This window comes from Euphorbia lathyris, chromosome 4 (genome assembly GCF_963576675.1).
Source record: "Euphorbia lathyris chromosome 4, ddEupLath1.1, whole genome shotgun sequence".
NCBI lineage: Eukaryota > Viridiplantae > Streptophyta > Magnoliopsida > Malpighiales > Euphorbiaceae > Euphorbia > Euphorbia lathyris.
This window is the reverse complement of record NC_088913.1, coordinates 2,276,017-2,348,105: the sequence shown is the minus strand read 5'-3', so window position 1 is coordinate 2,348,105 and position 72,089 is coordinate 2,276,017. Positions and strand designations below refer to the sequence as shown.

At 35.4% G+C, this 72,089-nt stretch overlaps 3 protein-coding genes across 20 annotated transcripts; 2 read left to right on the top strand and 1 right to left on the bottom strand.

The window, feature by feature from the left end:
• Positions 1-37,906: 37,906 nt before the first annotated feature.
• LOC136225603 (ceramide synthase LOH2) lies at positions 37,907-41,502 on the top strand. The gene is made up of 6 exons (XM_066013683.1): positions 37,907-38,254; positions 38,965-39,173; positions 39,404-39,559; positions 40,181-40,366; positions 40,458-40,636; positions 41,187-41,502. Exons 1-6 carry the CDS (start codon positions 38,138-38,140, stop codon positions 41,204-41,206), a joined length of 867 nt encoding a protein of 288 aa, XP_065869755.1. The 5' UTR covers positions 37,907-38,137; the 3' UTR covers positions 41,207-41,502.
• Positions 41,503-47,960: 6,458 nt separating this feature from the next.
• Positions 47,961-54,245, top strand: LOC136225978 (putative disease resistance protein RGA3). Of its 12 annotated transcripts, none has more exons than XR_010687411.1 (4): positions 47,961-48,047; positions 52,479-52,591; positions 52,799-52,848; positions 53,797-54,079. XR_010687411.1 is itself a non-coding variant. In XM_066014222.1 (2 exons), exon 2 carries the CDS (start codon positions 48,987-48,989, stop codon positions 51,942-51,944), a length of 2,958 nt encoding a protein of 985 aa, XP_065870294.1. In that variant the 5' UTR covers positions 47,961-48,047; positions 48,910-48,986; the 3' UTR covers positions 51,945-52,086. The 12 variants fall into 12 exon arrangements, 1 of the variants encoding a protein (XP_065870294.1); XR_010687412.1 differs by having other exon boundaries at positions 47,975-48,161; XR_010687410.1 differs by lacking the exon at positions 47,961-48,047 and adding an exon at positions 48,062-48,161 and having other exon boundaries at positions 52,472-52,591.
• A 5-nt stretch (positions 54,246-54,250) lies between these two features.
• Positions 54,251-61,414, bottom strand: LOC136225977 (putative disease resistance protein RGA3). 7 transcript variants are annotated; one of them, XM_066014220.1, is made up of 10 exons: positions 58,048-61,414; positions 57,849-57,935; positions 57,500-57,618; positions 57,014-57,246; positions 56,522-56,541; positions 56,300-56,442; positions 55,868-56,146; positions 55,651-55,778; positions 55,465-55,558; positions 54,251-54,845 (listed from the first exon to the last, which is right to left on the bottom strand). In XM_066014220.1, exon 1 carries the CDS (start codon positions 61,300-61,302, stop codon positions 58,048-58,050), a length of 3,255 nt encoding a protein of 1,084 aa, XP_065870292.1. In that variant the 5' UTR covers positions 61,303-61,414; the 3' UTR covers positions 54,251-54,845; positions 55,465-55,558; positions 55,651-55,778; positions 55,868-56,146; positions 56,300-56,442; positions 56,522-56,541; positions 57,014-57,246; positions 57,500-57,618; positions 57,849-57,935. The 7 variants fall into 7 exon arrangements, with proteins under 7 accessions (XP_065870292.1, XP_065870290.1, XP_065870291.1 ...); XM_066014218.1 differs by having other exon boundaries at positions 57,074-57,246; XM_066014219.1 differs by lacking the exon at positions 56,522-56,541.
• Positions 61,415-72,089: the final 10,675 nt, after the last annotated feature.

Below are 72,089 nucleotides of genomic sequence, written 5' to 3'. Positions count from 1 at the left end.
TATTATCTGTTGAACAAAAAATTTATCTATTCCATCCTATCTTATTCCACCAACCAATAGTTATTCCTAAAGAATTTATATTCCATTTCTTTGGAATAACAATTTTATTTCATTCCATTCTATTCCGTGAACCAAACGACAGAGTAAAATTAGAGGTATAAGTTTAACTAATATGGTGTTAGGTGAAAACCGGATTGGGTTCAAATTTATAATTTAGAAAAAATAAATATTCTAAGAGCTTTTTTAATTAAAAGATTGTAATATTTATATTAAAAGATAATTTCATCCCTAATTACTACCATTACCTATTACCTATTAAATATGAGAGAATTTTTATTATTATTAAAAGTTAATTTCAAATAGTTTTTACAGATCGGTATCTGTGGATTTTTTTTGTTACAAACCGAATCTTGTAGTTTGTAAAATTTTCATTTTTCGTTGACTTTGACAAATTTAGCCGATAACGACCTCAAAATGAAAATATTCAAGAATTAAATGATAATTTAAGCAACTTTATTCTTCAATTTTTTAGGTTTGAGGTCATTTAGTTGTTTTTTTATGAGAGAGAAAACTCCAAAAATTATGATTTTGAAAAATAAAAAATATGGTTTCATAGTAAATATGATACTAAACAACTTTAATTTTTGGAAATTTTCATTTTAAGATCGTTATCGGTCAAATTTGGCTAAGTCAATAAAAATGAAATTTTTGCAAACTAGAGGGTCCAGTTTGTAACAAAAAATCGCATGTACCAATCTGTAAGAACGTGAAACCACATGTCATTTATTTGAAATTAACCCTTGTTATTATTATTTGTTTGGAAATTTATAGCAAATTAAAATCAATTGAATTGAGTTCTAAAAAAAAGGTTTTTGGATACTTTTTAGAGATTTAATTCAAAATAGCATTTATCAATTCAACAAATACTTTATAGCTTTTTTTTACTAAATTCTTAAATATTATTTTGTTCAATTCAATATAGACCGTTATTTATATTAAACCGTTATTTTTATACCTTTCTTTTAAATAACACTGCTACGACATATATAATTTACTAACATAATTGTGCCTCATTAATTAGGCTTTCTTTATTATATATTTGGTGTAACGATTCGGTCTGGAGTGGCTTGCGTCGGGGTAGAAGGCCTGAGCAATGAGTGGCTCTAAGGGATGACGATGGAGGCATGAATGAACTGAATCCACATCGGAAATGAAGAGAGAGAGTGGAGGCTTATTAGTAAGGTAGGAATCCTATACATGTAGATGCGTTTTAAAACCGTGAGGGCCAATGTGTTGGATTTTGACCAAAGCGAATAATATCTACATGGTAATGGACCGAGATGTTATAATTGGTATCAGAGCCGACTCTCCATGTATGATGTGTGGTTCGAGGACGAACCAATCGGAAGTTGGTGGGCCTATAATGACTCGGTCCAGAGTGGGTGGCGTATGGGTAGAATGTCTGAGCAAGTAGCGGCCCTAAGGGGTGATGGGTGCAGGAATGAACTGAATGCTACATCGGAAATGACGAGAGAGTGACTAAGGTTTATTAGTAAGATGAGAATCCAATACCTATAGACGTGTTTTAAAACCGTGAGGTTTAATGTATTAGATTTGGATCAAAGCGAATAATGTCTACATGATATTGGATAGGATGTTACATTTGGCGCTATATATTCAATTATAGTGAATCTTTACTTTTATCTTGTCTATTAAAGTTTCCAAAAATTTTACATGATGGTAGGCTTAATTTATTGTTTCTTTTAAGTGAACATGTAGTATCATGAAGAAATATTTCTAACTTTGGTGTTGATGTTGGGTTTACAAGATTAAAGCTAGGGATGTAAACGGGGCGGGATAGGGCGGACGGGGAATGCATTTTCCATCCATGTTCCCGACTAGTTGGGGATTCCCCATCCCGGTCCCCGCGAGTTAAATGGGGAGAGATTTGTCCCCATCCCCGTCTCCACGGGGATTCCTATTCTCCGTTTACACATGTTTCAAAAAAATTTCCTCATTTCTCATTGCTCATTCCCCGTAGAGAATCACCGTTTATGTTTAAAAAAATAATAATACATAAAACTTTTAAGAATTAGTAGCTAATAATATCAAATATCAATAATCATTCTCAAATTTTCCAAACCATAAAAAGCTAAAAATTGAAAATAACCAATCACCTAATTAAAATTTACTTAAATCAACAAAAAAAATCAATTATCACGGGGAATAGTCGGGGCTCCCCCATCAGCGATTAACAGGGCGGGGATACCTTTCCCCATCCCTGCCACATCTCCACCACGGGGGACTAAACTATCCCCGTTCCCGTCCCATGGGATTCTTATCGGGGATTCCCTGTCTCTGTCGGGGCGGATCACCAACCGGGAAGGGGAATCCCCGCCCCATTTACATCCCTAATTAAAGCTTAATCTTTTTTTTACTAAGTGATACGGTACCAAGTTATTTGGACTTTTGGCAATCAGGCTCCAACCATGATCCGAAGTCGTCAAATGTGCTCAATTCCACTAAAGCCCATAGTTGCGTTCTTCTTTTGGCTTCGACCACTTCACGTCCGAAAAATTCTCCCTGGGAGCTGCTTAAGGAAACACGTTGGACAATGAGCACGTTGGATTCCAAAAGTACGTTCCTCCAACTCATATATCTTACAACACGGAAAGATAGAGTCCAAAGACCAATCAGGTGCTGCCACGTGTCCAGATATACTTCATTTTTATTTATAAATAGCATGGACGCTTACAACACAAGTATCTTACTTCAACTATTTCATTACTTCATTCTTTGTTATTAGTTAGCTTCGTATTATCTCTAATATCTCCTGACTTTAGCAACAGAGAGGGTTTGCCGAAACACCAACCCTTTTTCTGACGTTCTTTATGATTTTAGGTTATTGGAGTGCAATCGGAAATGGTGTTTACCAGAAATTCTATATCACTAAGTGTAGATTTGAAAAAATGAGTTAGCAAACAATACTTTATGTGTTATGAATTAAAATTGAAGATAATCACTTCTTAAATATTTTTGAAGACCAACAGATTTTTGAGATAATATTTCTACCACACGTATGTAGGTAAAAATGGAATCTTACTATCAGTTTTCTTCGGCAAAAGCCAATCTGATTTGTATTTTAATATTTCGGGATTATTTTTTTCTTTATTATTTTTTTGCGAAAGAGTTTCTAGTTTGTTTTCCTTATACATATGTTATTTTGCTCAATTAAATTACAACAGTTGAGTGTATATCGATTACTGAATTTCTTACATTTATTAATATCATTTACCCACACTCTTTCTATCTGACATGCCCTTCCAGAATTACATGATCCCATTAAGGAGATTTTTATTTCAAGATGTTATTATCTTTCTGTTGTAAGAGTGGAGTCGTATTTTGAGTTTTTATGATCTTTTCACTTATTGAAAAAACTAATTTATCTCCGAAAATTCTGCAATTGCTTAATCTGATTTTCTTTAATGGACAACAACTATAAATATTCGTTTTTCAGGTTATTATGAAAAATAAATTTTTATATATTATACACTAGCTTCTGCTAATGTTATAAAATAATAAGTCAGATGGTACAAAATAACATTTTTTTATATATATGAAAGTCTAAATAGTGTTTTAAAGCTTCCACATCATATTTTAGCATATAATTGATTGCTTAATGATACATTTTATATTTAGTTTTATCACGTCAAATTTAGTTTTAAAAATTAATCTTGCAAGCTAAAATTGAAAAATAAGTTTATTTTCCAAGCTAGATTAAAGAAGAAAATGATTATGACTTTAATAGAGAATATATTATTATATTAATTCTTTTTTTTATTGCAATATATTGATATTTTGTGTAATTTTATGTGGAAATAAGGATATGATAAGTTGTCGAAAAAAGGATATGATATAATTTGTAGTTTTTCCTTAAATGATCGAGTTAATTTAATATATTATTTAAAGAAAATGCAAAATAAAATATTAAAATTTCATTTAGAAACACTTTGTGCTATTAATTTTAATTATTAAATTACATAAAAAAAATTTAATATATATATGTTAAAGATGAATCTGTGTATTCTTACCAAAAAAAAAAAAGATGAATCTGTGTATTGCAAGGACAAAAAAAAAATAGTTAATTAATAATATTCTTACATTTGAAAATATTACCTTTTCTATTTAGTATTTAAAAGGTAAACTTATTTGTATAAAATTTAATGACAAAGTTTTAAATGAAAAACCCTCTTATGGTGGATTATAATATATATTGAACAGCGGACTAAGATTATATGATGAGTTATTTAAGAATAAGATGAATGATCCTTGTATATAAAAAATGATGAATGACCCTAAATAGGAAAGAAGACTCGGTCTGATTTTATATCTGATTTTAATTAAATCATTTTCGACGAGTTGTATATACAAACAACTAAAATATTGAATAGACACAAAAGATAGGTATTATAAAATTACTAAATGCCACGTTAATGTGAATTTTTTATGAGGTTGATTGTGTTACGGGGCATACACACGTCATATGATAGTTACTACGTCACTTATAAAATTTAGACACACGAGAGAATTTATTTTATTATTATTATTATTATTTGTTTAGAAATTTAAACAAATTATCAATTGAATTGAGTTTTTAAGTTTTTTTTTAAAACTATTTACAAATTTAATTCAATTGATTATAAGCATATCTCTATTGAATGATTTTTTGAAAGCTTGACACTGTACTTAATTAAATAGTTAAACTCGTAATTAAGTTATTTAACTTTCGATACTAAGGATGAAATACCTTAATAATTTATTTTTGCAAATTAACTCTTTAACTTTAATAGTTTATAATAGTTCAAAATCATGATGATTTAACAACTCAGCATTTTTAAGCCGTTCGGAAATAAAATTTTAAATATGGAAATCACAATTTTCAATGTTGTAACCGTTTGGAATTAAATTTTAAAATTGGAAATTTAGCATTTTAAAAGTTGTCTTTCAGAAACCACCAATTATCTTTAAGGGGGTGTTTGGTTAGACAATTGTATAATAAGGAATGGGAATGACAATGGTTCATTCCCTTTCTTAATGTTTGGCTTCACCATTTTAATCAAGAATGGGAATCACATTCCCTTATTTATAGGAATCATTGATTCTCTCCTCCCTTGCCATCAATTAAATTTCATTCCCATCCAGGGGCGGATTTAGGGGGGGGGGGGGGGGGGGGGGAGGGGGGCAAATGCCCCCTTTGACCCTCCCCCCCCCCCCCCCCCTTTCATCCGGGAAATTTTTTTTTCCCAAAACGACGTCGTTTTGGTTCCAACCAAAACGACGTCGTTTTGGTTTATGATTTACTTAAAAATCAGAACAGCACAGCACGTGCTTCTTCTCCTTACGCGTGCATTCCTTCTTTTCTTTCTTCCTTCCAGTTCCAGAAACGCCGCACGCACAGCTCTTCTTCTCTTCTCTCTCGCGTTTCTACTCGCCGATCTCGCCCTCCTCTCTCTCACGCGGCGGCACCAACTCTTCCTCCGTCCAGCAGCGTCGCCTCCTCTCCTATCTGGCCGCCATTGTCTCTCCAAGTTGGATAAGGTTAGTTTAGTTTTTTTTTTCCTTTAAATTTTAGGTTAAATTAAATGTTAGATTAAATTAATTTTAGGTTAATGGACATTGTGAATTAGTTAGTTTTCTGTTAATTGTTAGTTAGTTTGATAGTTTAAACTTAATTGTTATTCTTAATTTTAGGTTAAAATGGAATGACAAACTTTAGGTTCAAACTTTTCCAATAAACCTTAATTGCATTGGATTTCTTTTATATCAAATGGAGATCTCCAATCATATTTAGTATTCATTCAATTGTGAATTAGTTAGTTTGTTTTTAATTGTTAGTTAGTGTGATAGCTTATTCTTAATTGAAATCCTTAATGGCAATATTTTGTATCGTTTTCAAGGTATGACAGATCGTAGATGTCAATTACTACATCGTAATCGTCGTTCTGCTCAGCATTAGAAGTTTTTTTTAATTTTAAGACATTTTGTATCGAATAGCAATTATGTATTAAAGTATATTTTTTTCAATTAATGTTATTTTGTCTAAATTTTTTTTACATAGAGTTTTGGCCCCCCTCAAATCCTGGATTCGCCACTGTTCTCATTCCCTTTTAATTTAAACAAAAAAATAAATAAATCCCACGTTTTAGATTTTGTTATATTTTGTCAATTTTTTTTTTTAGAACTCACGATTTGCTTAGATTTTATATACTGCTAAGCAGTATTGCTTCCAATAACTACCCATATATCCATAATAATAGATTTTTTAACATATAGATTTTTTTTTCAAACATATATTATATAAAATATGATATATTAAATCATACATTAATATAATATCTTATTATATTATCTAATAAAAAATTTATTAGTTTGAAAAAAAATTAATTTTGTTCCATTTTGATTCCGATTCCAATTCCGAAATTTGAACCAAACGATCCTAAAAATAACCGAATTCCGATTCCGAATTAAACCAAACATATGAATTAAATAGTCATTCCGATTCCGATTCCGTAAAACTCCGATTCCGATTCCAATGTTTGAACCAAACGTCCCCTAAGTTTAAAAATGGAAGGGATTAATAAAAATGTGTTTTAAATTAAAACAAAAAATTCAAAATTTCAAGTATAAAAACCAGAACAAACTTCTATTAAAATTTATCTTACAGGGAAAGGGAAATGGAGGTTTGATTCGGAGAAGAGTTCAGCAGCCAACCCACGCTCCGCGTAGTTTGAATACTGATCCGCAGAGAAGTCCAGGAGGTCACATAGCGGGGCTTAGAGTGGGCACGCTCCGCGTACCTTCATTTTAAGGAACTTGCTCCTTACTCTAGCTTCTTCCTTAATTACAATCCTGCCACTCCTTATTTACAACTCATGCCACTCCCTAGTTACAATCAATGCCACCCCTTTATATTTAACCCAATTTACCATTACCTTTATATTTTAATTAGTTATGTAATTTTCCCTTTTATGTAATTTGGCAATTAGGTTTTTGAGATGATATAAATTCATCTTTTTCTCTTTGTAATGTTTAAACTTTTATCAAATACAAATTAATCATCTTCTTTGTGAAGCTTTTGTTAAGGTTTGAAACCTTCAACAATGGGGAATCTTTGATTTCCTATGGATTTAGTCCGTAAGACCCGGGATTAACTCCTTCTAGTTTAGCTAGAGAAGAAATATCTTTATGAGTTTATGATTAAAACTCTTAGACGGCTTTAATCTGTATCACTTCCATTAACCTTTATTTACTCTAAAAAAACAACTCTCAAACAAGGTTAACTTGATATTTAACCTTCCATTATTCCCATTTATTTCTATTAACCCCCTCCCAAACAAGGGCTTAATGTTGGTTTTAAAAGATTAAAGCTTAATCACTTTTTTTTTACTAAGTGTAGATTTTTTTTTTGGTAATACTAAGCGTAGATTTGAAAAAATGAGTTCGCAAACAACACCTTATATGTTCTGAATTAAAATTGAAGATAATCACTTTCAAAAAAATTTGGAAGACCAATAGATTTTTGAGATAATATTTCTACCACACGTATGCAGGTAAAAATGGAATCTTACTATCAGTTTTCTTCGGTAAAAGCCAATCTGATTTGTATTTTAATATTTCGGAATTATTTTTTTCTTTATTATTTTTTTGCGAAAGAGTTTCTAGTTAGTTTTCCTTACACATATGTTATTTTGCTCAATTAAATTACAACAGTTGAGTGTGTATTGATTACTGAATTTCTTATATTTATTTTGTTAATATCATTTACCCACACTCTTTCTATTTACACATGTCCTTCTTAAATTACATGATCCCATTAAGGAGATTTTTGTTTCAAGATGTTATTGTTTGTAATAGCGGAGTGTCGTATTTTGAGTTTTTATGATCTTTTTACTTATTGAAGAAACTAATTTATCTCCGAAAATTCTGCAATTGCTTAATCTGATTTTATTTAATGGACAACAACTATAAATATTCGTTCTTCAGGTTATTCTAAAAAAATAAATTTTTATATATATTATACACTAGCTTCTGCTAATGTTATAAAATAATAAGTTAGATGGTACAAAATAACATTTTTTTATATATGATAGTCTAAATAGTGTTTTAAAGCTTCGGTATCATATTTTAGCACATAATTGATTGCATAATGATACATTTTATATTTAGTTTTATCACGTCAAATTTAGTTTTAAAAATTAATCTTGCAAGCTAAAATTGAAAAATAAGTTTATTTTCCAAGCTAAATTGAAGAAGAAAATGATTATGACTTTAATAGAGAATATATTATTATATTAATTCTTCAATTTTTTTATTGCAATATATTGATATTTTATGTAATTTTATGTGGAAATAAGGATATGATATAATTTGTTTTTTTAAATGATCAAGTTAGTTTAATATATTATTTCAAGAAAATGCGAAATAAAATATTAAAATTTCATTTAGAAACACTTTGTGTAATTAATTTTAATTATTAAATTATATAAAAAAAATTAATATATACATATGCTAAGGATGAATCTGTGTATTGCACGGACAAAAAAAAGTAGTTAATTAATAATATTCTTACATTTGAAAATATTACCTTTTCTATTTAGTATTTAAAAGGTAAACTTATTTGTATAAAATTTAGTGACAAAGTTTTAAATGAAAAACCCTCTTATGGTAGATTATAATATATATTCAACGACGGACTAAGATTATATGATGAGTTATCTAAGAATAAGATGAATGATCCTTGTATATAAAAAAAGATGAATGACCCTAGATAGGAAAGAAAACTCGGTCTGATTTTATATCTGATTTTAATAAAATCATTTTCGATGAGTTGTATATACAAACAACTAAAATATTGAATAGACACAAAAGACAGTTATTATAAAATTACTAAATGCCATATTAAAAGATTGATGGTGTCCCGGGGCACATACACGTCACATGATGGCTACCATGTCACTTATAAAATTTAGACACGTATTTATTTTATTACTATTATTATTATTTGTTTAGAAATTTAAACAAATTTTCAATTGAATTGAGTTCTACTAAAAATAAAAATGAAGTTTTTGAAAACTATTTAGAAATTTAATTCAATTGATTATAAGCATATCTTTATTTATTATAAGAATTTTTCTAAAATATAAATCTATTGATCATTGTAATTCGAATTTATTGTATCATAATTGTATTATGTTATCTATAAATTTTATATGAGTATATAAAATAAATGTACAACAAATGATTGAGAAAATTCCATATTGTCACCTCTGTGTCTAAATTTATAGAATTTATACCTTGGTATTAATATATATATATATTATAATTATTGGGTATAGATATTAATTTGGTGCTATAGGAAAAGTTTGGGATTAATTTGATGATTTTATGTGTAAATTAAAAGTTTAGAATAATTTTTAAAAGATTATAGAACGATGAAGGACCAAATCTGATATTTTATATATTTGAGATATATATCTCAAATTCGTCAGGCAGTGATCATATCTCCTTTCTTTTCTTTTTCTTTTCTTTTTTATTTATCAATTTTCTCTGAACTGTTTCTCCATCGTTTCTTTGATTTACGGAAATTTGACCGTCCGAATCACTTGAAATTTAAAACATAGCATCTTTATATATAGATCTAAATCCTAACCGAAGAGTTTTTGAGTTTCGGAAGTGTTTGAAGGGGAAACGTCTTAGACAGAATTTAAGGCTTAATTTGGTTGATTTACATATATACATATATGTTTTTGGTTTCAATGTATATATATATTGAATAAAAGTGAATTTGATGATTTCTTACGAATTGGTTTTAGATTGAGAAATATGTTGCGGTTATTGTTGTTATTATTTTGGATTTAAATCCATATATGATTTTTATGAGTTGTGATATTTCGAAAGATAAAATGGTTTTGTCCATCTAGGATTGCCCGGGGTAGGAGTTGTAAGTTGTAAGACCATATCTAATGGCGGTATGGCCAGAGTGCACGGCTGGTAGTCCTAACTGTTAGGCAAGGAACGAGATATAAATGAGATATCTCGATATTGTTATGATTGATGTTATGATCTACACGGGTGGAATTCGAAGATGGATACACATACACAAATTTTATCTTATAAACTTAAGTTTTGAGTATATTTTATAAGATTTTGATAAATATCTTATAAACTTAAGTTTTGAGTATATTTTATAAAGTTTTGATTAAATCCCTTTATAAATGTATATATGTAGCTATGTTAAGTAAAATTGGTTTTTATGGATGATAGTTTCTTACTGAGATTTTTGTCTCACGTTTTTAAATGTTTTAATGTTTTTAGGTGATAAAGTACAAGATATAGAGAAGGTTACCGACCGATTAGGCGAGGTTTGGAAGTTAGCTGCTTATTGTTAGAATTATGGTTAGAACTTTGGTATTTTCAATTGTAATATAATATGATATTATGATATTGGGATAAATTGGAGACTCCTAAGTGTTGATTATGATCTTTCTATTTCACGCCCGATGCCGATTGAGGTCGTCTAGGGTCGGGTGTGACACATATAAAATCAGTTTAAATAATTAGTCTAATCATGACAAATATGTAACTTGCCCCAAATGATAATAGTGTCAAATGAGTCCTCTTAGCTAGACTTGTTCAGCCTAAGGCCGGGCCAAACAGATTTTTTTTAGAGCTATTTATATGAAAATTATATATGATTATAAAATTATAATTAAATCATATGACAAAACTTAATTCTCAATATGTCATTATTTTCTATATATCACAAATAAAGTATGATTTTATATTTTAATTTATAAATTTTAGACCTCAATCCATAAATCCTATACCTTAAAAATATATCTTAGACCCATAATTCATGAAATGTAGTTCTTAAAATATATGAAAAACAATGATTTTCTTAATTTGATATTATTTAAATTAGTACTTGATATAGTTGTAAATAATTTTTCAAATCTGAATGTCAGTGTAATTAATCATTTTTTTTAATGCTCAATCCAAACCCAATCCAACCTGTTGTCAATTTAGATAGCCTTGGGTAAGACTAAGCCCGATCTTAAAATCAAATTTAAACCCAATCCAAATAAGCTATATATAAAATAATAATTTTAATGATAAAACTTTTTTTATATAGTTTGTTTAATTTCTCGATTCGAGACTCGTCATACACCCTTTAGGTAAAGCATTTTATGTACAATAAGACTCGAACTCGAGATTGAGATTAAGTGACTTGCGATCCTTAACCACTCAACTCAACCTTAATCAGTTTTAATGATAAAACTTAAACACTATATTTAAAACATATATTTAATATATAAAAATATAAAATATATAATTAATATTAATAAAGCAAGTCGGATTGAGTCTCTCCATCCTATTTTTATAAATCTTATATCCTTTAGAAAAATCGGTAGTTTGGTGGACCTATCAAATTTTATTGTTCAAATTCGGTCCATTAGACTGAATAGATCAAACAGGCAAGCAGCACGTGAATACGTCTACTCAGTTAAGTTGTCTAATTATCATCCCAATTGCACGAGTTAAATGATTCAATGGTCAAGAGTAAGGTTGTAAAAAATGCTAGGTGCTAATCAGGTGGATAGGTGTTGGGGTTTAGTGTCTTATAGAAAATTGTTCTAGGATATGAACTAAATATAAATGAAGTGTTCTTTATGTTATTTGTTTTTAATAAGATATGGTTTCATAACTATATAAAGGCAACCTCTTTTAAGAACTAAATAAATCTAATAAAAGGAAATCCCTAAGTTTGTTTAAAGTGATTATAAAGTGTTCATACAAGCATGAAGTGAGACGAAACTTTGTAATAAACTAATAAACTTAAAACTACCCCAAGTCAAGTAATATGTTTATAAATAGGATTGACATATCACTGTTGAGACTTGCATGTAACAATGTCTTCTGTCGAGACAGAAAGCTGATCTCACAAGCTTCAGATATGCAGATATCTGGACAGTTACATGGATCCAATGAAAGGGAGTTCATTAGGATTGGGGACCCGACTTGAGATAACAGGATGGGTAGATTTATCCTTGTCACCTGTTCATCTCATTGGTATGAATAGGTATAAGTAATCCTCAGACTCAAAGGAATGTTAATTAGTGATTCTGGATTATGGAATGTGATGCTTTGATCCTGTTGTAACACGATCCATAACAGAGATGACTCTGGGGTGTGAACGGCAGACGTTGGGTATCACAGGAAGTAATTGCAGGAAAGTTATACATTGGATTGAACATTTGTCACTGCCGATAAATGGGAGATACGTCCAAGGATCGCTTGTGGAAGACTTGACTCTAAATCCTTGCAAGGTGATAGCTTAAGACTTGAAATACAGATTTCACTTAACCTATCTAATTGGAGTTTGTTGAAACACCTTTCCACATGATTTTGATTTGACAAAATTATTTAAGTAAATGATAAAAAATATTCTAACGCATTAAATTTAAATGCTTTGATTTATTCATACTAATGTGTTTGTTCAATGTTGAGTTTATTGTTTATAAGACATTAAGACATTAAGTCCAACGGCCCATAAATGGAAGTCAAGCCCAAGTCAACAGATCAAGACCACACGGCCCAAGAATTCAAAACGCGGTCCTTCTAAACAAAGTTCAAGCTCAACATGAAGAAGGATCGAGAAGCCTTCTACCAATTGATTCAAGACGAAGCTGCTGAGTGGAACAACAAGAAGTACAAGTCAGTGGCAGACAAGAACCAACTTCTAGACAAAGTATTTCTACTTTGGGTAAAGTTCAAAAGGCGCAGGAAGCTGTCTGGAAGACTTTGCCATAAATGTCGAATCATTCTGTTTATCGGACGAAAAGCTGCTGAGCACTAACGAAGATAGAAGATGCAAGAATCCCATTGGCCAACGACACTGAGCACGTCCAGAGTGACAATGACAGGAAGCCGTTTGCCTCCAACGGTTATTTCGAAATTTGAAATTACCGGTGCTTGAAGTGTCACTATATAAAGGCCTCTCATTTGCTTCAATCGATGCAGATCTTCAACTAGTCGAAACGCTGACCAAATCCACACTTGAAGTTCTGTGAGAAAAGCAAAGAAAAAATCTTACACCAATTTCTAATCATTGTGGTAAAGTCTAGAGTGATTTCAATTCATCTAAAGTGTCTTAGCAATTGTTGTTTAGGACAAACACTTTATCATTTCTAGAAGAATAGAAAGGAGAGGCTGAGTACTCGGTTATAGTACTCAGCGGTAGATATAGGAGTGAGTAGAGGTATAGAGAAAGGTACTCTTGTATACTCAGCTTCTATTGTAAAAGGTTTCGTGCTCTACCTTTAAAGAGCTTAGTAGAGAATTCAAAAAGCTCGGAACGCGTTCCGGGGACTGGACGTAGACGGAGAGGCCGAACCAGGATATGTCTGCTGAGTAACATCTTTCTAACCCTTAAACTCCTTTATATATTGCTTGCTATAAAACTGACTAAGTAACGAACTCACGCTGAGTTGAGTGCACTAAGAAGCTGAGTTCAGGAATAGACTCTAAGTGCTATCTCCTGACTCAAGGAAAGAAGCAGACTTAGTCACAAGTTGACTAAGCTTGTGTCTTAAACTACTTAGCGCCGATGTGTAAACCTTTTCTTAAGAAAAGAAGTCAGCCTTAACGGACAAAATTTTAAATAGTTCCTATCCCCCCCCTTGGAACTAAACTTGACACGTTATAAGGGACCAACAAGTGGTATCAGAGCTTTCCAAGCTCACTGAGCAAGGTATAACTACCTTGAGTTGATCCCCACAATGGCTGAGAACAGCACTCGTTTCCTCGCAGGAAATCAGACAACTCAGATTTTACCTGAGGGACTGTCCATTACTCGGCCTCCTCTGTTCTTCGGGTCTAACTATACCTTTTGGAAGAACAAAATGAAAAATTTCATTCAGGCAACATGAAGGAAATTAAGGCTAAGGTATAGCAGCGGAAATATAAAAATTTTAGCCTACTTCCTTTTAACCATAGGATCTGTTAATCGTTATTTCATATAAAGAGGGATAAGAAGAAATACCTTTCGATGATCAATCTACCGTTGCAAACGAAGTGCCCACAACTTCAAAGGAGATGTAAACTGTTTACCAATCTGCCCCTATCCGAAACAGACCTTCCAGACCTCCAAACGACAATCCCTTCGGTGGAAACGTGGAAGAATATGTCTAGAAGCTACTGTCCAAAAATCGCGACGATCCGACGGTTCAATCTCCGAGAATCCTCGAAATAGTGAACTGACCTGATGTAGGCGAAGAAAAACGAATTTCTCCCTTTTGATTGTTTTTCCTTCTTTCGTGAACACGGTGAGATTAAGTTAGAATCAACCCTTATGAGATGCAACCAAAATAGATTGCCTCTAATAAACCAACACAAGATCAAAGAGAAAGAGGGATGAATAAGATTAATCAATCGATGGAATGCCGTATGAATTCTTGTTCACGAACTTGGGAATAGAATTCTTTTCTCTCTCTCTTAAGCAATTTCGAAAATCACAAGTGGGGAGGGATATGTGCATTAGTCGAAATTCATTAGGGGAGGGGTATATATATTAGCTTGTATCTAAACCCTAGTTAGATAGGAATAGGTTACTTAATAAGAATCAAATTCGGAAAAGGATTCCTAATTATTATCTCACTATATATCTAATATATTTAGGATAATAATAAATAACATAATTGGATAATAATAGGAGAATATTAATCTAATTAAAACTCCTAATTAAATTATCTCTTAATTAATTTAATTCATAATCCTAATCTAATTAGGATTAATGGAATAAAAATTAATTCCTTACTAACATATATAAATTTCGGCCCCCTCCTAGTATTTGGGCCTTACTGGGCTTAATTGGGCTTCCATCTATTAATCATATCCATCTCTCTTTTGGTTCCAAGTCTTATGCGTGATCCATTAGGTCCTTACTACTTCTGGCCGTATGCAACCTATTAAATTAATTTCTTCAAGAATTATATTTAATCCCTTGCATAACGGAATGATGTACAGAGTATGTTATTGGCAAGTCCGTAATCATTCCCCCAGAGTCCGTTAAGAAGACAGGTTGATTCTGTCGTTAACCCTTCCGTATTAGTTACGGTATAATACGATCCTTTATCAACTACATCCTTGAACTGAATCTTATGACTATGGGTAATGTCAAGTCACATATAGCGAGACGTTCGTTTTACTTGTTATTGGCCGAGTCAACCCAAAAAGATAGGTTAAGTGAAATCCGAATTTCTACTCTTAAGCTATCACCTTGCAAGGGTTTAGAGTCGAGTCTTCCACAAGCGATCCTTGGATGTATCTCCCATTAATCGGGAGTGATAAATGCTCAATCCAATGTATAACTACCCTGAAATTACTTCCTGTGACACCCAACCTTTGCAGTTCACACCCTAGAGTCATCTCTGTTAAGGATCGTGGGACCACAGGATCAAAGTCTCACATTCAGTAATTCAGGATGACCAATTAACATTCCTTTGAGTCTGAGGATTAGTTATACCTATTAATACCAATGAGATGAACAGTTGACAAGGATGAATCTATCCATCCTGTTATCTCAAGTCGGATCCCCAATCCTAATGAACAACGTTTCACCGGATCTATGTAACTGTCCAGATATCTATATATGTGAAGCTTGTGAGATCAGCTTTCTGTCGGACAGAAGACATTGTTACATACAAGTCTCAACTGTGATATATCAATCCTAAATATATCACTTGACTTGGGGTGGTTTTAAGTTTATTAGTTTATTATAAAGTTTTGTCTCACTTCATGCTTGTATGAACACTTTATAATCACTTTAAACAAACTTACGGATTTCCTTTTATTAGACTTTATTTAGTGCTTAAAAGGGATTGCCTTTATATAGTTATAAAACATATATCTCATTAAAACAAATGATATAAAGAACAATTCATTTACATTAAGTTTGTATCCTACAACAATTGACTATAGGACACTAAACCCCAACACAACAAATATGAGTGCATGGCTATCTATAGTCCAAGGCCCATTTGTTCCTGTTGAAACTATTGATGGCCAAACGGTTGTTAAAGCTGAGACTAAGTGGATAGAGGATGATCTCAAGAAGCTACAAAATCATGCTTCGGCTATAAACATGCTTCACTGTGCGTTAGATGCTGCAGAGTACAACAAGATTTCAGGTTGTGAGTTAGCGCAGGAGATCTGGAAGAAGTTGGAGGTCACCTACGAAGGAACCAACAAGGTGAAGGAGTCCAAGGTGAACCAGCACATGAGGTTGTACGAGCTGTTTGAAATGAATGATGATGAAGGAATCTCTGACATGAACTCAAGATTCACAAACATAATCAACAAGCTCAAGAGACTTGGCAAGATCTTCACTGAGGAAGAGCAAGTCAAGAAGATTCTTAGGAGTCTTCCTAAAAGCTGGCAAGCAAAGAAAACTACTATTGAGGAAGCTCTAGACTTAACCATCTACAAGTATGATGAACTCATTAAGGAAGTCTCTTGTCATGAAAGCTGACTCCACTGATGGGAGCTCAACAGACGATGAAGAAATGGCAATGTTCACTAGAAAGATGAAAAGGCTGTTCAGAAAGAATGATAAATACTCTAAGAAGCCTTGAAAAAAGTTTGATAAGTACAAAGCTGAGTCCAGCGACAGCAAGTACAAGAAGGACGGCTCAAAGCCCATCACATGCTTTGAATGTCATCAAACTGGCCATATCAAATCAAGCTGTCCCACGCTGAGGAAAGAAAAGAAGAACGACAAGAATGCAATGGTGGCAACCTGGAGCAACAGTGATGAGTCATCATCATCAGAAGCTGATGCCACTGAGTCAGCAAAGATTTGTTTCATGGCTGACGAACTTGCTGAGCCTTGTGTTTCTGAGCATGCTGACCCCTCCATTGCATCTGACGATGAGGCACACTCAACTGAGGTAAGCCTGAGGTGTGCTGAGAAGTCAAAGATGTGGTATATTGACAGCGCATGCTCGAGGCATATGACTGGTGATGAAACTCAGTTCATCACACTTGTGCGTAAATGAGGTGGAAGTGTATGTTTTGGAGACAACAAAAAGGGTAAGATAGTAGGGTCAGGAACCGTTGGTGGTAATCCTACTATTGAGTCAGTCTCCCTAGTCAGCGGACTCAAATATAACTTACTCAGCGTTGTTGGGGTTTAGTGTCCTATAGACAATTGTTCTAGGATACAAACTTAATGTAAATGAAGTGTTCTTTATATCATTTGTTTTAATGAGATATATGTTTTATAACTATATAAAGGCAATCCCTTTTAAGCACTAAATAAAGTCTAATAAAAGGAGATCTGTAAGTTTGTTTTAAAGTGATTATAAAGTGTTCATACAAGCATGAAGTGAGACAAAACTTTATAATAAACTAATAAACTTAAAACCACCACAAGTCAAGTAATATGTTTCGGATTGACATATCACTGCTGAGACTTGCATGTAACAATGTCTTCTGTCCGACAGAAAGCTGATCTCACAAGCTTCATATATATAGATATCTGGACAGTTACATGGATCCGACGAAAAGTAGTTCATTAGGATTGGGGACCCGACTTGAGATAACAGGATGGGTAGATTCATCCTTGTCACCTGTTCATCTCATTAGTATTAATAGGTATAAATAATCCTCAGACTCAAAGGAATATTAATTGGTATTCTGGATTACGGAATGTGACGCTTTGATCCTGTTGTAACACGATCCTTAACAGAGATGACTCTGGGGTGTGAACAGCAGAGGTTGGGTATCACAGGAAGTGATTGCGGGATCGTTATATATTGGATTGAGCATTTATCACTCCCGATAAATGGGAGATATGTCCATGGATCGCTTGTGGAAGTCTTGACTCTAAATCCTTGCAAGGTGATAGCTTAAGAATGAAATTAGATTTCTCTTAACCTATCTAATTGGAGTTGACTCGGCCAAGAACAAGTAAAACGAACGTCTCGCTATATGTGACTTGACATTACCCATAGTCATAAGGTTCAGTTCAAGGACGTAGTTGATAAAGGATCGAATTATACCGTAACTAATACTGAAAGGTCAACGACAGAATCAACCTGTCTTCTTATAGCTCTAGGGGAATGATTACGGACTTGCTAATCACATACTCTGTACATCATTCCGTTATGCAAAGATTAAAATATAATTCTTTGAAAATTAATTTTAATAAGTTGCATACGGCTAGAATCAATAAGAACCTAATGGGTCACAAATAAGACTTGGAACCCAAAAGAGAGACAAATGTTAATTAATTGACGGAAGCCCAACTGAGCCCAATAAGGCCCAGTAACTGTAGGGGTCGAAATTTATGTATAATAAATACATAAATAATTAATTTGATTTTATCTATTCTAATTAGATTAGGATTATGAATTAAATTAATTAAAGGATAACTAAGTTAGGAGTTTTAATTAGATTAAATTACTCCCATTATTATCCAATAAGGTTATTGTTATTATCTTTTATATTTAGATATATTACTAGATAATAATTAAGAGTTCTATTCCGAATTGAATTCTTATTCAATAACCTAATTCTATCTAACTAAGGATTAGATACAAGGAAGATTATAAATACCCCTAAGGGATTTTCGAAATCCCCACCCTTGAGAATTTCGAATTCCACACTAAGAGAGAGAGAGAGAGAATTTCGAACCCCCCTAGCCCGAGGACGAGATTTTCTACCGCTTTCTTCCGTTCAATTGATTTTCATCTTTCTTTTTTATCCTTGATCTTATGTTGATTAATTAGAGGCAATCTATTTTGGTTGCTACTCAACGGTTGATTCTAACTTGATCTTATATTTGTTTTGTTCTGTGCTCGGGAACTCGAAGTAAGAGTTGTGGGCACTTCGTTTGCAACGGTAGATAGAACATCTAAAAGGTATTTCTTGTTGTCCCTCTTTATATGAAATAACGGTTAACGGATCTTGTGGTTTATAGAAATAGGTTAAAAATTTTATATTTCCGCTGCTATATGTTAGCCTATTTTTCCAACATTGGTATCAGAGCCATCGTTAAATCCGTTATTTCATATATGAAAATTTAGAAGTTTTTCAATCAGATTGAATAAATATTTATAGTTAGGTTAATTAACAAAACTATTTTGATTAATTAGTTCTAAAAAATAAATAAGTTTTAATTAATTGTTAATTAAAATAAATTGTACACATGTTCCTAATAATTTCGGTTGATAATCATTATAACAAAATCTATTAGTTTTATGGTTAGATGAATAAAATCTGTTTTATTTATTCTAAAAGATAAAACGGAAAATTTATGATAGTTTTTCATATTTTCTGAAAATCGTTTTAAAACCGTTTTAAAACTGATATATATATATAATTTTTTATAAATATATATATATATATAAAATAAATAGTAGTTCGGGTCGCGCCATACGACAGGACCCGACTACTGTTGCGCGGTTGCTGTCGCGCGGCGTCTGGCTGCCGCTGCCGCAAGGCAGCGGCATGTCCGACGCCTAGGGCTGCTGCCAAACGGCAGCAGCCCGACCTCGGGCCCGACCCGATTCCCACCTAGTTTGAAATTGTTTAAAACTATTTTTTAAATATATATATGTATGTTTCAGAAATTAATAGTTTTCTGTTTTGATTATCGAATGAAAATTTATTTAAAAGTTTGTTTTACCTATTCGTAAATCAAAGTTTTAAATGAATTAAAATAAAAAATTATTGGGACGTGCATAATTAAAGTTTTGTGTAGTTAGGATAACATAAAAGACACGAAACTGTTAGAAGTAAAATTGGATGGAAGTTATATGATGCATTAATGTGATTAACCCAAATATTACATAAAATAGTTATGTAATCAACCAATTAAATTTATTTAATTGAGTCTATGCATGTTTAGAGTTATGGACATATTTGGACCATCTTTAGTCTTTTGGTATTTTTGAAATAGGGCATGCAAGTCCTGCCTTTCTACTATCAATTGTAATTTCTCCTCTCATCTAATTCCCTTCAATTTAATTGAAGTTTTCTTTAGTAGTATAGAAATTAATTTGTAATTTCAAGGCGCCATGGAGGAGACGAATGACCTAAAGAGAAATATGTAATAGTTAGTATTTCCCTAGGTTTGGCCTTTTATTTCGTCTCTGGCTCGACGGAATAATTTAGATGATATGTCCATAACGCCAATGTATGTATCTGATGTATGCTAAAGCAAATCAAGACTAAGTTAGATTATGAGACCTAAAATAAAATCCCTCATTAAAAAGTTAAGTAAATAAGCAAGTTATTAAAATCGGTTGTCCCTCCCTAATATTATAATTCAGCCGGCAGTACTGAGGGCCTTTGGGTTGTTGGGTAAACTCAAGCTCGGGGTCTTACTAACACCTGAATTATCGAAAATCACTTTTCATGAATATGGGGTAATACTTAAATTAGATTATGATAATTGGATGGGTAAACTCATGTTTTCATAAACTAATGGGCAATATGGTTAGGATTAATATGAATAGCGTATTAGTTACCAATGTGGTTAATAACCCAATAACCTAAGAATCACATTTAAGATGTGATTGATTACATGAATCTACCTAACGAGTGAGACTAGCTTGTTGGGTAAACTCAAGGCGAAATCTCAGGAGTTAGGATCCTAGCTCACTAAAGGATTTGTGAAATTCTTCGAATTAATATGGAGAGCTATTAATTTGGCAAAATAGTGGGAGCAATCTAAAATAAACAAAAGGCCTATAATTTTAGATTGATATACTTTAAAGCAAATGAATAACATACGTTTACTCTTTCTCACTCTCAGGTTTATATAATCACTCTTAAAATCATGACTAAAACCAATCTGCAAAACATTCTTACCGATAACAAATTGAATGGTTCAAACTTCACCGACTGGTTCCGTAACCTCAAAATTATTTTGAAGTTCGATAAGATAGGGTATGTACTTGATACAACGATACCCCCTATCCCTGCTGATGATGCTCCCATTGAGGAAATTGATGCTTACCAGAAGCACAAGGCTGATGATGATCATGCCGGATGCATCATACTTGCATCGATGACACCGGAATCACAAAGGCAACATGAGGAAATGGATGCCTATTCCATCATCATGCACCTTAAAGAGCTGTTTGGGAAACAGACTAGGTGCGAACGCTACGAGATATCCAAGTTGCTATATCGTTGCAGGATGCAAGAAGGCACATCTGTCATGACACATTGTGTCAAGATGATTGGCTATATTACCAAACTTTCAAGTATTGGATTCGCGATGGATAACGAACTAAGCATAGACTTAATTCTTCAATCCCTCCTAGAGAGTTATTCACAGTTCATCATGAACTACCAAATGAATGACTTGCAAACCTCTCTTGAAGAGCTTGCAAATATGCTCAAGTCAGTTGAGCCCAATATGAAGAAAGACAAGGCAATACCAGCTCTTGTCATAGAGGGATCAAAGAAGAGGAAAGAGAATTTTCCCAATCCTAAATATCCCAAGAAAGGCAAGAGGGCCATGCCCACTGGAGCTAAGGGAAAGGAAGTAAAGAAGCCCAAAGGAGAGTGCCACTTCTGTGGTAAAGGCGGGCATTGGAGAAGGAACTGCAAGGAGTATCTAGCCACAATACTCGAGGGTAAAACAAATGAGTTAATCTTAACCGCCCCTCGTATTGATAATGTCTTTATGCTGAACTTAGAAAAGAAGTTTTCAAAAATTGTATGCTTAGTGTCAAAGGAAGAAAATTCCTGGCTATGGCACAGCAGACTTGGTCATGTAAGCATGGACCTCCTGGCCAAATTAGCAAGAAAGCAATTAGTTGAGGGACTGCCAGAACTTAAGTTCGAAAAAGATCAATTATGCAACGCTTGTCAAGCTGGAAAACAAACCAAACAATCTTTTCATAGTAAAAATATTGTCTCAACTAAGCGTCCATTAGAGTTGCTGCACTTGGATCTCTTCGGACCAGTCCAGCCGCTGAGCTTGGGTGGTAGGAGATTTTCCTTGGTCATTGTAGATGACTTTTCTCGGTACACTTGGATCATCTTGCTGAGTAGCAAGGATGAAACATTTGAGACGTTTACAACTTTAGTAAGAAAACTTGAAAATGATAAAGACCTAAAGTTGGCTCACATTCGAAGTGATAATGGTGGAGAATTCAAAAACCAACAGTTTGTTGAATTCTATGAAGCCAGCGGCATTGACCATAATTTTTCTGCTCCTAGAACGCCTCAACAAAATGGGGTTGTTGAAAGGAAAAACATAACCTTGGTTGAAATAGCCAGGACAATGCTGAATGAGCATATGCTTCCAAAGTACTTTTGGGGAGAAGCTGTCAACACAACTTGCTACATACTTAATAGGGCTCTAATTAGACCCATATTAAAGAAAACTCCCTACGAACTTTGGAAAGGATGAAAGCCCAATATTGGATACTTTCGTGCCTTCGGTTGTAAATGCTTTATTCTAAATACTAAAGACAGCCTTGCTAAATTTGATTCAAAAGCTGATGAAGCTATCTTTTTAGGCTACTCAACAAACAGCAAAGCATATAGAGTTTTCAATAAACGAACTCAGGTCTTAGAAGAGTCAGTACACGTTGAGTTCGATGAAACTAACCCTACAGGAAGAGACATGCAGCTGACTGAGGATGATCCACACTCAGCTCCCTCTGACCAAGAAACAGCCGCTGAGTCACTGCCTCAAGGGCTGACCAAAGGTAAAAGTGAAACTCAAATTGTTTTCACTGACCAATCTACACCTGCAGAGATTATTGAAACAAAACTAGCACAAGGCATCAATCTACCAAAAGAGATCAGAATACCAAGAGGACACTCAGAGAGTGCCATTTTTTATGCCGCCGAGAACACCCTGATGACAAGAAATCAACTCAGGAGATACCTCAGCAACGTAGCATTCGTCTCAGTTCAGGAACCAAAGAACTTCGCTGAAGCTGAGCACGATGAGTTCTGGATGAGTGCAATGTAAGAAGAACTTGATCAATTTAGAAGAAATGAAGTATGGGACTTAGTGCCAAATCCCAGAAGTCAGAAGACCATAGGAACAAGATGGGTCTTCCGCAACAAGCTGGATGAACAAGGGAACATGGTCAGGAACAAACCAAGACTTGTAGCTCAGGGCTACAGTCAACAAGAAGGTATTGACTACGGTGAGACCTTAGCCCCAGTGGCAAGGCTAGAGGCTATAAGAATTTTATGTGCATATGCATCTTATATGAATTTTAAATTATTTCAAATGGATGTTAAGAGTGCATTCCTTAATGGAGTTATAAACGAGGAAGTTTATATTAATCAGCCTCTAGGGTTTGAGGATCCCAAGTTCCCAAACCACGTTTATAAACTCAAAAAGGCTCTGTATGGTCTCAAGTAAGCACCACGTGCTTGGTATGAGAGGCTGACCAGTTTCCTGCTGACTAGAAATTATGTCAGATGTAAAGCTGATACAACCTTATTCATTAAGAGGAAGGGTAAAGATACCCTACTGGCTCAGATATATGTGGATGACATTATTTTTGGTGCCACAAACGAGTCAATGTGCAAGGAATTTAGTAAGCAGATGCAGGCTGAGTTTGAAATGTCAATGATGGGAGAACTCAACTTCTTCCTTGGACTTCAAATCAAACAAGGGAAAAATGACATTTTCATCAGTCAAACTAAGTATGCCAAGGAGATATTGAAAAAGTATGAACTTGATAATTGCAAGCCAATATCTACTCCAATGGGCACTGACACTGTCCTCTACGCTGACGAGAATGGTAAGTCAGTAAATAGCAAATTGTACCGAGGTATGATCGGCTCTCTACTTTACTTAACTGCTAGTAGACCGGACATTCAGTTCTCAGTATGTTATTGTGCTAGATATCAATCTAACCCTAAGGAATCTCATTACATAGCTGTAAAAAGAATCCTTAGATATTTACAAGGCTCAGTAAATGCAGGTTTATGGTATCCCAACACATATGATTTCACACTCATTGGATACACTGACGCTGACTACGGATGAGACAAACTTGAACGAAAAAGCACCTCAGGAGGATGTCATTTTCTTGGGAGCTGTCTTGTGTCTTGGTTTAGTAAGAAGCAGTCGTCAGTAGTCCTGTCAACCACTGAAGCTGAGTACATTGCTGCTGGAAGCTGTGTTGCTCAAGTCCTCGGGATTAAGCAACAGCTAGAAGATTATGGTGTTCAGACTAAAACAATTGAAGTCAAATGTGACAACAAAAATGCCATTGACCTATCAAAGAACCCAATCCAACACAGCAGGATGAAGCATGTCAGCATAAGACATCACTTCATTAGAGACCATGTACTCAAGGGTGAGATCAAGCTGACCTATGTCCCAACGGATGAGCAGCTTGCGGATATCTTCACAAAGCCACTGGCTTGTGAACAATTCAACATACTGAGAGAAGCCATTGGTATGTTTAATCCTCTTCAGTAAATTTCAAGTATAATGTGTGATATATGCATGATGAGTTGATTACCATGCTGAGTGATTTATGCTAAATCAATCAGATTGAATGAATATTTATAATTAGGTTAATTAACGAAACTGTTTTGATTAATTGATTCTAAAGATAAATAAGTTTTAGTTAATTGTTAATTAAAATAGATTATGCATATGTTCCTAATTATTATGGTTAATAATCATTATGACAAAACTATTAGTTTTATAGTTAGATTGATAAAAGTTAGTTTTATTAAATCTAAAGATAAAACGGAAAATCTTTAATAAGTTTTCTTATTTTCTGAAATCGTTTTAAAACCGTTTTAAAACCTATATATATATATATATACATATTTTTTTTTAAAAAGGGACAACAGTTTGGGTTGCTCCTCACGGCGCAACCCGACTGCCGTCGTGCGATTGCTGCCTCGCGGCAGCAATCGCATGGCGTCTGGCCGCTGCCAAACGGTAGCATCCACGTGTTCGGGGCCCGGCCCGGAACATGTATATTTTAAAACTGTTTTAAAATATGGTTTTTAAGAAATTAATAGTTTTCTGTTTTGATTATCGAATAAAAGAATTCATTTAAAAGTTTGTTTACCTATTTGTAAATCAAAAGTATTAAATGAATTGAAATCAAAATAATTGGGACATGCATAAATAAAGTTTTGTATAGTTGTATTAATCTAAAAGGTTAATATATAAGATACGAAACTAGTAGAATTAAAATTGGATGAAAGTTAATGTGATTAACTTAAATATTACATAAGTATTTTATGTAATCAACCAATAAAATTTATTTAATTGAGTCTATGTATGTTTGGAGTTATGGACATATTTGGACCCTCTATTTAGTCTTTTGGTATTTTTGAAATAGGGCCTGCGAGTCCTGCCTATCTACTATCTATTGTAATTTCTCCTCTCATCTAATTCCCTTCAAGTTAATTGAAGTTTTCTTTAGTAGTATAGAAATTAATATGTAATTTCAAGGCGCCATGGAGAAGACGGAGGACCTAAAGAGAAATATGTAATAGTTAATATTTCCCTAGGTTTGGCCTTTTATTCCGTCTCTGGCTCGACGGAATAATTTAGATAATATGTCCATAACACCAATGTATATGTCTGATGTATGCTAAAGCAAATCAAGACTAAGTTAGATTATGAGACTTAAAATAAAAATTCCTCACTAATTAAAAGTTAAGTAAATAAGCAAGTTATTAAAATCGGTTGCCCCTCCTTAATATTATAATTCAGCCGGCAGTACTGGGGGCCTTTGGGTTGTTGAGCAAACTCAAGCTCGAGGTTTTATGGTAACACCTGAATTATCAAAAATCGTTCTTTCATGAATATGGGGTAATACTTAAATTAGATTATGATAATTGGATGAGCAAACTGATGTTATCGTAAACTAATGGGTAATATGGTTGGGATTAATATGAATAGCATATTAGTTACTAATATGGTTAGTAACCCAATAACCTAGGAACCACATTAAAGATGTGATTGATTACATGAATCTACCTAACAAATGAGACTAGCTTGTTGAGCAAACTCAAGGTGAAATCTCAGGAGTTAGATCCTAGCTCACTAAAAGATTTGTGAAATTCTTCGAATTAATATGGGGGGCTATTAATTTGGCAAAATAGTGGGAGCAATTTAAAATGAATTAAAAGACCTATAATTTTAGATTGATAAATTTTAAAGCAAATGAATAACATACGTTTACTCTTTCTCACTCTCAGGTTAAATTAAAATACTCCTAAAATCATGACTAAAACCAATCTGCAAAATATTCTTACCGATAACAAGTTGAACGGTTCAAACTTCACCAACTGGTTTCGTAACCTCAAAATCGTTTTGAAGTTCGATAAGATAGGGTATGTACTTGATACACCGATACCCCCTTACCCGGCGGATGATGCTCCCTACCAAGAATTTTATGCTTACCTGAAGCACAAAGCTGATGACGATCACGCGGGATGCATCATACTTGCATCAATGACACCGGAATTGAAAAGGCAACATGAGGAGATGGATGCCTATTCCATGGTCGCGCACCTGAAAGAGTTGTTTGTGAATCAAACTCGGTGCGAACGCTACGAGATAACAAAGCAGTTATATAGATGCAAGATGCAGGTGGGCACATCTATAATGACACATTGTGTCAAGATGATTGGCCTTATTACCAAGTTTTCTAGTATTGGAGATGTAACACCCATTTTCACAAACCAGAAATATATGGACAAAATATATTTTTATTCATCGTATCATCAAATTGATACACAAACCAATAAATTCATTCATGAAATAAAAACAAACACTTAAGAACTGATGACTCCACATATTGATCGATCCAAACGAGCATCTCTAAGCATTTAATGACATTAACCTGAAAAGAAAACTGGTGGAGAGTGGGGTGAGCTTGGGGGGCTCAGTAAGATAGCTAACTATATACATAACACAACCACACGCGCATACAATTTAATTTACATGCATTTAATATTTATTAGTTTTCAAGCAAAATATCTAATAATTAATAATTACTATTTATTTATTTAAAGGGCCCTGCTTACTCTAGTCTAGCAATACTCAATGGTTGCTTGGCCAATAAAATCATATCCTGGGATACCCTGTCGTAACAAATACCCGGTATCCCGTCTTCTAGGTACCCTATCGTAACAAATACCCGGTACCTTAACACCCTGTCGTAACAAATACCCGGTGTTTATATTTCACGTAATCACAATATTCCTTTTTCTCATTTCAATTGCAACCATTGAATATACTATCCTAGTTTAAGCTTTTATTCTCATATCTCTGACGTTTTCTATAATCCAATTTACATTTACCATATATATATTTCTCATTCTCATGTCATCATCGTGAATGTCATCCTCAAATATTTTCCTACCAACATGATCATCATTAACATATCGTATAGGCATGTCAAACACATAGATCAGACCAATTACACAATTTATATCAATTAGTCAGTATAACAATAAACACACAATCAGAGTTACCGTATATTTAATTAACTACTCACATTCATCACAAGCACATCAATCAATTACAATAAACATACAAACAAGCAAACAAAGAGCTACGTATATAATTAACCACTTACCTCTAACATCAAAATCTAACCATACGATTTTCCGTGGCCTATCTTCTGTTCGTAATTACCTTGAAAGTTGAATGTACAAATCCTATGAATTTTTTTTTTTAGATATAATATGCTGCCGTTAAGTTGAGGGAGGAGAGGAAAAAGAATAGGGTTTTTTTTTATGTACATATACTGAAAGAGTTTTCAATTGTAATTTTCTAAAACAATTATTAATACTTCGCCAAAATAATTAGAATTTAGCACTAATGAAAATATATATTTTTTTTTCAAATTATTTTTTAAAAAGTTTAACCAGAACCACGAAAATTCAATAAATAAAAAGAAAACCAACTTTAATAAAATTGAGAGTATTAATAGTGGAGGACTTTAAAACCAACACAATGTATAGGTAAGATATTTATATCATTCGAAAAAAACAAAGCTAAGATATTTATAACTAATTTTTTTAATCATCTTTATCTATGATAAATTAGAAGCATAAATTAAATAAAATACGTTTTTTTCTTTCTTCTTAATTCACAGAGATTATTTATAGATAGTGTTTTTGTTAAAAAGGAAGAAAGCTATTATACTCTTTTATATTAGTATTTTTTTCTTATATTTTTAATATTATTTTAAGAAAATACACCATTTAAAAAGTAATAATAATAAACATATATATATATATATATATATATATATATATATATAATAGTTTTTTTTCTTTTTTTAAGATAAAATGAAAGCGTATGAAAAATGATTAAATACTTATATAAATTTTTACGGGCGTTACAGGAGATGCGATGGATCATGAACTAAGTGTAAACTTACTTCTTCAATCCCTCCCCGAGAGTTATTCAAAGTTCATCATGAACTACCAGGTGAATGGCTTGCAAACCTCTCTTGAAGAGCTTGCAAATATGCTCGAAACAGTCGAGCCCAATATGAAAGAAAACAAAGGAATACCGACCCTTGCTATTGAAGGATCATAGAAGAGGAAAGGGAACCCTCCCAATCCTAACTATCCTAAGAAAGGCAAGGGAGCCATGCTCACCGAAATAAAGAGGAAGGAAGTGAAGAAGCCCAAAGGAGAGTGCCACTTTTGTGGTCAAGACGGGCATTGGAAAAGAAACTGTTTGGTGTACCTAGCCTCCCTGAAGAAGGGAGAAGCCGAGACTTCAACATCTGGTATGTTTTATATTGAAATAAATACAATTTCACTATCTGAATCTTGGGTATTAGATACCGGATGTGGATCTCATATTTGTATGAACATTCCGGGACTCAGACGGACTAAGGAATTGAATAAAGGAAGCATAAACTTGCGAGTAGGAAATGGAGCAAGAGTTTCCGCCCTCGCTGTTGGAGATTATGTTTTAAGTTTGCCCTCTGGGCTTGTAATAGAATTAGGGAACTGTTTGTATGTTCCAGAAATGTCCAGAAACATTATTTCTATTAGCCGTCTTGTTGATGACGGTTTTCATATTTTAATAAAAGACAAACATTGCGAGTTTTATAGAGATGAGATTTTCTATTTTTCAGGAATATCACAAAATGGGATTTATGTGCTAGATGACAAAATTTCTGTATTCGCAATTGATACCAAAAGACATAAGCTAGATAATTCGACTTACTTGTGGCATTGTCGTTTAGGCCATATAAACAAAAGATGCATGCTTAAGCTACATCAAGATGGGCTTATAGATTCAATTGATTCTGAATCATTGGAAACATGCGAAGCATGTTTAAAAGGTAAAATGACAAAGACACCCTTTAGCAATAAAGGTGAGCGTGTATCAGACACTCTAGGATTAATACATTCAGATGTATGCGGTCCTATGTCGGTCCAAGCAAGAGGAGGATTCAGATACTTCATAAGCTTCATAGACGACCATACCAGATATGGTTATGTTTACTTGATGAAGCACAAGTCCGAAGCTTTTGAGAAATTCAAATGCTTCAAGAATGAAGTAGAAAATCAATTAGGAAAGAAAATAAAGATACTTCGATCCGATCGAGGTGGCGAATATCTTTCAGATGATTTTCCGAATTATCTAACTGAATGTGGGATATGCTCACAATGGACACCTCCCTATACACCACAACACAATGGTGTATCCGAAAGGAGGAACCGTACCTTACTAGATATGGTACGATCTATGATGAGCATAGCATTACTTCCAAAGACATTCTGGGGCTATGCCTTAGAAACTGCCCTCTTCACCCTAAATCGAGTACTAACTAAATCCACCAGTTCCACACTATATGAATTGTTCGTTGGTAGAAAACCCACATTCTCATTCATGAGAGTATGGGGTTGTTCAGGATTTATCAAACGCGTAGCGTCAGACAAACTAGATTCTAAATCTGATAAATGTTTCTTCATTGGATATCCTAAGGAAACTGTAGGGTATTACTTTTATCATCCAGATGATCAGAAAGTAATAGTATCCAAGCACGCAACCTTCTTGGAGAAAGAGTTTCTCGAAGAAACAGAAAAGGGAAGCATGATTGAACTTGACGAAGTTCAAGAAGAAGAAACACCGACTGAAACAACAGAGGTGGTTGAGGAACCCGAAGTAGTCCCATTGTATGAGACTCGAGGGCCACCTATTCGTAGATCACAAAGAGTTCGTGAACTCCCAATTAGATATGGTTTTCTAGTAGGAGATGATGATGAGGTTCCCGTGTTAGATGATGAACCCGAAAACTATGAAGAGGCTCTTACTAGTCCAGATTCTAAAGCATGGCTTGAGGCCATGGATTCTGAAATGGATTCCATGTACACCAACCAAGTGTGGACTTTGGTTGATCCACCCGAAGGGATAAAACCCATTGGGTGCAGGTGGATCTTCAAGAAGAAGACTGATATGGATGGAAAGGTTAGCACCTACAAAGCTAGGTTAGTAGCGAAAGGATATTGTCAGAAACAAGGAATTGATTATGACGAAACTTTCTCTCCTGTAGCCATGTCCAAATCAATCAGAATAATGCTTGCTATTGCCGCTCACTACGATTACGAGATTTGGCAAATGGATGTGAATACATCTTTCCTAAATGGAAACCTGCTTGAGGATGTATATATGATGCAGCCTGAAGGTTTCATATCAAAAGATGCAAACAAGGTTTGCAAACTACAGAGATCCATTTATGGACTCAAGCAAGCATCTAGAAGCTAGAACAAGCGTTTTGACGAAACCATAAAACAATTTGGTTTCGAACAAAATTGCGAAGAAGCTTGCATTTACAAGAAAGCAAGTGGGAGCTCAGTTGCATTTCTAATATTATACGTGGATGATATATTATTAATGGGAAATGATAAGCTCTACTACAATCGGTGAAAGTATGGTTATCAGGTAACTTCTCCATGAAAGACCTTGGTGAAGCAGCTTATATACTTGGTATAAAGATCTACAGAGATAGATCAAGAAGACTGTTTGGTCTTTCACAGGCTACATATATTGAAAAGGTGCTAAAGCGGTTTAGCATGTTTGAATCGAAACGAGGTAACTTACCCATGGTACATGGAGTAAAGTTAAACAATCATCAATGTCCTAAAACCGAAGATGATAAGAAACGCATGGCTGTAATCCCGTACGCCAGCGCAGTCAGTTCGATTATGTATGATATGTTTTGCACTAGACCTGACGTCGCGTTCACGTTGAGTATAACGAGTCGTTATCAAGGTAATCCGGGGGACGAGCACTGGAATGCCGTCAAGAACATTCTTAAGTACTTGAGAAGTACTAAAGACATGTTCCTAGTGTACGGAGAAGGGGATCTGAAAATAGAGGGATTTTCAGATGCCAGTCATTTCACAGATAAGAACGATTTTAGATCCCAATCAGGATACCTGTTTATCTTGAATGGGGGCGCGGTCAGTTGGAAGAGTTCCAAACATGGAAGCGTAGCTTTCTCTACGACCGAGTCAGAGTACATCGCTGCTGCGGAAGTAGCAAAGGAAGCAGTTTGGATTAAGAAGTTCATTACTGAACTTGGTGTGGTGCCTGACATTGTAAATCCCATTACACTGTACTGTGATAACAATGGAGCCATTGCATAAGTAAAGGAACCACGGTCTCATAATGCATCCAAGCATTACCTGAAGCGATACCACATTGTAAGAAAGATTGTGGCAAGAGGAGATGTGAGAATAGAAAGAGTACCTACTGAGGACAACGTTGCAGATCCGTTGACAAAGCCCTTAACCCAGAAAGTACATGATCATCATCTAAGTTCTACTGGGATAAGTTGTAGAAACAATTGGTTTTAGTCCAAATGGGAGTATGTTGGGGTTTAGTGTCATATAGACAATTGTTCTAGGATATGAACTAAATATAAATGAAGTGTTCTTTGTGTCATTTGTTTTTAATAAGATATGGTTTTATAACTATATGAAGGCAACCTCTTTTAAGAACTAAATAAGTCTAATAAAAGGAAATCCCTAAGTTTGTTTAAAGTGATTATAAAGTGTTCATACAAGCATGAAGTGAGACGAAACTTTGTAATAAATTAATAAACTTAAAACTACCCCAAGTCAAGTAATATGTTTATAAATAGGATTGACATATCACTGTTGAGACTTGCATGTAACAATGTCTTCTGTCGAGATAGAAAACTGATCTTACAAGCTTCAGATATGCAGATATCTGGACAGTTACATGGATCCAATGAAAGGGAGTTCATTAGGATTGGGGACCTGACTTGAGATAACAGGATGTGTAGATTTATCCTTGTCACCTGTTCATCTCATTGGTATTAATAGGTATAAGTAATCCTCAGACTCAAAGGAATGTTAATTAGTGATTCTGGATTATGGAATGTGATGCTTTGATCCTGTTGTAACACGATCGATAACAGAGATGACTCTGGGGTGTGAACGGCAGACGTTGGGTATCACAGGAAGTAATTGCAGGAAAGTTATACATTGGATTGAGCATTTGTCACTCCCGATAAATGGGAGATACGTCCAAGGATCGCTTGTGGAAGACTTGACTCTAAATCCTTGCAAGGTGATAGCTTAAGACTTGAAATACAGATTTCACTTAACCTATCTAATTGGAGTTAACTCGGCCTGTATAAGTAAAACGAACGTCTCACTATATGTGACTTGACATTATCCATAGTCATAAGATTCAGTTCAAGGATGTAGTTGATAAAGGATCGAATTATACTGTAACTAATACGGAAAGGTCAACGACAGAATCAACCTGTCTTCTTATAGCTCTAGGGGAATGTTTCAGATTTGCTAATCAAATTTCGCGTACTCATTCCGTTATGCAAAGATTAAATATAATTCTGAGAAAATTAATTTAATAGTTGCATACGACTAGAAGCAATAAGAACCTAATGGGTCACACATAAGACTTGGAGCCCAAAAGAGAAACAAATGTTAATTAATTGATGGAAGCCCACTGAGTCCACTAAGGCCCAGTATATAGAGGGGGGCGCTTTTATGTATAATTTACATAAAGAAATTAATTTGATTTTAAGCAATCCTAATTAGATTATGATTGTGAATTAAATTAATTAGAGGATAAATAAGTTAGGAGGTTTAATGAGATTAAATTGCTCCTATTATTATCCTAAAAGGTTATTATTAGTATCATTATATTTAGATATAATTATAGATAATAAATAAGAATTATATTCCGAATTAAATTCTTATTCAGTAACGTAATTCTATCTAACTAGGGTTTAGATACAAGAGAGTATATATACCCCCCTATATGTAAATTTCGGTCAAGCCCTAGTCTATCGAAGAGAAGAATTTCGACCCCCTAGTTGAGGACGAGATTATTCACCGCTTCCTTCTGTTTCAATTGATTATCAATCTCTTTCTCTATTCCTTGATCTTGTGTTGATTAATTAGAGGCAATCTATTCTTGATTGCTTTTCATACGGTTGAATTCTAACTTGGTTTCGAATTGTGTTTTTGTCTTGTGCTCGGGAACTCGAAGTAAGAGTTGTGGGCACTTCGATTGCAACGGTAGATAGAACATCAAGAGGTATTTCCTTCTATCCCTCTTTATATGAAATAACGATTAACGGATCTTGGGTTAATGGAAAAAGGTTAAAATTTTTATATTTCCGCTGCCAAACGTTTGCCTATTTTCCATTAATAGGGCCCTTGAAGATTAATCGGGGATTAGTCGGAGATTAATCATGGATTAATCGGATTTATATTTTTGTATTTTTTATTTATTAATCAACAAATTATTGTACAAATACAATTAAAATATGCATTATACTATCTAAAAATAATAATATAAAATTATTTCATATAGAAAAACACGTATATTTTTAACATATATCTTTAAAATTATGCAAACATCAACATTTCAACAACAATATCATTAAAACAACTTAAAAGTGAATTATAATAAAGCAAAAAAATAAATTCACAATTAAAACTGCTTTTGTTCATTGTCATTTAGGCGGTACCTAGGCGGTGCCAAGACGGTCTAGACAGAGCCCAAACGGTGAAAATTGCCTAGGAATCAATAAAACGCCTAGAGTGACTAATTATAGAAAATCGGGACGGATTCTCGATTTCGAGCGTCTATGCGGGGCCTAGACGGTCCAGGCGGCCTTCGTTTCGAACAATGCAAGAGACTTTCATAATTGTTTCTAAATGATAACTCAACTTCAATTTGTCTCAATAAAATCATTTAATTTTGAATTTTATCTCAATAAAATCATACAATTTTGAATTTTATCTTAATAACTTCACTTGACAACTTCAAGAGAAAAAGGATACAAAAAATATGATGTGGCTTCTATATCAACAGAAGTCAAATTTCACCACTGATCGAAACGACAATGACTTCCAACTAACAGCTAGGTGGTAGTCACGTATTGTTTCAGTTAGACCTGACAATTATCGTGTTCGAGTCGTATTCGTTCGTATCATTTTCAGATTCCGGGTACACAAGAATTTTCACATGGACCTTAATGACCAAATGAATTTGGTCATTCACTGTTAGATCTAGGCTTATTAAATATAAGTCTTAGGATGTTTTAAATCTCCACCTTAAAATTCTAATAAATCTAGATCTAATAGTGAATGATCAAATTCTACATGATCATTAATATTAAAATCCATGTGATCAAAACCGTCCGTATACAATGATGCATTTAACCCGTACTACAATGGTCCAACTAGAAGATAAGTTTAGAAGGAACAAATAGGGAGAGGAAAGGTAAAAAGTGGGGATAGTCCACCAACCGGAGCAGAAGAGGGCTCTGGCTACCCGGTCCTACCTATTATACTTTGTTTACTTTACTTTTTCTAATAATAACAAAATTAAAACTTCAATTATTTTTCAAAAAACTTCAATTATTTATTCTTTATTCATCCTAGTAACTTACTAGATTATTAATATAACATATAATTAATTCTTTTATGATATGTTAAATTTCTAATATTATTATTATTATTATCATTATTAGATTTTTCTTTAAAAATATCAAATATTATAAAATATTAAAGATGTTAAATATTTATGTAACATAAATTATTTAAAAACAATTATATATATATATATATATATATATGGTGTCTTCTATGGTTACTTGTTTTTTACAAAGTACCATTACTTGATGTGTTTTCACTAAAATTGTGATGAGGCTAGCAGAGGGATAATTGGATCAAAATAAATTGTGATGGAGCTAGCAGAGGGAACCCGGGGCTTGCAGTTGCAGGAGGGCTAATCCGAGACAGCGAAGGAGTGTGGAAAGGTGGATTTGGATGCAACCTCAATTTTTGCTCGACGGACTTAGCAGAATTTTGGGGGCTCTATTACGGTTTGGTAATGGCCTGACAGAAGAGCTACAGGAAAATTATTTTGGAGCTAGACTCTCTACTAGCGGTTCAACTGGTTCTAAGCAAGGAAATCTCTTATCACATGTATTATTGGCTTATTGACAAGTGCAAATCTCTTCTGAATCAAGTCTGGGATGTCAGAGTGGTTCATACCTTTCGCAAGGTAACAAAGCCGCTGACTGGATGTCGAAATTCGCAGGAACTGTCCCTTTAGACATCACGAGTGTGATAGGCTGCCTGCAAGCCTCCGTGACATCATCCTAGAAGATTATATTGGAATGCTTATGAGAAGGACTGACTTTGAGCCAAGTTGAAATGATTGTCACTTTTATCGCTTTCTTTTTTCTCCTTTTTGCTTGTTGTTCAGGGTGATCCACTCTTTATCTGTTACAAAAAAAAATGTAATTAAAATTGTTACACGATAAAATAAATTAATAATATTTTTATATTTTTTCTCAAAAAAACAAAAAAGTTTCTTAACATTTTAAAATATTATTTTTCCTACTTAGTATTTAAAAGGTAATTTTAATTGTATAATTATCTTCGAAGAAAATTTATATAAAATTTAATGTTTGATTAACAAAGTTTTAAATAGAAAAACTAATTATTTACTAAAAATAGAAAAACTAATTAGTTAACTTTTTTTATCTTAAAAAAACTAGTTTTTTTTAAATAAAACTCTACAATTGTAATCTAAGAAAATATAATGCGTCAAATAAATAAATTATTTATCCAATTAAAAAAATAATAAAATATGAAGTAAATTGTACTTTTTTTTTTAGGAATGGAGTAAATTGTACTTTTAATCATTAAAATTTGGAGAATATTTCACAAAATTAGTATATTTTATTTTATTTAATAAAATTATTGAATTTTAAGTTTGATTTCAATAAAATCATTTCTAATGAGTTGTATATACAAATAATTAGAGTATTAAATTAACAGAAAAAACCGTTATCATATATTTACTTTTTTTTTTTTGGTAGAAACAGGAAAAGAAAAAAAAAAAAACAAAGACGTTATCATATATTTACTAAACGCCACATTTATGTGATTTTTTTTGTACGGGGTTGATTGTGTCGCGTGGCGCACACATCGTGGCTGCCATGTTAGTTATGAAATTTAGACATATTTTAAATTTTGATTTTTTTTGCATAAAAATAAATTAACCGAAATATTTTTTATGGAAATTACGGTTATTCAGTTAAATTTTTTTGAACAAAATTATAACTGATGACTTGTGGAGAATTTCTGATCAACTTCTGTTCCTGTGGGGGCGTCGTTGGGTTCGACGGGGGGAAGCTCCGATGCCAAAGTCAGTATCGAGGAACTAGAGATTAAACTGAATTGATAAAGGGTAAGTGAATATGTACCTCGATAGCTTGAAATGCAAGCTATATATAGTCATGGAGTTGTAACCCTTAGTAACTAGAAAGTCTTCATTAATGCTTCATTAATGACGGTTACTGGTTTCCTTCAAGTATGTCCGTTAGCTCATTAATAGTTCATTAATTGTTTTTATGGAGGAATCGGCTCAGCTATTCAGATGGCGGATCGAGGAGTTATGACGGATCTCCATGTAGGTTCGACTGCGGATCTCATGTGGCGGAGTCTTAGTGATCCGCCCATTGGATCCCTTTGCTTGATACGCCGTGGCATTCCAGTATCAAGTGATCAATACATGGTCGTTTTGGACAAATATCTTCTTTGATCCTTTAGATAATACCTCAATGTTATCAAAATATTTTCAAAATATATGTTTCTACATCTAACTTTTGCTGATACATTAACAAAATGACAAACAATCTTCTAAATTCACAAATATTAAACTATTTGAAAGGTTATTCGTATGGTTGTAATTGAGCCGAGCTTTGGCATGCTTAGGCTCGTATTGTCAGAAAATTGATGAGCTCGAACTCGAGCCCAAGCTCTAAATGCTGTTCGTGAACGGCTCACGACTGTTCCCGAGCTTTCCTCGCAAGCAGCTTGTTAATTCAGTTCATAAACTTCGCTCGCGAACAACCTATTAATTATGTTCATTAATTATATTGATTTAAAATTTCTTTAACACAAAAATAATTGAACGAAGCTTGTTCATTAGCGTGTTTATGAAAATTATAATTGAGCTTGCTCTTAAACCTGTTCATGAACTTATAATCGAGTCTGCTCATGAGCTTTCGAGACGAGATTTGCCGTACTCAAACTTGGCTCGTTTATAAATCGAACCAAATACGATCGAGCTTTTATCGAGACGAACACCGAACAGCTCATGAGCAACTGTTCATTTACTCCAAATAAGCAAGTAGCGGGGATTAATTATAACGTGTTGAAGTTCAGGGGTCAGTTGCAGTTTTTGGATAACTTCGGGGATGTAGATGTATTAAGCCAAAATAAATTAAACAAAAAATATCCAAATCCAAATCTTCACCATCACAACAAAACCTCCCCTTCTCTTTCTCTTTCTCCTTCGGCGTCTCTCTGTCACCATTTTTCTTTTTCCTTTCTTTAGCGCTTCCCTTTCCTTGAATTAGGGCTAAAAGCTAGATCTCCGCGACTTCCATGGGGTTGCATTTTGCATGTTCTTTATTGACTTTGTTGAGACTTCTCTTCTTTTAATTTTCTTCAATTCAATTTCATGCTTTCTTTCTTCGTTTAATCTCTTCAATCCATGGACTCGATCTTTAGTCTCAATGCCTCTCCTCATCCTTGGCATTTCCTCGTCGCTATCTACTTCGCTTTTGCTTTCGTCGCTGCTCGCTTCTTCTTGGACAGATTCATCTTCCGGGTAAGTTTTTTCCTCTGTTAGATTTAGGAGAGAATCTTGTCTAAGGTTCATAAACTGAGCCTAGTTTTTGATTTCTTTTTTCGCATTAGAGAGAGTTTATTGAGATAAAAATTGAACTCTGTTTAAGATTTTTCTACGTGGATAATTTGCCCTGTTTTTGTTCAAGGAGATTGAATTTGCTCTAATAGTTCTGTGACAGGATGTTGATTGGAAATTTTGAAGCCATTTTGTGTTTTTTGATAGTGAAAAGAGAATAGATGAATTTGAAGAAGATAAGCTGCTCATAGGAGTAACCAGTTATTTATTCTCCAAATTATGTACAAAAACAGATAGAAATTAAAAGCAATTTCATATAATGATCATGAAATCGTTCTGTTTCATATGTATGCTTTTTTTTTTTTTTTTTCATAGACTTGTCTCAAATTAATGGGCGCTTAGTTTTCTTTTTTACTAGACATTTGAGTTTGGAGGACCCTGCATTCTAGAATATATTTCCTTTTGAATTTTTTTGTATTTTTTTTTGTTGTTTTTATATCAGATAGTTAGTTTTAAGAAAATTTATCAATTGTTCTTGTTCCTCTTCCTATTTTCTTTTCATTCTGTTGGAGGATAAGCTGTAGTTCCTTTTTATGGATTCTTCGTAATAAGAACATGTCAATAGATGAACAAATTCTTGTTCATGTCATTCTTATGATCTTATATATTTTTAGAATGTGGCTGTTTGGTTGTTGCCTAAGAAAGCTGCCGCATTGAGGATCGATGATGCTACACGAGCTACAATTGTAAAATGCTCAGAGTCGTTGTGGAAGTTAACATACTATGCTACTGTTGAAACATGTATTCTAAACATTATCTACAACGAATCATGGTTTAGAAATACAAGAGAATACTTCAAAGGCTGGCCAGATCAAGAGTTAACGTGAGTATTCATATGTTCATGCTTTTAACTATTGGTAGATATAGCTATGTGTATTGCTTTAGCAGTTGGAAGTTGGAATGGCGGACATTCATTGCCTTCTCTGAGTTATCTAGGATGCTCTTTTAACACTTGAAATTATATTAGAAGTTCTTATTTCAGCCGGAATTATTTTGAGAAGGTTAGTGCATCAAGGGTTAGAATTTGCTAACCTGGATCTTTTTTCGTGCCAGGCTTCCTCTGAAGCTTTTCTACATGTGCCAATGTGGGTTCTACGTCTACAGTATTGCTGCTCTGCTCACATGGGAAACTAGAAGGAAGGATTTTAATGTAATGATGTCACATCATGTAATCACAGTTATACTGATTGGTTACTCTTACATTACTAGGTATTTATTTAAAGACTAATCATGATAGTTTGGTTTGTGAGTCATTAGACATAAGAATAGTTTCTTTAGCTTTCTGTTCGTTTACGCCTGTTGGATAGCACATGTTTTAGGTTTTGATAAAGCTTTTTGATGCACATCTTCTCTGGCCGTTAATGCTACTTTTGAACATCTATTGAAAATTCGTTCATGCGTTTTGATGTGGTCTTTGGATACAGGTTGTTTAGTATCTGCAGAACAATTTACTACTGTGCATCTAGGGTACATAGTCTGTATACTTTTTTTTTCTCTTTCTGAACAAGTGACATTAATAGATAGTAAAAAGATTGTTTTACACTCATTACCTACTGTCAAATTCTCATCCAGTCGCTTCTTAAATGTATAAAGCACTTCTGCTTCACTCAAACTATTCTTGGTATTTATTTGCTTGAAGTTTTCTCTGTTCATTTATGTTTAGTGCTGCCTCTTCAGAAATTTTTATTTCTATGGAACAGAGGAAATGAATCTACACATATTAGCTGCCTAGATGATGACATGAAATGCATGCTTATCTTAATTTGCTGCAGATTTGTAAGAACATTATGTTTTGTTTTTTGAGAGAACTTATTAAATGTTTATTTCCAGATTTTTTCGGATCGGCTCAATTGTCCTTGCGCTGCATGATGCCAGTGACGTTTTTATGGAAGCTGCAAAAGTTTTCAAATATGCAAGAAGGGAGCTAGGAGCGAGCGTTTTCTTTGGTTTATTTGCGATCTCATGGCTCATATTGCGACTGATATTCTTTCCCTTTTGGGTAATCAGGAGTTCAAGGTTTGTCTAGTGATGCATGAACTGATTTCACCCCTTGCGGCAATGTAATTCTCTCTTTTTCTTATACATTCTTTTGGGTGGCATTTTTCAGTTATGACCTCATCAAGGTCTTGGATTTGACAAAGGCTTACCCCATTTCACTATACTATGGTTTCAATACAATGTTGCTGATGCTACTTGTATTCCACATCTACTGGTGGGTTTTGATATGCGCAATGATAATAAGACAGCTGAAAAATAGAGGAAAAGTGGGAGAAGATATAAGATCTGGTAAGCCTATTACTGCTGTAGTTGTTTCCATCAATTCATTTCATGACTTTTGGGAGGTTTTGAAAACTTCAATTGGTGCAAATAAAGTAACTGAAGTTTTATTTTGTTCCTATAAATAAAGTCACATTTCACAAAATCTTCTGCAATTTTAATGTCGTTATGTTGACCGACAAAAAACTTGGAGGAGGGTGATTGAGAGTCATATGAGTTTATTGGGGATTGAGGAAAATATAGTAGTGGATAGGACAGAGTGGAGGGAAAGAATTTGTGTCGCTGACATGATTTGATTTCACGGTTTTATAAGATGTTTCATGTTAGCCGACCCCGAATCATTTCGGGACTAAGGCTTTGTTGTTGTTGTTGTTGTTGTTGTTGTTGTTGTTGTTGTTGTTGTTGTATGTTGACCGACTAGGATGGCTAATTGACGCCACGATTAGCACTATAGTTCAAAATCTAAACTGACCCTTTGGTTATTTGATAAGTTTGTCTCTGATTTTCAATGTTCTGCCTAGTTGTTTATTAATGTAGAAGCTGTAATTTACAAATGCAGATTCAGAAGATGATGAATAGGTGGGGAGATTATGTTCTAAAGGGTAGCAGATTTTTTGGGAGAAGATGATGAAATTTGACATATATTTGTAGGGTTTGTACACTCATTTTGAATGGTCATATTTACAAATTGATTTTGACATGGTGTAGAGATAAAAAAGGAGGTAGTAGGACATGACCATCAATGAAGCTTCTATTTTTGGTGTATAAATAACAATAATAATAGGCAATCTATTCTGTACAATTCTTTTTTTTTTTTTTTGGAGATTAGGAAATGGAAAAGTAGAAAGAAAAAGAAAAGGCTTTCTTACAATTTAGTTCTTGTTCTTCTAAACTTCCAAATCCATGTAAATTATGCCCTCTGAACTTAAAGAGTGTATTGTTAATCTCATGAATTTGTAATTTATTTAAAATGTTTTGTTTTCCCTCCAAGTTCACACAACAAAACAAGGAGAGGTTTTTACAAGTTAAAATGTATATTACTTTAAATAAGTTTAGAGGACTAATGAATCAATTAAACCATTTTAAGGGACTAATGTGTTAATTTAAGTAGGTTTAGGAGGGTTAATAGAATATTTTGAGTAAATTCATGAATGATATATCTTTAAAGTTTAGGGAGCTAATTAGTTTTTCTAGCTAATTTTTAGGAACTTGTAATGTATTCCGACAATTTCTAGATCTGAATTGGTTTTCGTGTTTTGTGTTCAATTTTGTTTGCATATTTACTTCTTGGATCACTAGTGTTTTAAAATAGTGATGTGGGCCTAGGCCCATCCAACGCGACTTAAAGCCCATTACAAGAGAAATTCCTACATAAGACCCATATCAAGGCTCCACCTATCGATAATGAAGAATGCGAGGGTAAATTACACCCATGGCTACTAAACTTTACCCATTTTCACATTATGGCCACGCAACTTCATTTCTTTCCGGTATGACCACTAAACTTTACATTTCTTAACATCGGTGGCCACTCAATTTTAACTAACTTCTTAAAATGACCATTAACGATCTTAAAATGAAAATATTCAAAAATTAAAGTTGTTCAGAACGACATTTACCATGAAACCACATTTTTTTATTTTCGAAAATCACATTTTTTAGAGCTTTCTCTCTCTAAAAATTCACTTTCTCACTCCTAACCAAACAATACCTAAATGATCTCAAAATGAAAATTTTCAAGAATTAAAGTTCCTTAAAAACGCTTTGGATTTTTTATTTTTAGCCGTCAATGGTCGTTTTGAGGCGTTAAGTGGCCACCGATGTTAAAAAGTGTAAAGTTCAGTGACCATACCGGAAATAAATAAAGTTCAGTGGCCATAATGTGAAAATGGATAAAATTCAGTGGACATGGGTGTAATTTACCTAAGAATGCGATAAGATTTCAAAACTTCACAACATTCTTCAAGAATCATAAAGAGAAAACGCAAAAAAGCATGTCCTACATATGATTTCAGACTCATGGAAACAGCTAAACCAGGAATGCCTGTTTCACAATCCATATTCACCAACTCTTAGAAAGGCTTATCTTAATGTTGCAAGAATGGTTTTCAGAGCTGCGGATCCAGGATTTCATATAGGAGGACTAATTTTAACCTTGCGATTGGTGTCAGAGTTAAATTTATAGAGATAGATGAAATTTCAAAATGAGATTTGGTCGTAGTCTAAGTCAATTGGCCGTAGGCTTGGGCCAAAGCGTTGGTGTTGGTGTAGGAAAGGCACCGGGGAAGATTTGTTGCAGAATTGTGGAAGGTCAAGCCATCAACGAGGAGTTGCGGCAGCGGCAGGAAGAATATGTTGACTGGGGGAAAATATCGGCGAGTGGTGAATGGAATATATGAATGTCCACTGGCTGTGGGCTTGGACTCGGCGTAAGAAACACTATAGAGGGAGGGACAGGGTCTCAGGTGTCGGATCTCCGCCAACCCCTGGGCCAGTTGTCGAGACTGGTTTAAGTGATCCATCCTAGTCCACTAGGGGCTAGGAGAGTCGGACATCCGGCCTTCGGGAAGGGAGGCGGATGTCTCCGTTCGGGCGAAATCCCGACGGACACTTTGGGTGGACCCATAGTGTAGGTTATATATATATATATATATATCGAGGTTTAACCAGGATAAACCCCTCTGGGACGGATTACAGATATATGAATTGACGGGATGCCTTCGGTTAAAAGGGGGATAGACCCCTTCGGATGGTGTTGGCTGACCGAGCCTTGGGGAATCCTCGGTGCCACACAGGGCATTGGCTAGGCCTTTGGATCAGCCAACGGGCTTAGCAAATTTTTTTTAGTCTCCAGCACCCTAAATTTTCGTCGTTCTCGGGTGTATTGAATAATAAAAAATTAAAAATGGTCGGCCTAAAGTTGATATATTTAATATTTTATAAATCCAACACTAATTTCCTAAAAATTACACAAATTTTATCTTTTTATTATTAATTAAAAATTTCTTATAATTTTCATAAAGTATAATTTAATTTAAAAATTAAGATTTTTTAGTCTCAAAAGTGTAAAAATTGATTTAGAAAAAAAATAGTACACAAGACAAGATATAGAAAGTGATTAATAAAAATAGGCTTAATACATCATTTGCCTCCTAGACTTATCCAAAAAACTTGATTAACCCCTAAACTTTTAAAGTGTCACAATAGCCCATTCAACTTGCATAAAATATTCAGTTAGCTCCTTGAACTTGCGTAAAATATAATCAATTGATCACTCAGTTGCAAAAAAGTAAATTAAATGCGGAATATATATTCCACACATCTTAGAATGTTATTACGTAATTCAAAAAGTGATTAAAAATGAAGTTATTACTTGTTCAACTATAAAACCTTCTTCGCTAATATTAAAACCGTATACCCCCGATCTTAGTCGTTTTATTTTTTTTAAGATGTGTGCAATACACCTTGAAATATTAAAATTATGATAAAACATGTCTCTTAACCAACTTAACCATTTTGAAATATTAAATTATACTACCAAAACGACAACATAAACTAAAATTAAAGGGCTATCAAGTACCGAAACGATATTACTGAAGGTGAAGCCGGAGGCTGGAGTCTCCGAACCCTGGGCTGGATCCGTCTCTGGTTCCTATAATGTACGGTTATGATGAAAATGGCAGCTTTCCTCTTCTTAGCTCATAGATAAGCTCATTAAGAAGAGGAAAGCTGCAGTAAGGCCATTATGTTTTAGTGCCATATGCACGAAACAACTTGCACTCATTCTCGTACATACTTTATGGCATTGTATGATATGTTGTAATGAATGTTGTAATGGAATGCCCGTTACAATGGATGCTCATTACCATATTTGGATTAGTTATATTGTTTTTGTCGTAATGGAATCACAATTACGTCACTCAATTTTTCTTTACAAATTTATGTTATGGGATTACATAAAAATTAGACATGAATTCCAATTACGATTAACCCTAATACATATCTTTATTATTTATATTTATTATCCACAATTCTTATTAGATAGTAAAACATAAAATTAAAAAAACATGAAAAATGCGAAGAACGGGGAAATGTGAAAACAAAACAACAAGAAAAACAGAAAAAATAGAAAAACAAGAAAAACGAGAAAAAGAACATGAAACACGAAAAATGAAAAAATGAGAAAAAAACGCTTAAGATTGGGAAAATGTGAAAATGCGGAAACGAAAAAATGACAAAAACGCGAAAAAATAAAAACATGAAAAAAAAATATGCAAAAAAAACATGAAAAAGGAAAAAAAAGAAAAAAATGGACAAAAACTAACAAGTTATTGACCATCATATATGGTTGATGTTCCCATACATGTGAAAATTTGAGAATAATTGAAGTTTCCAACTACATTTGACGAAGCAAAGATAAGAATGGTAATAGTAATTACATTTCACCATTTTTTTTAAAATTTACCAACCAAACATTGTAATGGAATTACTATTGTACTTCCTTACATTACAACTTTGATTATATTACAATAAATTGGACCTAAGGTTCTGACGACATCTTGAATTTTTTAACCATTTTTTGAAATTTTCCCGATTTACGGATAGATGTGGTAGAGGCGGCGGTTTTAGCAGTGGAAGGACCGCAAAGGCGGCCACGAACTGAGGCTTAATCCACCCAATAAATTCCTTCCCATAAATTTTCATCTTGTTCTCTTCAATAGCTTCAAATTGGACGAGACACCTATCTATGGATGATTAATGGATGATTACGAGTCGAAAAAATTGGACGAGACACATTTTTTAAAAAAATATACGTTATTGAATGGTTCATCTATGGATGATTACGAGTTGGAAAAATTGGACGAAGTACGTTTTTCGAGATTTTTTTTTCTAGGCGGTCAGTGTAAAAAAAAATCATAAGAATGACAAAATTTCAGTTTTGAAAAATATACATAAGAAAAGGGTAAAATTATCCAATAGTACGGTAACTAACAATTTGGAGGCGGTAAACAACAACACCAACTTAGAATTCATTGATTTTAATGTCCATATATCAATCTCTAAGTAGATCAAACTATAAGGTTTATATTTGAAATCTAACCATTGATTTCCTTCAAGATTGGTCAAATTATTAGACTTACCCGGTTCTACATGTCAAATAAAAGACCTCCCATATATATTTTGACACGTGTAATATGTATCCACATATATTATAGGCTTAATACATCATTTGCCCCCTGAACTTGTCCAAAATGGTTGATTGGCCCCCTGAACTTTCAAAGTGTCTCAATAGCTCCCTGAACTTGCATAAAATATTCAGTTAGCCCCCTGAACTTGCATAAAATGTAATCAATTAATCACTCGATTGTAAAAAAAATAAGTTAAATGCGGAAGATATGTTGCACGCATCTTAAAAAAGTAAAACGACCAAGGCTGGGGTATGCGATTATAATATTAGAGATGAAAATGTTTTATAGTTGAATAAGTAAGAAATTCTTTTTTAACATGTTTTAATCTATTTTGTGAAGTATGTAATAACATTCTAAAGCACGTGTAACATATCTTCCGCATTTGACTTACTTCTTTACAATCGAATGATTAATTGGTTATATTTTACGCAAGTTCAGGGGGCTAACTGAACACTTTATGTAAGTTCAGGATGCTATTGAGACACTTTAAAAGTTCAGGAGGCCAATCAACTATTTTAGACAAGTTCAGAGGTAAATGATGTATTAAGCCTATATTATAGGATGTCGTACTATTTTAATTATTACCACAGAAGATTGGGGGTGCACACAAAAATCCGAAAAACCGAAAAACCAAACCGAAAATAAGGTTAACCGAAACCGATGGACTAGTGTACGGTTTTTAATTTTAAAAATAGTGGTTAATGGTTACGGTTACGGTTACGGTTTCGGCATTCCAAAAACCGCGGTTAACCGAAACCGACCGAATGTCAATTAAATATATAAAAAATATAAAAAATATTTATTTATATTTATATATAATTATATTTTATCCAACTATACTAATTAGTAATTAGTTACATTTATCCAATTAATTAAGTACTTAGCTAAATATATATTGATTATCTTTATCCAAAATTCATAAAAAAAAAATCTTTATCCAAATTTTTTTTATAAGATTTAATTACTCTAATTTAACTAATAAATATTAAGAATTTATTTGGCAAATTATAAATTAAAATTTCACCCTAGTGGTCGTTTGTCAAATTTCTTAACTATACCATTGAAATTAAAAACCACTTTCATTTAAAATGTAGCAAAATAGGGATTCATACACTTATTAGTTATAACCTGTATAAAGTGATTAGTTATATACATTGATTATTATGAAATTTTATCCCTGAAGAAAGTAAACCATCGTTAGTTCAAAATAAAGCTCTAAAATATGAACCACCTATTAGATTAAATTTAAAAATTTATTTGAATTTAAATTCATAAAGAAGTTATTGTAATTGAATAGTGAGTTGGAAGTCATAGATTAAAGTTAGGATAAAGTACAAAAAAAAAACCCTGTGGTTTCTGACTTTTGCAAACAAGGTCTCGTGTTTTAAAAGCGTACAAACGGGGGTTTGTGGTACCAGCCGTTAACAAAGAAGGTATTTTTTATGGATGCCGTTAAGTTGGACTGACCTGTCACTTTGACTGAAAATTGCACCAAGGGCAATTATCATGCTTGGAAAATTTTACTTAACAAATTTAGTTCAGTGCACAGAAAATTGAGAAAGAATTTTTCCAAGCATCAATAGCAATCCAACAAAGCCTACCAAAATTTGAACCAGAGGCTGTATGGACCAAAAAAGAAGAGGAAAAGCGAATTTGGGGGATGAAATTTCTCAAGTCTTTTATACCACAATTGGGATGCGAAAGGATGAAATTGCCCTTGGTGCAATTTCCAATCAAAGTACCAGGTCAACCCAACTTAACGGCATCCATAAAAAATCTCTTCTTTGTTAATGACTGGTACCACAGATCCCCGTTTGTACGCTTTTAAAACACGAGACTTTATTTGCAAAAGTCGGAAACCACAGAGTTTTTTTTTGTACTTTACCCTTAAAGTTATTGATGTTTTTTTTTATTGTTAATCTCTTCAACTCGTTATTAGAATTTTTTTATTATTTTTATTTACTAATGGTTAGAAACCAAAATAAAAGGTTAACCGACCGAAATAATTGGTTAACCGATTAGTAGTTAACCGAATTTTATAAACTAGTGTATGGTTAGTGTTTTTAAAAAACCGAATTAACCGTAATGGACTGGTTAACACCACGTCCACCCCTAGTTCCCAGTGATACGGAAGACGCCGTAAACTCTCAAGATTGGGATGTTTCGAAAAACAAAAGACAGTAATAATCTCATCCTATAAATTCCTGGAAGCCTGAAGCTGACGGTTCAAGGTATGAATTACTCTAGCCTTTCTGAGATTTACTTCCATTGAATCAAATACTATACAAGCATCTGGCTGCTATGCATCATTGTTGAGAATTTCTTTGACCACCAGTCGGCAATTGGTAATTTCAAGCATCCTAACTAGTCGCCTATTAAGTGTTTGTTTTTATGTCTAGCTGAGGTTTTCATAGTTTCTGGTTTTGACGAGATTTTAAAAATTTACAAAATAAACTGAAAAAGGATTTGTACTTACAGATAGCACATCAAGCTCTTCTTTGTTTTCTCTTCAAGTTTCATTTCATACAAACTTCAGCTCAAGTATTGTTCGTTTGGTATTCATATGCAAATCATTAGGTGAAAACCTTTCCTTCGCAATTACCATTAGGACTCTTTGGGTATGTTTGTTTTTTGGGATGAAGAGGTGGATTCTCACACTGGAGTTGTCATCTTCAATAAGGATTTGAGTTAGTTATATGATCATTAGAGATTAAGTACCAAAATAATAAGCCTATGGTTTTTTTTTTTTTTGGAAAATTATCAATTTAGGTTCCAAATGGTACCAATTTAGCATGATATATCATTCATATTACTCCATTAAGTTCTGATTTCTCTCTTCATGTACAATTGACAACACTTAAAAGGAGTAATATAGTTGGTGCGTCATGTTAAACTTATATCTAAATTGATACTTCAGCAAAAACCAATTTTAGGACTTTATCCTTTATTATTATTATTATTATTATTTAAATAGCAAGATTTGCCAATTGAGGATCTATACAAAATTTATAATTTTTTAAATTAAATTAATAAACAAATCAAACGATTTCCAAAATCTACAGCTGCCATTATTGACCTATTGCTACTTGCTAGTCAACTTGTTCAGGTAATCTCCTACTTGAAATCAACCAAACCAGTTTGTATCATTCTTGTTTCTCTTACCTTGAAAAATGGCAGAATCAGTCCTTTCAGACATCGCTGCTAGAATCATTTCTAATCTGGCTTCTTCGGTGCTTAAGGAGATAGGGCTGGTATGGGGTCTCAAAGATGAGCTTAACAAACTCAAGAGAACTGTTTCCACCATTGAAACTGTGCTTCTTCATGCGGAGGAGCAGTCCATGCACAATCCTCAAATCAAACATTGGCTTGGAATGCTGAGTGAAGCCATGTATGATGCTGATGACTTGCTGGATGAGTTCTCAACAGAGGCCTTGCGTCATCAAGTTATGGGTGATTCTAAAACCGCAAAAAAGGTGCTTCTTTTCTTTTCAAGCTCCAACAAGTTTGCTTTTGGTCTCAAAATGGGTCATAAGGTTAAGGCCCTTAGAGAGAGATTAGATGAAATCGCTGCAGATAGAAAATTCCACTTGGAAGAACGTTCTGTAGAGAGGGTTTTTGTAGCTAACGGCAGGGACCAAACTCACTCTTCTGCCCCTGCTGTCGTTGTTGGTAGACAGGATGAGAAGGAGTCAATTATAAAGCTTTTACTCTCTTCTGATTACGAAGAGAATGTGTCCGTTGTTCCTATTGTTGGTATTGGAGGTTTGGGAAAGACTACACTTGCTCAACTGGTATATAGTGACGATAAGGTCAATAACCATTTTGAGTTGAAGATGTGGGTCTGTGTGTCGGATGATTTTGATGTGCAGTTGCTGGTGGGAAAAGTTTTGGAATCTGCAACTCGACAGGCGCCTCAAAACACCCAGATGGATCTATTAAAAACTCTCCTCCATGAAAAGATAAATGGTAGAAGGTATCTACTTGTGTTGGATGATGTGTGGAATGAGGATGTGAGTAAATGGTTCAGCTTAAAAGACTTGCTAGCTGGTGGGGCAAGAGGAAGTAAGATTATAATTACTACACGACTCAGAAAGGTTGCAGAGATGAGCCGGCCAATCTCCATATATGAATTAAAAGGTCTGTCTGTAAATGAGGCTTGGTTATTGTTCAAACAGATGGCATTCAAGCAGGGGCAGGTGCCAAATCCAAGCCATGAAGCTATTGGAAGGGAAATTGTAGGCAAGTGTTGTGGAGTTCCTTTGTCCATAAGAGCAATAGGGGGTATGTTATACTCTAAAGATTTGGAGTCTGAATGGTTGTTGTTCAAAAAAGAAGAGCTCTCGAAGATAGACTTGTACAGAGAAGATATTTTGCCAATTCTTAAGTTGAGTTACAATCATCTGCCTTCCTATTATAAGCATTGCTTTGCTTTTTGTAGCTTATATCCTAAAGATTATGAAATTCCTGTAGAAGAACTGATACATCTTTGGAAGGCACAAGGGTATCTTCAGCCAACAGCTTCAAATGAGTGTCTTCAAGATGTTGGCTTTAGATGTTTCATGGATCTTTTCCGGCTGTCATTCTTTCAAGATGTTCAAAAGGATGACTTTGGTAATATTGAAAGTTGCAAAATGCATGATTTAATGCATGATCTGGCCATTTTAGTTGCTGGGGACAATATCTCTTCATCACATTCTGGAGTACCAAGTATTACAGAAAAAACTCAGCATATGTCATTTCGGGTTGTTCGAAGATCTTTTTCGCAAGATTTTTCCTCATTGTTGAAGTCAAAAAAGATAAGAACGATATTGCCATTTGCTGAACGACCTGTTAACATCAAAGAAGAAGAACTTGATGCTGTGTTTTGTAACTTGAGATGTTTGAGGGTGCTAAATTTATCTTACTTGAAAATTAATGAACTGCCAAGTTCTATTTATAAATTGAAGCATCTAAGATATCTTGACCTTTCCCGCAATGAAGATATCAAGAAACTTCCGGATTCAATCACGAATCTACAGAACCTTCAAGTGTTGAAATTAATTCGGTGTACCAAACTCATGCAACTGCCGGATAATATCACAAAATTGGTCAATCTTACAGATATTGACAATGACGGGTGTCATAGGTTGACTCATATGCCACGAGATATTGGAAAACTGACACGACTTGAGACATTATCTACATTCGTAATAGCCAAGGATGATTCTATCTTCTCCATGCACAGTGGTGGACTTGATGAATTACATGAATTAAACAACTTGAGAGATTCATTGGAAATCACGAATTTGAAGTACGTGAAAAATGCTGCGTTTGAATTTCAGGCAGCTAATTTGAATGCAAAGAAACAACTTCAAAAATTGACATTACGCTGGAATGAGTTTTACGATCGTAATAATAATTGCAGTGCTAATGATGTTGCTAATGATGAAATGGGATTAGAAGCACTATGCCCACACCAAAGTTTGAAAAGATTGTCTGTGTTATTTTATAGAGGAGTGAGGCCTCCGAGCTGGCTACCATCGATCACCAATTTATTGTTCGTTGATTTTGTGTGTTGCAGAAGCATACAGTGGCTTCCGCCATTTGATCAGCTCCCTTATCTTAAAAGTTTAAGGATTTTTGGTTTAACGAACTTGGAGCATATAGATGTTGCTGTGAATTTTGAAAATGAAGGATCTTCGTCATTCTTTCCTTCCTTAAAATATCTTGTTCTCAGAGACTGCCCCAATCTGAAGGGATTTGTGTGTAAGACTACTGATGTTGGAATGGAAGAGTTGCCCTACTTTCCTTGTCTTTCTCAGTTAGAAATTGGAGATTGTCCTAACCTGAATGAAATGCCACTTTTCCCGGAGCTTAAAATACTGAGATTGAGGGAAGACGGAATGAAATCCCTGATTGAAGTACTGAAGATGATGACACCACAATCCACCTCTTCACCTTTCTCTAGTCTCTCTCAATTAGAGGAGCTTTTAATCCCGTTTATGGAAGATTGTCCAATGAATGAGTTGCTAAAATACCTTCCTTCTCTCCAACATCTTGAGTTTTTTGATTGCCAATGCAAAAGTCTGTCTAGTGATGAGAATGATGATGGAATGCAGTGGCAAAGCCTTAAAGTCCTCCGTTGTTGAATTTAAACTCATGTCAAACTTAGGTTCTCTACCAAAGGGGCTTCATTATGTTACCACTCTGCAACGTCTAGAAATCTACCAGTGTGGTAGTTTGGTGTCTATACCAGAGTGGATGCGCAACCTCGTCACATTACAAAATTTGACTATCAATCATTGTCCCCAACTGTCAGAAAGATGCAAGAACAATACGGGTGAGGATTGGCCTAAGATTTCTCACATTCCAAATATTTCCATTGATGATCAAATTATTCAAAAGAATGGCTGCTACCTGCTCTGAGCATGTGTGACTGCAATTCTTTCTCACGTTTTAGCAGAGTATTTCCTTCTCTCCTTCAATCTCCATCCTTTTTAGATTAAATATACCCCTGAATATTTGTGTGTTCTTTATTTCATTTTTTTTATAAAATGATGTTTCAGGTTCATGCTTTTTTTCCCTGCTCATGTTAAAATAACACCAGTGAGCTTCTTATTACTCTTAAACACCTTGGGATTACAGAATATAAAGCTGTATTGTTAACCATTAACAGAATGCAGGAAACCTGCAGCTCGGCATGGACTCTGCCAAATGCACCAGTTATTGAATCGATGCAGAGGAAAGATTTCAAGTGTGTCACCAACGTATCAGCTTGTTCAAATGAGTTAACGAGGTGATTCTCTTGCTTATGATATCAATCTCATTGTATTTGATATGTTTTTTTTTCATTCCTTCTTATTCTATAACTCATTTAAATCACATCTCAAGCTTCATTTCAATTTTAGAAACCAGATTGATGCAGTAATAATTCAGTTTGGCTTGGATTCCAGGATAGTTCAATCCATTGCCTTTATGCTCGTAATTTTTTTTTTATGAATAGGTAACTTTGCGAATCTGAGCTTCTCCAATCTTGCATGAAACAGCATCTCAGTAAGTTCATTTTATTTGTATCTTTGAAAGAAAACAGGAGGAAAGTCATTTTCCCTTATTTACAAGGAAAGAGTAAAAGTTGGGGAGAATATAAGATCTAGCAAGTCTGTTACTGTTGTAGTTGTTTCGATCAATTCATTTCATGACATTTGGGAGGTTTTTGGAATTTTAATACTGGAACACTGACTAGCATGGGTAGAACCTATCTTTCACAGAAACGGATAAGGAAACAAAAACAGACATTGGGGGGAACATTATTTTTAAAAAACATAGAAAAGGAAATGTGGAGAAACGTGTAAGTAGTAAAAAATATAGGGACATGTGTTAATATGATTAGTATAATTTTAGGCGGCTCGGTGCACTACGCGTCCCGCTAAGCGAGGGTCTAGGGAGAGGTCCCACCACAAGGGTGTACTGGGGGCAAGCCTTCCCCTGCCATTTTTTTTGCAAGAGGTATTTATACTCTATATATGCAATAGTGAGTAGAAAATAGAACTAATAAGATATAATGGAATATAAATTATCATCAAATAAGAAGTTTTAGCTAAAGAGGAAATTTCAATTAGCTAGAATCATAGTCAGCATTAGATTAGATTGTTTTTCCGGCGGAAATAGCTTCCTAAACCAGAAACGTGTTTCCTAGTTTCAATACTTAGAGAAACACGCCCAGAAATGACGAGAGATGCTACTGAGGAGGAGTTTTACATGCAATATAGGTTAGAAGAATCAAATTAATGCCACATTAGCACTATATGTAATTCATGACTCAATAAGGCTACAAATTTTCGGAAATCTCAAAATTTGTCGATCTAGGACTAACAATGACATTAGTTTGGGTTCAGCATTCTGACGTTAGAATTTTTGTCTCTGATTTTCTTGTTCTGTCAACTACATTATCAATGTTGCTTAGTTGTTTATTAATGTAGAAGCTGTAATTTACAAATGCAGATTCAAAAGATGATGAATAGGTGGGGAGGTTATGTTCTAAAGAGTAGCAGATTTTTTGGGAGAAGATGATGAAATTTGACATATATTTGTAGGGTTTGTAAAATCATTTTGAATGGTCATTTACAATTGATTTTGACATGGTGTAGAGATAAAAAGGAGGTAGTAGGACATGACCATCAATGAAGCATCTATTCTTGGTGTATAAATAACAATTGAGCCTCTTATTACGAATGATAGCCTAAAAAGCTAATAATTGAGCCTCTTATTCCTATCCCCATGGATAAAATTGAAATCACAAGACACAAAACCCGTGCTAAAACTAAGAATATCTTCATACCGAAACATCAGATAGTAACGGGGCACCTGTGAACAATTATAACCTTTGCATATGATTCAATACAAAGGTTAGCTAAGGAATAATCTTTTATTTATTCGATTTCCAAATACACCAAAATCGTTATAAAGGTGTTTAAACATTATTTATAGTTAAGGATAACAAAGAAAATAAACAACAGACATTATTAATTTCATTCAGAGTACTGAATCAGCTTAATCATTCAACCAAAGTTTGAATCCTGAAAATGAGAATACATTTATGATTAAATATTTGGTGGGAGACTCGCTTTCACAATCCGGCGAGTTCTTTTAACAAAGCCACTGCCAATAAGTTGCCGGCTCATTGTTGAAAGCAAAATGCAGGTGAAGAATGAACATATCAACACTGTCAACCCATGAAGTCCTTGATATCGGTTGCTGATGCGAAAGACCTTGTTAATCAGAAAGTTATACCACAATTGTGCTTTGCCGTTGATCAGAAACAGTGTCGTTCAACGTTGCAGAAGCTCAGAATCCAATTTGAAGTTGAAATTAGTGAACCTTTTGAGGAATTTCCCTGAAATGATCTCAAACCATGTATGCCTCAAATTTCACATTCAAAAGACCGAGCTCCGATGTTGCCTTAATAATACCAGATTGGTTTAAAGACCGCCACGAGCTCCAATGTTGCCAGCCACAGCTCAAAGCAGTGCACAATCCTCTGCATTATGTTGCTGAAAATGATTATAGAGTATGCAAACTGAATCATTTTTTACATTTATCTGGTGTCGAAAACCGAAATGAAGCTTGAGATGCAATGCAAATGAGTTCTAGAGTAAGCCATAACTTAAAAAGGAAACAGTTTGAATATGGTCAGCATATCAAATACTATGAGATTAATATCAGAAGCATTCGATAGAAAGACGATATGAACTGATACAGAAAGCAAGACACAGACCCTGTTCGGTAAAGAGCTTTTTTGGATAAAATTAGAGGTTTGAACCACTTTAGAGATTTTGACTAGTCAAACCATAGTGTTTTTGGTGAATAGAGGGTTGAAAGAGCTTATTGGGTGCAAAAAACTAATTTTGAAAAAGCTGGTTTTAAGGACTTTTCATTTAGCTTATTACTCAATGACATTTTTACCCCTAATTACTACCTTTTAACACCAAATAATAGGGTTACCATGCTATTAACAATCAGCTAAGTTTTACCAAACAAGTTTACACAATCAGCTAGTCAAATTAGCAAACAAAAAATAACAGCTATTTGCCAAACAGGGCCACACTAGTATTAGAAATCCCTATATTCTGCAATTCCAAGGTATTGTAGAGTAACAAGAAGTTGAAATACCTCACATTGCCATGACACATAGTATTAGGAAGAACACACCCGCTGACGCCGTGTTAATTATTCGACAGAGAATCTCTTTCATCTTCTGATAGCTCTGAGATACCAAAATATACTATGTTAATTAAACTTCATTTTAGAAACTAAATAGAACCTGAAAGGAGCAATGATGCCCAATTCAACTCTTACCCATATCATAAGGGTGCTTTGTGAGGAGGATAGCCTAATTTAGAAACACATGCTGTAAGGCTTATCATCTATTCCAGTATTATACTAGAGCATGAAAGCTATCCACCATTGTTGCGCTTCTCCACGAACTTAAAAAAATAGCAAGTGGATAAAGAAATGAAGGTATAGATCAAAAGGGTCAATAAAGAAGCATACAATTTGATCATTCAGAACAGACCTTGTCAACACCCTGCGATGTGTAGGACAAATAAGGGGCTCTAATCAACATCATGTTTCAGCCCATGCTGTTTCAGACTGCTGACATGAATAAGGCCTTTGTTGAGGCATGGAAGAAGAGCACTAGTTTGCATATTTGTTTGAGAATTGCTTCATAAATCTCATAAACCCTTGGGAAACCTGATAAACCCTTACAGAAATGAACAGACATTTGATGATCACTTCCGCTTTCTCCTGGCATTATCCTGGAACTATCATTGCATCTATCTGGTGTCCAAAACTACAATGAAGCTTGAGATGTGATTTGAATGAGTTATAGAATAAGCAAGAGCGAAGAACAGCTCATAAATGGTTAGCATATCAAATACTATGAGATTAACATCAGAAGTAAAGACAATCCATATGAACTTTCAACAGAAAGCAAGAGAATCACCATGTTAACTCAATTGAACCTTTTGCTGATACATTAGTCGACATGATCTTCCCTCTGTATGCCAACCAGCTATGTAGGCTTGTACTGATTCAAGAACTAATACATTTGGCAGAGTCCATGCCGTGCTTCAAGTTTCGTGCATTCTGTTAAAGATTACCAATAAACCATTACTTTCTGCAATGCCAAGGTGTTTTACAGTAAAGATTACCAATAAAGCATTACGTTTCCCTCTTGATCATTGCCTGGACATGTCATAATTGAACTGAATCAGATACAAGTACCAAATTGAAGGCTAGATGAATTTTTTTATTACAAGGAATACCATACAAATTTAGCCATATGGTTATTAAGGAAGAACGATTAGCATCCCTGCACAAAATAGTGCAATCTTAAATCTAACGTTTATTAGTTGGTATAGTTTCAAGCTTAATTTCAATGTAACTATTGGCCTCCTAAACTTGCTTATAGTTCTATTGACACTTTAACTTGCTTAGAATGATACAGTTTAGCCAAATCCTCTCTTGTTTTGCCACTATGGATTTAGGAGGTTAATCATGTCACTTTAAGCAAGTTCAGGAGTTAATGTGACACTCTGTAAATTCAGTGGCCAATCAATTTTTTAAGCCAAATTCAAGGGCTCCTAATCTATTAAGCATTCAGAATACGAAAAACTACCACGTGAGAATAACGAGTATCATGCATATATGGACTCACCAAACTTACAGCATAAACTATGTCTGTTCTGGAATGAGACACATTAACTTCCTTACTAACCTCTGAGCCCTTGATCTTTTAATTGAACGCATTAGAATCTATCATGGAATTGATACCACTAGCAAAATCTGGAAAAAAATAATCTGCCGCTGAAGTTTCATCAAAAAAATCAAAACTTTCGTCCATTGACCCTCCGAGCATTTTATTCTAGCTCCACCATTGTATCTGTCAATCTAACCATCACAAAAAAGAGTATAAACAAGAGCTGTAAAAGAAGAAGCTTTAGCCTAAAAAATCAGCACTCGTACCATGTTGAACAAATCAAAATATATACATTAGACCTCTAAAAAAAAGAGATTGAACGTTCATGAACAAATATGTTGCAGTAGCCTCATTAGACTAGAATGATTATTTAGATTCTATGATCAAACATGAACAAAATTGAAACAAGCAGAAGAATAGAAATTGTATTTAACTTAAACTCACATAAGCAAAAAAACAGAGCTATATCAAGACTTTTCCTTTGAATCACTTTTCAACAGCTCTATTGGGTTTTGTGCAAATCCACGACGAATTTACTCTAGTGGCTTCTGTTCTTCTCCTTCCTAATCAAGCAGCAAAATTTTCTACTAAAAACTTGAACCAAATTTGAAGTATAATATGTCAAGAAGATCGGAAAAAATACGAATACATCAAAGGGGAAGATGTAAGTGGCACATTGAATAGGTGAGTAATTGGCACATTGAATAGGTGATAAAATAAGTTACACTTACTTCAAACAAACAAAAAAAAAAGGGTTATAAAAGAAGCAAACAGTTGATCATTCAAAACTGACCTTGTCAACTCCCTTTGATTTGTACGATGAAAAATAAGGAGCTTTAATCGACATCATGTGTTAGGCCGTTTTTAAGTCATTTCATCACTGCAAGACAAGTCAACAGGAGTATAAATTACAAATTTTCAAAAACACTATATGATTATAGTCAATTCACAAAAGATGAGAATGACATGCTCTTTCAGACACAGAAACCCACTTATTGATTTGCAGTCAGGCAGCCATTCCTCTGAATACTTAGATGGTCAATGGAAATATTTGGAATGTGACAAATCTTAGGCCAATCCTCGCCCGTGTTGTTCTTGCATCTTTCTGATAGTTGGGGACAATCTTCAATAATCAAATATTGTAACATGACGAGGTTACCGATCCACTCTGGTATAGACGCCAAACTACCACACTTATTGGTTTGCAGAGTTCGCAGAGTGGTAACATATTGAAGCCCCTTTGGTAGAGAAACCAAGTTTGGCATGTTCATAAAATAAACAGCACGGAGGACTTTAAGGCTTTGCCACTGCATGCCATCATCATTCTCATCACCAGACAGACTTTTACATGAGCATTTAGAAAAACTGAGATATTGAAGAGAAGGAAGGTATTGTAGCAACTCATCCAGCGGAACATCTTCCATTTGAATGATTGAAAGATCCTCCAATTGAGAGAGAGTAGAGAAAGGTGAAGAGGTGGATTGTGATGTTGAAGTTGTCGTCATCTTCAGTACTTCCATCAGGGGTTTTATTCCGTCTTTCATCAATATCAGCCTTTTAAGCTTCGGAAAGAGTGGCATGTACGTCAAGCTAGGACAATCTCCAATTTGCAACTGATCAAGACAAGGAAAGCAGGGCAGCTCTTCCATTGATAAAGATGTTTGGTTCATTCCAACATCAGTCTTGAATCTCAAAAATCCCTTCAGATTGGGGCAGCCGTGTAGAGTAAGCCTTGTTAGGGAAGGAAAGAATGACGAAGATCCTCTGTTTTCAAAATTCACGGCAACATCTATGTGCTCCAGGTTAGTTAAAACCCAAACACATAACTCTTTAAGATAAGGGAGCTGATCAAATGGTGGGAGCCACTGTATGCTTCTGCAACACTGAAAATCAATGGAAACTAAATTAGTCATCGATATTAGCCAGCTTGGAGGCTTCACTCCTCTGTAATCAACCACTGACAATTCTTTCAAATTTTGGTTCGGACATAGTGCTTCCAATCCCATTTCATCTTTAGCAACATCATTTGCGCTGCAATCTCCACAGCAAAAGTCCCAATATAGTGTCAATTTTTCAAGGTGTTTCTTCTCATTCAAATATAATTCAAATGCAGTGTTTTTCAAGTATTTCAAATTCCTGATTTCCAATGAACCTCTCAAGTTGTTTAATTCATGTAATTCCTCAAGTCCACCGCTATGTTTGGAGAAGATAGAATCATCCTTGGCTATTACGAATCTAGATAACGTCTCAAGTCGTGTCAATTTTCCAATATCTTGTGGCATATGTGTCAAGCTATAACACTTGTCATTATCAAGATCTGTAAGATTGACCAATTTTGTGATATTATCCGGCAGTTGCATGAGTTCAGTACACTCAATTAATTTCAACACTTGAAGGTTCTGCAGAGTCGTGATTGAATCCGGAAGTTTCTTGATATCTTCATTGCGGGAAAGGTCAAGATATCTTAGATGCTTCAATTGATAAATAGAACTTGACAGTTCATTAATTTTCAAGTAAGATAAATTTAACACCCTCAAGCGTCTCAAATTACAAAACACTGCATCGAGTTCTTCTTCTTTGATGTTAACAGGTAGTTCAACAAATGGCAATATTGTTCTTACCTTTTTTGCCTTCAACAATGAAGAAAAATCTTGCGAAATGGAATTTTGATCAACCCGAAATGACATATGCTGAGTTTTGTCTATAATACTTCTTATTCCAGAATGTGACGAAGAGAAATTGTCCCCCGCAACTGAAATGGCCAGATCATGCATTAAATCATGCATTTTGCAACTTTTAATATTACCAAAGTTATCCTTTTGAACATCTTGAAAGAATGACAGTCGAAAAAGATTCATGAAACATCTAAGGCCAACATCCTGAAGACACTCATTTGAATCTGTTGACTTGAGATACCCCTGTGCCTTCCAAAGATGTATCAGTTCTTCTACCGGAATTTCATAATCTTTAGGATATAAGCTGCAATAAGCAAAACAATGCTTATAATAGGACGGCAGATGATTGTAACTCAACTTAAGGATTGGCAAAATATCTTCCCTGTACACATCTAGCTTCGAGAGTTCTTCATTTTTGAACAACAACCATTCAGACTCCAAATCTTCAGAATACAACATGCCTCCTATTGCTCTTATGGCTAAAGGAACTCCACAACACTTGCCTACAATTTCCCGTCCTATAGCTTCATGGCTTGGACTTGGCACCTGCCCCTGCTTGAATGCCATCTGTTTGAACAATAACCAAGCCTCATCCCCAGACAAACCTCTTAATTCATGTATAGAGATTGGCCGACTCATCTCTGCAATCTTTCTGAGCCGTGTAGTAATTATAATCTTACTTCCTCTTGCACCACCAGCTAGCAAATCTCTGAAGCTGAACCATTTACTCACATCCTCATTCCACACATCATCCAACACAAGTAGATACCTTCTACCATTTATCTTTTCATGGAGGAGAGTTTTTAATAGATCCATCTGGGTGTTTTGAGTCGCCTGTCGAGTTGCAGATTCTAAAACTTTTCCCACCAGCAACTGCACGTCAAATTCATCAGACACACAAACCCACATCTTCAAAGCAAAATGGTTATTGACCTTATCGTCACTATATACCAGTTGAGCAAGTGTAGTCTTTCCCAAACCTCCAATACCAACAATGGGAACAACCGACACATTCTCTTCACAATCAGAAGAGAGTAAAAGCTTTACAATTGCCTCCTTTTCGTCCTGTCTACCAATAACGACAGCAGGGGCAGAGGAATGAGTTTGGTCCCTGCCCCTAGCTACAAAACCCCTCTCTACAGAACGTTCTTCCAAGTGGAACTTTCTTTCTGCAGCAATATCATCTAATCTCTCTCTAAGAGCCTTAACTTTATGACCCATTTTGAGACCAAAAGCAAACTGGTTGGAACTTGAAAAGAAAAGACGCACCTTCTTGGCGGTTTTAGAACCACCCATAACTTGCTGACGCAAGGCCTCCGTTGAAAATCCATCCAGCAAATCATCAGCATCATACATGACTTCACTCAGCATTCCAAGCCAAAGTTTGATTTGAGGATTCTCCATGGACTGCTCCTCCGCATGAAGAAGCACAGTTTCAATGGTGGAAACAGTTCTCCTGAGTTTGTCAAGCTCATCTTTGAGACCCCATACCAGCCCTATCTCCTTAAGCACAGAAGAACTCAGATTCGAAATGATTCTAGCAGCGACGTCGTAAAGGACTGATTCTGCCATTCTTCAGGATAATAATGATCTGAAGTGGGTTGGTTGATTTCAAGGCTTGAACAGAGGGAGTGATAAGGTTTGAAGTTTCAAGTGGAGGATATGGAAATAGAATGGAAAAAGAGGGATTTTTCAACCATATCATTATAGAGACCTTCCATACAGGTTTTGACACCTGTAAACTATCTTATCAAATTAAAAAAAAAAATCCCTTTTATTCATCCCAAATTTTACAGCGTACAGTGAAGATGAAAAATGGGGCTGGGCAATCACTGCTCTCTCCTCTCTCCTCTCCATCACCTGTGCTCAGACCACTTGAATTCGATACCACTCATTAGTAATTCTACTACAGCAATTACTTCAGGTATCAGAAATTCTCTCTCCTTCTGCTCAAATACATAAGGAGGGATTTCTTATGATGTTATTCTTTTTTCCTATTCTCTTCTGATTGTATTCATTTCTAAAACATGTTTGTGAATTGGGTTTTTTCATTGTTTGTGTGTGTGCAAGTGAAAAGTAAATTAAATAATTTCTAGTAACTGCTGGTAAGTCACCTTTGTGTCCATTGTAATGGTGGTGATGGAGATGGCGGTGTGTGCGCATCTTTGAGTAGTCAAAAGTGAGTTTTACTGAGAAATGCAGGTTTTGTTGCAGCAACATGATGATAGAATTCTTACTGCTTTTCGAATGATACATGGGATGGGAGCAGTGCGAGAGACAGAGGTGCTAATTGGATGGTGTCCGCCTGACCAGGGCTGCTGAAACCTAACAGTGTCGGCGGCTGGAGGCATGATCCGAAATCAGATTTTCCTGAATCATATTTTATATTGGCTTAGTAGGCATCCAACCCCCTAAACTTGTAACTTTTTTCACCTGGCCTTCTCAATTTAGGAGACAACCTCTCAACCTCCTCAACTCTCCAAAAACATCAGATACAGCCCCTTACACCCCTATATCCGGTCAAAATATTGACCCGTGTAGAAAACGCGCTTGAATATATTGACCCGTATAGAAAACATCTCTATGTTCGGTCAAAATATTGACTCGTGTAGAAAATCCGTGTAGAAAACATCACAAATGGGCTTGCTCGCCGAGTAAGGGTCTCAATGGAAAATTTTAATTAAAAAAATAACACGTGGCATTGGTGTGGTCAACAGTCAAGCGTGTTTTCTACAAGGCTCAATATTTTGACCGAACATAGGGGTGTAATGGGTTGTATGTGATGTTTTTGAAAATTTGAGGGGGTTGAAAGGTTGTCCTCTAAGTTGAGGGGGCCAGGTGAAAAAAAGTTACAAGTTTAGGGGATTGTGTGCCTATTAAGCCTTTTATATTTTCCTAAATCATATTTTATCTGGAACTCTCTCTCTAAGAATTTATTTTTCCTCTCTTAACCAACCAACAAATAAATGATCTCAAAACGAAAATTTTCAAAAATTAAAAAGTGTTGAATGACTATCGGTGTTAAAAAGTATAAGTTTGGTGGCGATACTTCTAAGAATTGAACTTTAGTGGTCACAATATTAAAATGGTAAAGTTCAGTGGTCATGGATGGAATTTATCCAAAAATACCCTTAACATTCACAACTAATAGCAATTTTACTCTTAACATCTAAAATTGTGCAATTTTATCTCTAACATTAGCCGTCAAGAGCAAATTTACCTCTAACGTTGACAAATTGGGTCAATTTTGGAAATAATTTATCAAACTATTTCTCGGTCATGAATCTTGTCATCTACACTTCACGTATCAGTCATTTTATCACTCATTAGTGACAGATCATAAACATATGATTAGACATGAATTTTTTTATTAAAAAATTAAAAAATATACTGTCTATTTTACGAGTTGGAAAAAAATTTAAAATATTTCGCCGAATTACTAAATATTACTCCAATTCTGTTATTAAATCATAGAAAATATGAAATCTTTTTTTAAACGAATTGATATGCAATTGGTACAGAATGAGGAACAAAACATCTGTGTTTGGCTGTTAACGTTAGGGGTAAAATTATACTATTTTAGAAGTTAAGGATAAATTTGCTCTCGGTTGTAAACATTAGGAGTATTTTTACACCTTATCCCTAAAAAAAACATGTTTTTCGATCTCTAATTTATATCAAAAAATGACTAAATAATGTATTATTAAAATACGATGTCTAAACAATATGTTAGATAAAAAATATAAAAACTAATAAATTAATTATCCAATTTTATATTACTACCTCATATATTTATTTTTTTATTCGGTGAAGATTAATATATTTAAATTTCGTGAATTCAGTGAAGAGTAAGGAGTGATAAAATAACGCACATGTGAAGTGTAGATAATAAGATTTATTACTAAGAAGATAGTTTGATGAATTATTTCTTAAATTGATCCAACTATCATCGTTAGAGGTAAAATTGCTCCGAATAAAATTGTTTCTTTCGTCTAAATGGAAGTTCTAAAATTTCCAGTTTTTAGTTGCATTTTCTTGTATTGTTGATTTTTAAAATATTAGAAGTCTTTTATTAATTTGATTCAACTAACATAAAAAGAGAAACTATCAATATGATGTTGCTCCTCTCTTTAAAATCCGTCATGTTCCATTACAAGGTAGTAGGAATGGCAACGAATGTATCTGTATAAAAAGTATGTGATGAGTACGAGATTAAAATCATTACCTGTTAGAATAATCTATATCTATCTATATATAATATAAAACAGTAACGATGGAACTGAGGTGTCACTTCCTCCTTTTTTAGTGATAAAAAATTTAATATATATTAATTTTAATTGTATTATTATATAAAAAGATTATTTTATCCGTACTATATCTAAAAGTTCTACAGAATTTAAATTAATCCATAAAATCTTTCTAATTCTTTACATATTTATATATAATATAAAGTAACGATAGAACTGAGGTGTCATTTCCTTCTTTTTTTACTGATAAAAAATATAATATAATATATAATATATTAATTTTAATTCTATTATTATATTTATCTATAAAAGATTATTTTATCCGTACTATATCTAAGAGTTCTACAGAATTTAAATTAATCCCTAAAATCTCTCTAATTCTCTACATATTTATATATCTATATCTATATATAATATAAAACAACAACGATGGAACTGAGGTGTCACTTCCTTATTTTTTAGTGATAAAAAATTTAATATATTAATTTTAATTATATTATTATATTTATCTATAAAAATATTATTTTATCCGTACTATATCTAAAAGTTCTACATAATTTAAATTTAAATCTAAATCTATATATAATATAAAACAGTAACGATGGAACTGACGTGTCACTTCCTCCTTTTTTAGTGATAAAAAATTTAATATATTAATTTTAATTGTATTATTATATTTATCTATAAAAAGATTATTTTATCCGTACTATATCTAAAAGTTCTACAGAATTTAAATTAATCCCTAAAATCTCTCTAATTCTCTACATATCTATATATTATATGATTCGGAATATCATAAGGCCCAAGGCAGGGCCCAAGGGCCCAAGAAGCTAGGCCCATGAGGCCAGTCCATCTCACTATAAATACCCTGGCCATGGGAAGGTAGAAGGGGGCGCTCGCTCTCTCTCTCTCTCTCTTTTTGAATCACTACTAAGTCAGGTATCCTCTAAGCTCTTCGATTATCTTTGATTTAGTAATCCTCTCGAACATCTAACTATCTTGATCGTCGGAGTGTTCGTAGGGACCGCTCCCCGCGCAGGGACGAGAACCAAGGAACGTAAGGATCCTCGAAGGCAACCCGAATCACTGTATGACATTCTCTAATTATTTGGTGTGGTGATCGTGGACTACGAGTGTTTTTTGAAGTATTCAGTAAGATGCAGACACCAACTGAGTTCACACATGCCGGAGTGCCAAGCGCCGCGACAACCAGTTCTATGACCGGCGAAGCGCGTCCTGCGCTATCCACCCCAATCTCTCCCAGGAACCTAGCTCCACTGATGGAGGAGGTGGATCCCGAGGAGGAAGGAGCATACAACACTGCGCAACTCCTCAGCACCATACGGGATTTTCAGACGACCAGGCCATTCACACGGCGGCTCAGATGAAGGTCATGGAGCAGCAACAAAACCTGCAGGAGGAGAACGCTAAAATCTGGCAATATCTCAAAGAGGCCGCAATGCCGCAGCAAATAGTCACTGTCGCGGGCAGATCAGCGGCCCCGGAGGAGCTCCCCGAGAGACAACCCGAGCCCGTCGCGATTGCGCTAGGTGCAAGAGGCGCAGCAACCAGGGGACCAGCAACCGTCGGCGGCGGTGAGGACCTACTGGAGCAGAAAATCCAGCGATTTATGGACAAGAGGGCACTCGGGGAGTGATGGGGGGAGCGTCACCTCCAGCAAAACTCTGCTAGTACAAAGGATCATTGAAACGAGGTTCCCTCGTGACTGGAAAGCCCCGTGATTATCCCAATATTCAGGAACTGAGGACCCAAATGATCACGTAGCTTCTTTTATGAGCACCATCAACCTCTACTCCAAAGACGATGACATCATGTGCAAAGTTTTCCCCACTACACTTTCCGTGAGTGCGCAGGAGTGGTATCGGGGACTGGCTCCCGAGTCCATCGATTCCTTCGACCTATTAAAAGATCTCTTTCTCTCTAGATTCGCCGCAGCAGCAAAGGTAAGGAAGATCAGCTCGGACCTCAATGGGCTCAAACAGCGGACAACCGAGCCACTACGCAATTTCCTCTCCAGGTTCCATCACATGGCCTCTCAGGTCAAAGGCCTCAATCTGGAAGTGGCCCACGACGCCCTCACAAAGGCACCTCGTGCGAGCCCCTTAAACAAAAGTGCTTTAGGAAGATGCCCCGATCCTTCGAGGAGCTCATGACCATGGCACAGACCTTCATCCGGTACGACGACTGTGATCGGCCAGTAGGGTACGAAGAATCGAAAAAGGACAAAGCCAGAGGAGACTCACGGAAAGAAGAGAAAGCAGGCCGATCGGGGAAGCACGAGACGGAGGATGGACACGCAGGGAGGGCCTCATACCTTTTCCTGCGCGAGTAGAATAGACGAGCTCAGAGCGCAGGGGAGACCGGTCCCGAGGAAAGGAGGTGCACTATGTTACTCAGAACCAGGCTCGGCGATACACACACTTGACTCTGCCAGCGGACAAAGGGAAGACCCGCGTCGATAAGGAATACTGCAAATACCACAAATCCTCCGGACACTCCACGGAGAACTGTTATCAACTGCAGAAGGAAATCGAGCAATAACACAACAAGGTGCCCCGCCAAGACCCATTAGGCAGAGAGAGCAAAGCCCAAAGCAACGTGACGCTGGCCGAGCAGAGGAAACAAAGCGACCAAGGTTCCACGGGGAAATCCATGTCATAAGAGAGGGAGCGTCGGTGCTCTGTCCCCATCCAGAGAGCTCCCAAAAGAGAAAAACAGTTGATCAGACCCTGTCACTACAGCCACCACTCCGAACCAGCCACTCGGAGGCCCTCGTGGTCACTATCAACATTGCCAGCTTTAGGGTGCACCGGGTGCTAGTGGACACGGGAAGCTTGGTAAATTTGCTTACCTGGAAAGCGCTCCGTGCTATGAAAAATACTCACACGGCCCTCCGTGCAGGAACCTTTCCCCTGGTTGGATTGTCCGAAATAGAAGTCCCCGTAAAGGGGATCATCTCTCTCCCAACGATCCTCGCTGAAGGCGATGAGCAAATAGAAGACACCACCGAATGGGTAGTGGTGGACATCCCCTTAGCCTATAACGCCATCATCGGAAGACCTCTGCTGGCTGGCCTCAAGGCTGTGATTGACATCTCCGACCTATGCCTGACCCTACCACATCGAAGCGGCAAAATCACCATCCATGGAGACCGCATCTTGGCCAAGAAACTGCAATGGGAGGAAACTCAACCTCAGACGACCCTCTATCTCGAGGACGGCCTGATGGATATGAGGGGGTACAATCCCACACCAATTGAGCCAGTCGACGACTGCCCGGTCGGGGAGAGCAAGACACTGAAGATCGGGACCAAGCTCCAGCCTCAGCTGGCCGATGAAATAAAGGCCGTTCTAGCTGACCATCCGGACGTATTCACTTGGTGCACCGAAGATATCAGAGGCGTTTCACCCGAGCAAGCAACCCACAAGTTGAATATCGACCCTTCTGTCGAGCCTCTAAAGCAGAAAAAGCGGGTGCAAGCGAAGGACAAGCAGGCAGCTGTCAAGGCCGAGATCGAGAAGCTTTTAGCTGTAAAATTTATTCGCGAGGTTCACTATCCGGATTGGCTTTCTAATGTTGTACTTGTAAAGAAAGCCAGTGGAAAGTATCGCATGTGTGTAGACTTTACCGATGTTAATAAAGCATGCCCCAAATATTCTTACCCACTGCCTAACATAGATCAGCTTCTCGACCAAACAGCCGGTCGTAAAATCCTGTTGCAGTTTGATGCCATAGCTGGCTTTCAGCAAATACCTCTGGACCCAGCCGACGTTGAGAAGAAATTCTTCATAACGCATGAAGGCACATATTGCTACAACGTAATGCCTTTCGGCTTGAAGAATGCAGGGGCCATATATCAGCGACTGATAGACAAGATGTTTTCTCACCTCATCGGCAAGACGGTACAAGTATACATCGACGACATGGTCGTCCTGAGCATGGATGAAAGTGACCACCCGCATGACCTGGCGGAGGTGTTTAAAATTTTCAGGGATTATAACCTCAAACTAAACCCGGAGAAGTGTTTCTTCGGAATTCGTAGCGGCAAGTTCCTTGGTTGCAGGGTTTTAGAGAAGGGTATTGAGCCTAATCCCGCGAAGATCGAGGCAATTTTAGAAATGAAAGCACCACACAATTTACAGAGGGTTCAGAGACTTAACGGAAGGGTCATCGCCTTGGGGCGGTTCATCTCCTGCTCGGCACAGTGTTGTTTGCCTTTTTATAAAGCAATCAAAAAGGAGCATCCCTTTAAATGGTCTACGGACTGTCAGGCGACATTCAACGCCATCAAGACTTTCCTTGTCATGCCACCCCTACTGTCAGCACCGAAGCAGGGCCGGGACATCCAATTGTACTTCACCATCGCCGATGAAACCGTGGCAGTGGTTCTCAGTCAAGACGAAGGTACGAAGCTCTATCCAATATACTTCTTGAGCAAGGTGCTCAAAGGAGCAGAAATCCGGTACTCCTGACCTTCCCTACCAATCTCAACTACTCCATGACCAAACACCTTGCGCACCAGATAAGGTCCCGTCCATCTTGACTTTAGCTTCCCAAGAAACAACTGAGTCTTGAGTTGTACAGGAGGACTCTCTGACCTTCATGGAATGACTTTGTCTGGATTTTCTTATCATGCCACACCTTTGTCGTGTCTTTGTAATTCACGACATTCTCATATGAGAACAACCTATGTCGCACAGTTGCATGCGTCTCTGTTCTCCAACAGCCTGTGTCTCAAAATTTAAGAACGTTAATGCCCAAAAGGCCATGTGTTCCATTTCTACTGGCAGGTGACAAGATTTTCCGTATAACAATCTAAACGGAGACATTCCAATTGGTGTTTTATAGGCTGTTCTATACGCCCAAAGAGCATCGTCAAGCTTGTTTGCCCAGTCTCTCCTAGAATTGCCAACAGTTTTTTCTAAAATTCTTTTGATTTCACGATTGGAAATCTCTACCTGTCCACTTGTTTGTGGATGGTAAGGTGTGGCAATTCTGTGAGAGATTCCAAGCTTTCCCATCAGCTTCTTGAATTTGGCATTGCAAAAGTGGGTTCCTTGATCACTAATGATCGCTCGTGGGACACCGAATCTGGCGAACAGACTTTTTAGGAATTTTACAACCACACGGGCGTCATTGGTAGGACTAGCCATTGCTTCAACCCACTTGCTCACATAATCTACAGCCACTAAGATATATTTATTCCCAAAAGATGTAGGGAATGGGCCCATAAAATCTATGCCCCAGATATCAAAAATCTCGCAAACAACTATATTGTTGAGGGGCATAGCATTCCTAGCCGAGATGTTGCCTGTTCGCTGACACTCATTGCAAGTGCTAACGAACAGATGGGCATCTTTGAAAAGTGTTGGCCAGAAAAAACCTGATTGAAGAACCTTGGCTGCAGTTCTACTAGCGCTATGGTGCCCTCCAGCTTCACGGTCATGACAGTGGCTTAGAACATCCTGTCCCTCTTATTGTGATATACATCTTCGAATAATTTGATCAGCGCACAACCTGAAAAGATAAGGGCCATCCCAAAAATAATATTTAATTTCAGAAAAAAAAACTTCCTTCTTTGATTCGTGGACAGGTTGTGTGGCTTGAGCGAACTCGCAAGGTAATTAGCAATATCGGCAAACCATGGCGCAGATTGTGCGGCATATAGATGCTCGTCTGGAAATCTTTCCAGAATCTCTGGTTGTTCCTGGCTGCTTTGGTGAGAGATCCTTGACAAATGATCAGCCGCGACATTTTCAGTTCCCTTTTTATCCTTAATCTCGAGATCAAACTCTTGAAGTAACAATAGCCAGCGGATTAATCTCGGCTTAGCATCCTTTTTTGCAAACAAGTAGCGTAGTGCAGCGTGGTCTGTGTGCACAACTACTTTGGATAACACCAAGTAAGGTCGAAATTTGTCGAAGGCATACACAACTGCAAGCAGCTCCTTCTCTGTAGTTGTGTAATTCTGCTGGGCATCGTTTAGCGTCTTGCTTGTATAGTAAATTGGCCTAAACTTTTTCTCTATCCTTTGTCCAAGGATGGCCCCCACACAAGTATCGCTTGCGTCGCACATCATCTCAAACGGTTGCTCCCAGTCTGGGCCTTCCAGTATAGGCGAGTTGATCAACTTGGTCTTTAAGAGCTCAAACGCCTTCAAACAGTTTGCATCGAAAGAGAATTCGGCTTCCTTATGAAGCAATGCTGATAAGGGAAGCGCAATTTTTGAAAAATCTTTGATAAACCTGCGATAAAACCCTGCGTGCCCCAGAAAACTTCGCACATCTTTTACATTGGCCAGAACAGCCAGCTTTTCGATTACTTCCACCTTCGCTTTGTCCACTTCTATCCCTTTCTCTGAAATTTTATGCCCGAGGACAACTCCTCCCGTGACCATGAAGTGGCACTTCTCCTAATTTAAGACTAAGTGAGTTTCCTTGCATCGCACAAGCACAGCTTCGAGGTTGTTTAGACAGCTATCAAATGAGTTTCCATAAACCGAGAAGTCGTCCATGAATATTTCTACGGTCCGCTCCACCATGTCATGAAAAATGGACATCATACATCTTGGGAAAGTTGTTGGAGCGTTACACAGCCCGACCGACATTCTTCTGTAAGTATAGGTCCCATATGGACATGTGAATGTTGTCTTCTCTTGATCTTCACTGTGAATTGCGATTTGGTTGTATCCTGAATATCCATCGAGAAAACAATAGAATGCATATCCTGCTAATCGCTCTAGCATCTGATCAATGAAGGGTAAAGGGAAATGATCCTTTCTCGTGGCTTCATTGAGCTTTCTGTAATCAACACAAACTCTCCACCCTGTAATCGTTCTTGTGGGCACCAACTCGTCTTTCTCGTTGAGGACTACTGTTGTTCCTCCCTTTTTTGGCATAACGTGAACATGGCTTGTCCACACACTATCAGAGATTGGGTAAATAATGCCAGCATCGAGAAGCTTGATCACTTCTTTTCGCACAACTTCCTTCATGTGGGGATTTAGTCTGCGTTGCGGTTGAACAGTTGGTTTGTGCTCCTTTTCCATCAAGATTCTGTGGACACAGACTGCAGGACTGATTCCTTTTATGTCATCAATTTTCCATGTGATCACATCCTTATTTCTTCGTAAAACTGCCATGAGTTGCGCCTTTTAATCAAGAGTTAACTTTGAGGATATGATGACCGGACTTCCGCTGGGTGGTTCAAGGAACGCATACTCGAGGTGTGCAGGCAACGGTTTCAATTCTGGTTTAGTCACCGGCATAGTTGGTATCTCCGGTGGTTCTTGATGAGTAGGAACAGTAGGATCGAAAGGAGGTGCCGGTAGGTTGGATTCTATGGAACAGCCTGTTCCTTCGCATATGTTCACCTCTTCTCCCAACAAAGTTTCTAGAGTGTCCTGTTCCTGCAAAGTAGACAAACTTTGAAAGTCATCCAAGAAACAGCATGTGTCATCATTATTATTTGCACGTCTCATTGCCTCGTTCATTTTAAAGATGACTTCTTCCCCATTAATCCTTAAAAACAATTTTCCCTCGCCTACGTCTATCAATGCTTTCCCCGTGGCTAAGAATGGTCTACCTAGGATGATAGGAACATGCAAGTCTTCATCAATGTCCATTATAATGAAATCAACAGGCAAAATAAATTTCCCTACTTTGACTAGCACATCTTCCACAACCCCACTAGGATAGCATACTGAACGATCAGCTAACTGAATAGACATACGAGTAGGTTGGGGTTCTCCTAATCCAAGTTTAGCATATACAGAATAAGGCATCAGATTTATGCTAGCTCCTAGATCACATAGTGCATTTTCAATATTTAGCTTTCCAATTGAATAAGGAATAGAAAAACTCCCTGGATCTTTTAGCTTCTTAGGTAGCTACTGCTTGTTTTGTAGTATAGACGAACAATCTCTGTTGAGTTGTATCATGGAAATGTTTTCCAGTTTCTTTTTGTTTGACAGGATGTCTTTGAGGAATTTGGCGTATGACGGCATCTGTGCCAGTGCTTCTACAAAAGGAATGTTGATGTGTAACTTCCTTAAGGTATCCAACACTTTCGAATTCTGTTCTTCTAGCTTCT

Excerpts from the sequence above, each read along its gene's own strand:
- LOC136225603 (XM_066013683.1), top strand. The coding sequence starts at position 38,138 with ATGGACTCGATCTTTAGTCTCAATGCCTCTCCTCATCCTTGGCATTTC. Across the intron at positions 39,174-39,403 it reads TGGCCAGATCAAGAGTTAAC|GCTTCCTCTGAAGCTTTTCT; the intron begins GTGAGTATTCAT and ends TTTTCGTGCCAG. Across the intron at positions 40,637-41,186 it reads GGGAGAAGATATAAGATCTG|ATTCAGAAGATGATGAATAG; the intron begins GTAAGCCTATTA and ends TTACAAATGCAG.
- LOC136225978 (XM_066014222.1), top strand. The coding sequence starts at position 48,987 with ATGGCAGAATCAGTCCTTTCAGACATCGCTGCTAGAATCATTTCTAAT.
- LOC136225977 (XM_066014220.1), bottom strand. The coding sequence starts at position 61,302 with ATGGCAGAATCAGTCCTTTACGACGTCGCTGCTAGAATCATTTCGAAT.